At 37.2% G+C, this 57,428-nt stretch overlaps 2 protein-coding genes across 2 annotated transcripts; both read left to right on the plus strand.

Moving 5' to 3' along the window:
• Nucleotides 1-4,066: 4,066 nt before the first annotated feature.
• Nucleotides 4,067-20,584, plus strand: LOC150077865 (sialin-like). Its single transcript, XM_090384386.1, has 10 exons — nt 4,067-4,150; nt 12,321-12,523; nt 14,700-14,930; nt 15,042-15,225; nt 15,567-15,700; nt 16,505-16,654; nt 16,923-17,055; nt 17,231-17,386; nt 17,790-17,875; nt 20,405-20,584. Exons 1-10 carry the CDS (start codon nt 4,087-4,089, stop codon nt 20,582-20,584), a joined length of 1,521 nt encoding a protein of 506 aa, XP_090240512.1. The 5' UTR covers nt 4,067-4,086.
• A 1,079-nt stretch (nt 20,585-21,663) lies between these two features.
• LOC150077866 (sialin-like) lies at nt 21,664-48,238 on the plus strand. The gene is made up of 10 exons (XM_090384388.1): nt 21,664-21,778; nt 33,445-33,647; nt 33,897-34,127; nt 37,635-37,818; nt 42,529-42,662; nt 43,754-43,903; nt 46,666-46,798; nt 47,395-47,550; nt 47,707-47,792; nt 48,017-48,238. The coding sequence occupies exons 1-10, from the start codon at nt 21,664-21,666 to the stop codon at nt 48,236-48,238; spliced, it is 1,614 nt and encodes a 537-aa protein (XP_090240514.1).
• The last annotated feature ends 9,190 nt before the right edge of the window (nt 48,239-57,428 follow it).

Here is a 57,428-nt window from a genome sequence, read left to right on the forward strand (position 1 = left end):
CGTTGAGTCCGTGCCAGCAGATTGTTTTTAGGACTAAAGGGGAAGACCTATCTTTAGTACGTGGTGGTACTGAATAAAGTGGCCACTCAGTGCGCAGGGAAAACTGATTGACTAAGGGACTGAGTAAAATGAATGAGGAAGGTCTGTTCCCCCTAGTAGATGAGAACACAATCAGTGGGCACAGATATAAAAATTGAGAGAATAACAGAAGGTTAGATACATGAAGTTCATCCATGAAAAGAAGATTCTCAAACACTAGAACAGGTTATCTCCTTTAGGTTACTGAGAGAGGCTGTAAGTCTGATTTCAAAGAGGAGTTTTATGGTTACCACCTGCCTTGTGCGAATGGAGACAGCATGAATACTCTGTTTTACTTCATTATTATTATCTTTTTTCTTATCTTTATGAGTTTTTTTCCATCTCCTCGACGAGTACTGGTACCAGGTGCATGAGGTGATTGTTTCATTCAACAATTATTGTTACTACTCAAGGAATTCTCTGACTGTCCTACAGGTGTTCAAGATCGCTGCTTCTGGAGTTCCTTGTAGATGTTAATTATTATTATTATTTTGGCTGATGCAGAAAAAGTCCGCTTTCTTACATAATTTGGCCTTATTAATACTAATAAATTTCAATTTTTGTTCAACAAACCCTGATATGCAAAAGTCCATCACCCATCACCATCATTAGTTCCTTAAACGATTTTTAAAAGTAATTGTATCCCTTGGAAGAAGAAAACTTAACTAACTTCGGCCTTTCTAAACTCCAGTCATGGCTTATTCTTCGCTAAAGAGAACCTGCTGCTCTCTCTTCAACAAAACTTAGATTTCTAGGTAAAATCACATTTCTTTACAGGGAATAACCCTGTTTTGTCGCCTTTCTTCGCATAAGCATATCACAAATATTGCTTCCTCTGAATTGAAAAATGTAGGCAGTCCCCCTCTGTTCTCTGCGTAACCTTTCTTTCTAAACACGCTTACTGACTCTGTACAAATCTCAACTCCGCCATGCCATGCCATGGAACACTGTTTCCACATCTGGGGCTATAAATAATTAGTCTCTATGTATAGAAAAGAAATAATAATGTAATTGTAATATAATTTTATGGAGAATATCAATGTCAGAAATCTCATTAATTACTTGCCTAATTTTTTACTTCAGACTTTTATGTAACTCCTTAATGAGTATTTATAAAAGAAATGTGTAATTCTACAATCAGAGAATTTCATTTAATATAGGAATACATTTATAAATAAACCGTGATCACTACATTTCTAGACAGCGTGATATTTTGAAAAGTAGCGCATATGGTGGTAAGGGTTTCTGCCCCTGTCCTAGACGCTATTCAAAAGAAGAAATCAAGTTAATTAATGGTTCGTTGGTTGGGTGTTGTAAGGTTTTACGCGCATCGGCTACATGACGCCGTGTATATTATGTCTGTAAATTTTGTGTATTATGTGGTCGATTTGCTGTTTGCTGGAAGAAAAACCCGAGTTTCCGTGAGAAAAAACCATGCTACCCTTGCTTGAGAGCGGCTAATTCAGCCACGTTGTGAAAGGCCCATAAAAATTCCTAGCGTCACTGGGGGGATTCGAACTCAGGTCTTTGTTACCTGGTGTGGGAGGACGGTGATTATGCCAACTGTGTTTGCTCTAGGGCAAGTTAATGAATGGCCTTTCTCTAAAGAATTCTCTACACTCTCTGTCTGTTGCAGTCCTTTCCTATAGACATTTCCATGGGCACTGCTCTTCCGAAATGGCATATCTAATTCCACTGCTCTCTTCCAAACCGGTCCGAATACCTGCATCAGCTATCTAACATCTATTCACTGTTCACCTTCAAACTCACTGAAGTAAGTACCTCAACTCTTCTTCATTTGTCCCATCCACTTCTGCTCTTTGGTACAACCCTCCTTCGTATGTATTTCTTGAAAATTGCAATCTACAGAAATTCCATTTGAACATCAACACCACAGTTGCCAAAAAAAAAAAAAAAAAAACATATCTGAAAGGACTGTTCATTATTAAACTATGAACATTTGATTTATTAAACATAACTGAAAGAATTAATTTCCATTTCTCCCAATCAAGAAAATTATGAACTGTATGTCCCATTGATAAACCTAACTCGACGAATATACCACTATATTATGGTCCAGGTCATAAGCTTCAAACTGAGTTCCGTGAGATTTTTAACGCCAAAGAGAGAGAGAGGTGATTTTACAATCTTTTTTTTTTTTTTTAAGAAATGGGCCAAAAGAAGTCTGAAATTGAAAAAACTCTGGTATCCGATAAACATATAAAGATATGTTTATATGTTTATCGGATAGTCTATGTACAGAAATTGCCAATTCATGGACATCATATAAATCCATGAAAAAGAAGAGTAATATTTACCAAAGGATGATATTCACTTGCTCGCCTTCAAAGGAAATGGAAAACCAATTGATAATCAGTTCTTCTTGAGATAAATCAATAATATCTAAAAACTAATTCACAGTAAAAACATAGTGTAGAGATACATGTTATTTTTTAAGTGATAGCTTACATGTGATCCAGTACTTGCAAATGAAGCTCCTTTAGAGATTGTTCAATTGTAGTTCTATTTTTATATATTTATTTGTGCATAACTGAAAATTTCTTCCTTTACCATATTTCATTTACAACATCCAAATTACATACACAAATCGATTTTGTATTTTTCTAAAAAATGAAGTTCCTTAATATATCCCCGGGGGCTCACATCTGGTGAGTATGGGCTTGGCAAACCCAGGGTCCTGAGCTGGATATCATCATTCTTCTCTTTCTTGGTGATGCCTTCTCTCTCTCTCTCTCTCTCTCTCTCTCTCTCTCTCTCTCTCTCTCTCTCTCTCACACACACACACACGCACAGGGGTAACTCGAGGAATTTTTTTTTTTTTTTTTTTTTGGCTGGTGCAGCATAAGCCTCAGGCTTCCTTGTACCATATGGCTAATAATAATAATAATAATAATAATAATAATAATAATAATAATAAATAAGCTCGTATGAAAAAAAAAAAAGTTCACGTACTAGCAAAATGCTTATATTTTCACAAGCAGACGAAATTATTTGAGTCAAATTATAGTAAGCACATTTTATCCGTTAGAGGGAGTTTGAAGTCACTTTCATTTTTTGTGTCGCAGTTTACAACTTCAGAATTACGTACATAAATTGATTTTCGTATTTTTTTAATAATAAACGAAGTTTCCTTAATTTAAAATCGCATGAAAAGAAATAAAAAAATGAGTATCCTGTACAAGAAAAATTCTGTTTTACCAGCATGTGAAATTATTTTCCACAAACTACAATAATGACACTTTATCCGTTAGAGGGAGTTATAATTTGTACTTCAGTTTGTAATTTTCAATTTACGTACATAAATTGATTCTTATTTTGCTGAATACGAAATTTATTAATTTAAGATCATATGAAAAAAATAAGTAAATAAAAATAATAAATAATAATAAAAAAAACATACTCGGTACAAGTAAAATTCTTATTTCACAAGGCAGACGAAATTATTTTTGTCCAAATTATAAAAAACATACTTTATCCGTTAGAGGGAGATCGAAGTTGTAAAAGTTCTATTATTGTAGCTTACTGAAAATAAATACTCAAAATAGCATTTTAATTCCATAGGTGCAATGGCCAAAATAACACTTCGTCGATCGTTCAGCTATTCGAAATTAACACGTGATCACCTCATGCTACCTCTTTCGCTTAAATATTTTGTATTTCTGCGCTTTCAATTTTCAAAAATTGTAGACAATATGGTAGTACGTACTTGATTAATTCACAAAGGCTATATTAAAGTATAAACAAAGCTATTACAACCACATTTTGATTCGTTCTTTCTCCACTTAATTCCAGCTGAACTCGTGTTATCTTAGCCTTGTCATGGTGTGTTAAAGGAGGATTATTTTGCTCTAACAATAGCAAAACGCGAGTCTTCTTAAGCAACTATGATGACGTTTAATCGTGCGATCGTCGGGTTAGCCAGAGCGTTATAAGAGACTCAGAGGCGCCTTCGATTCCGGCCAAATCCATTCATAATTCACTTGCGAAATGGAAGCAAAAGAAGGACAAAGAGAGAAACCCCAAAGCCAAAGTGTCACATTCTCATTGTCAGGTAAGTCAGTGGTTATAGATCACATTTCGTAACTAGTTGCATATTTAAAACAATTATGTCAGTGTACTCCAAAACTCTGAAAAGTGTCGACTGTGGAATGTAATTTTTAGAATTCTAAGCCTATTTGTTTTAATTCCGAAGTTTTAATTATGAATATTAAAAATCTGTCATCACACGCACACAATGTCTTTTAAATTACATATCCCCCCCCTTCAATTCTGAGCGGCTTTGGAAGATAAATTTCTGAAATGGTTTACAAAGTTTTGTGCATACTTCTTTCATTATAAACGACATCGTTTTAGTTATATCTCTTATATGGTGAATACCTTCACAACGAGTTGCTATGATATTGCATTACTTCGAATAAGTAACACTTCACCAATGGAGAAAACTATTTTGTTACTTATTCTCAGCGGATATTACCGCCTAGACGGTAACAATAGTCTTCTTCATTGGTGAAGCGTTACTTATTCGAGGTAGTGCAATATCATGGCAACTCGTTGTGAAGGTATTCATAATATGAGATATAACTAAAACGATGCCGTTTTTAGCTATTTTAGAGGTTGCTGCGTACTAACAGGCTTGCACAAACTTGTACGAATCTCAAACAGGTGTTGAGCGATAATTGTAAGTAACCAAGTGGAATTTGGAGAAAAACTAAAAACGTTTTACAATGTTAAGCAAGCCTGTGAACTCTGTTAATTTAATTGAAATTTCTTATTTTATTACTTGCTATTAAGTAAACATTCGTTAGTATCTGTGCGCGTGCGCATGTACGTCTTATATATACATATATATATATATATATGTTTTTTTTTCTTTAAGTGAATTTCATTTGTAGACAGTAGGTAAGTACACTACCCTACTAAAAGTATTTGGACATCACCACGTTTGTGAAAACACAAGTTTTGATTTTCAGATTAATAAGGTTAACACGTTATTAATCTGAAATAAAATTAATCTTAAATAAATTTTCTGTTTATACTCCGGGACGACCACACGGTCAGAGGAGTTCACAAGGTAGAGATAATACAAGAAACAGCACCGTATTCAGTTATCCCGGGTTCAAGTCATGGACTTGAACCCGGGTCACTCAAGGCACGTGTACTTATGCATCCGCGCGCTTGATCACTCGGCTACGGCCTCAGAGATAGTGTCAGTCTGCCGTGGGAATATTTTTGTACAATTCCTTATGGCAGGCAGTAGGAATTTGTCTCCCCTTAACTGCAGTTGCTAGTTCAACTGTACAAGAGGGGAGTATTGGCTACATCCTGATCCGGAGTACCGGTTCAGACCAAAGATGTTTGAGGTCCTTACGCCGGGTCGACTAAGGCAGCGTTTCCCAAACTGGGGTCCACAGACCAGTTCCAGGGGATCCGCAAAACGGTGGTCGACTATATACAGGGTGTCTGAAAAATATTAGTACAAACGTTTAGTGGAGGTAGGTAACATCTAAAGGAATGTGAATCGCATAGGAACCCACAACCGGAAACGTCACCGTAAGTCGGTAGACGGCGCGGTAGTTGCCGCACCAAGACCATACATCGATATACGAACTGTGAGCTGGAAGACGTGCATCTAGTGTATGGATTAGCAGAGGGCAATGGATGAGCCGCTCAACGAATTTATGGAGAACGCTTCCCAGACAGACATGTACCGGACCACCGTTTGGTTTGTTTGCGCGTGTGCATCAAAATTTGTGCGATTATGGGTCATTTAGAGGTAACAGGAGTAGTGCGGGCAGACCATGTTCGACGCGAACTCCCGCCATGGAAAAAAGTGTGTTGAATGCCGTCCAGAATAATCCTACTACCAGCACACGTGCTGTTGCCTCTGCTTTAGGAGTGTCTCGTTGCAGTGCACAGCGTGTCTGGCACGACGATTCCTTACACCCCTTTTATTCTACAACGGGTTCGGTTACTGCTCCCCCAAGATCATCCTGAACGTGTGGCTTTTGCGCAGCGGTTTCTCCAAGAAAGTGTTCAAGACTTGAATTTTCCAGCCTATGTTTTGTTCACGGATGAGGCTTATTCAATCAGCACAATGCTCATGTGTGGGCTCACGACAACCCACATGATGTGCGCCCCCATGCGGCACAACATCGCATCGCAATAAATGTGTGGGCACGTATGGTCGGTGACTGCTTAGTCGGCCCATACCTGTTACCATCCCGCATGAGCTCCGCTAAATATCGGATCTTTCTTGAACAAGTTCTACCAGAGTTACTTGACGATGTTCCAGCAAATGTGAGACGCAACATTTGGTTTCAACATGACGGGGCGCCTGCCCATTATGGAAGGTGTGTTCGTGACCATTTGAACAGGCGTTTTGGGCGTCGATGGATTGGCCGTGGTGGACCCGTTGCCTGGCCCCCACGCTCACCTGATTTATCGAGCCTTGATTTCTTTCTGTGGGGTTCCCTCAAATCTATCTTGTATGAATCGCCTGTGGTGACGGAAATGGATCTCGTGGCGAGACTCGTCTGCGCTGCTGCTACTGTCAAAAAAAACTCCAGGTGTGTTAGACCGTGTCCGCCAATCCATGTGCTGTTTTTTTTTTGTTGTTTCGAATAGGGGAAACCCTGGAGCCCGCCAAAAAAAATAATAAAATACTTTGAATACTTGAAATACTTTGTTTGTTATTTGGTTTTTAGGCGCATTAGCAACTAAGGTCATATTGCTCCGGGAATATGCGGTGGTCATTCCCTGACCTTTCTGCATCCTCCGTATTTGGTGGTGACGGGCTCGAACTCCGGTCTAACCAAGAAGCATGTGCTACGCACTGCTGCTCCTCCCCACCCGGCTACGGAGGCGTCCCAATCCATGCTGCGTCGGTGTGACGCATGCATCGCGTCTCATGGTGGAACCTTCGAGCATCTGTTGTAACATCATGAAATGCATCCATGTCGTACTCCATTGTTAATATTATGTCAAATAAACGTTTGCCACTAATTACTGTCTTGTGTCATTTCTGCTTCTTGTACCTCTGCTACTACTTTCCCGTGACGTTTCTGGTTATGGGTTCCTATGCGATTCACATTCCTTTAGATGTTACCTACCTTCCCTAAACGTTTGTACCAATATTTGTGAGACACCCTGTATATAATATATGCACATGTTGTATATAGGCATCCGAAAACGTTTTTTTTTTATTTTTGTAAGGGTCCGTACATCTCAGTACGGACCCTTACACTCGAGACTAAAGGAATTGAAGGACATGGTTTTCCTACTACTAGTTGTACGTGTTTTGAGCATTATCGTGTTGGAGGATGGACAGGACCTGTTTAAAGAGACCTGCCAGGGTTTGGGCACGGAATTGCCCAAGATGTTTTGTGTAAGACTTGGCACTTATAGTTCGTGGTACTGTAACCAATGGTTCTATTCAAAACACGAGAAACATCCGCACCATGATCCTGCCGCCTTTGAATTTTACTTCGGGCACAATGCACTGCGAAGGTGACGTACTCCACTGTCTGATCTGGGGGCTCACATTGTTCTTCTTGTCATAGAATCTGTTCTACGGTTCAAGAAAGGTGGGCTAGGCACCCCTGGTGTCTAGCCCACCTTTCTTGAACACAAAAAAACACAATTCCAGTAATGCAGGGATCGGTGATTTCTATGTCAGCTTTTTTTTCCTAGCTGATCGTTTTCGCGCACACATGGGCTACTTCTGTTCGTATATATTTTCATTACATTGACTACGATTGACTTTTGTAGGGTTGAAACCTGTGACGTTGGCAAATTGCTGATATGGCATACGACGAACGATTAATCGTTTTCAAAATCGTGAGCCCCTGCTGCGGCTCATTCTGTTGTCTTTGCTATTGCTTGAGCAATTACAAATCTGTTCATGCTTTGTATTCATCTCGTTAACTACATTGGGATGGGGATTTCCAAATACTCTAGGTAGCAGAGGTGTATTGCTTAAAAAAATAGTACCAGAACACTCGTTCTCCAGAAGACTATATGATAACGCCACATCGACTGTACAGTACAGTACTGAATCAGACTTCAGACTCATGTGCCGACCGGGCTAGCCAGGTGGGTAAAGTGCCTGCCTGGCAACCCAAAAGTCGCGGGTTCGAATCCCGCCTCGGGCTTGGATCAAAGTACTGCAAAAAAAACCTTGGAAGGTGCATTATGGCCACAGAAGCCGATGCGCTAACAACTACCTACCATCAGACTCATGGTTCATAGAACAACCAGTTCTAGCGTTCAGCTCATGGCGAATCAAAATGCAGCGTTCGCACGCATCACAGTATATCCCATTCGTTGGATCTCTTTATCTACCACATTGTACTTTTGTAAGAAACGTTCAAGTTTCATTGCGAAATTTATATTTTTGTTTTTAAATAAATCTATTAATTTTAAAGGTTACTATTAATATATTTTTAGTAGCAATGGGTAAAATAGATATTTTCCCCTCCCCTTTGATTATGTTTCATAATATTAGGTGTATAAATTTAATGATTTTCTATTATGACATTTAGAAAAAAGTACCGGAAAGTCGTTTCGCTGGTTCCGGCCCGAATACACCACTATTTGGTAGGGCACTGTACATGAACAAACCTATGCAACCGACTGATTAAAGTTTGGAAAGGTAACTTTCATGATAATTTCTACATCACGGGTGCTAAAAGGTTAAGTATGAGAAATTTGAATACTAAAGGAATCCTTACTACAACTTTTTCGAAGTTTTCCAGGGTTGTGTACATTATCAAAACTTAAAAAAAAAAAAAAAAAGTTTAAACATCAATTATAGATTACCAACAAATTAAAAAGATACTGTACACCTAAGTCCCTCATGAGAGGTTACTGTTTAAGCTGGAACATGTTCGGATTACTGGAAAGATTCTAAGATGGATTGCTGAGTGGTTGCAGAATACATTTACCCACTTGTTTTAAAAACAAGGAAACAAAGGTATCTGGGAGTTACGTTATTACGGGCAAATATGAAGTTTTCTGAGCGGCTTAAACAGGTGGCCAGGAAAGCCCAATGATGTCCCATCAATGATTTATCAAACATTATCCTATAGAGATGGGGAGGTCATAATCCCACTGTATGAGGCAATTGTAAGGTCATATTTGAAATACTGTGTCCAAGTATGGAGACCTCATCTGAAAAAAAGACATTGCTTACCCCAGTGGGCTTGGAGGGTGGGCTAGGAGTGTGTTCAAGGGTGAACCTAAGGTGAATAAACAGATGATGATAATAATGATAATATAATAATAATAATAATAATAAGACTCTGAGAGGGATTAGTAAAATGAATGAAAGTGGAATTTTCAGTGTTTTAAAGAATTTCAGAACTAGGGGCCATAAATTCATATTATAGGGAAAGAGGTTAGACTAGATTGTAGGAAGTTTTCTTTCAGCCAACGAGTTGTTCATTGCTGGACACGTTGCCTTCGCAGTTAGGGAATTCAAGGTCAACTGGATAGTTATCTAGGTGAGGAGGGAAGCGCATGACTTGTATTGTATTTTCTTATCTTTTCTTTTTTTTGGCCAGAGCACCAAAAACCTGTGGCTTCCTTGCATATTATACGTAATACTGAAACAATTCTTTAATGTTTGTTTACCACATTGGCCTCAATGTTTGCATCTAGAAAGATAAATCACATCTCTATTCGAAAATTCTCAGCTAGGAATCGAGTTTGATATTAATTAGAATTTAATAAGTTAATTTTTAAATATAAAAGTTGTTCCGCAAATGACCATCTTTGTAAATTAGGACATAAGCACATTGATAACGTTTGAACTGTTAGTGCCATGGATAAGAGCTTCATATATGTTTGTAATACTTTAGGTATAAGTGATCAAATCCTTTTTATTCACCCCTTATTATTCCTTGCTTCTTTTGACAGAAAGATTGTAATATAAATGAGTTCTAAAATCATGTCATCTAGAAGGGAATTTATCGATTAAATAACTAATGAGGTTCCAGGCCAACGAACGTTGACCTGAAACTTTATTTTTGACCTATATAACCAAACTCCACAATATTCTGCGATCTATTTGGATCACAAATATCACAGGGACGGTACACTCGCACCTCCAATCCAAATCTACAATGAAAATATTATCTATAAAGAACTTTTACAAAAGTAATGCATTTTAGATTCAGAACACTTACATGCATTTGTCGTGAAAGTACAACTTGGAGTACTTTTACTCTTCTTACAACAGCTGTCTGTTATTGAAACGAACGCAGACAAAATGACAAGGTTACGCAGTCTCGTCTAGGTTAAAGCACACCTGTGGGTTATTTTGGTAGCTCATGCAATTCCTTCGCCCACTTTCGTAACAGTGGTAAACAGCATTTGTTTTGTGTTCGTCTTTAAAGTTTTTGTTTAATGCGAAGGTGAACCTTAATGAGTTCACGAATTAACGCATGTGTAAATATGTCTTGGTTTTTTCTTTCATTACGTTCTGCTAACAGAATTCGCTGGACTATGAAAGGTATGTTGGTCTAAGTATGCACAATTACTATGAATTCCCTTTCTTTCACCTTTTTTTTCTTTAAGATTTTTACTTAAAGAATCGACACTCAAAAACTTATTTTAAACATTCTTTTTATCCTATTGACTTATACTGTACAGGATAATTTGTTATGCATGTCTGATATGGGCTCTGTGATATTGCACCAGTCTCATTACTTGTCATTCGTTTCGAGAGGCCTGGGAGCCATGCTCTTTATTTTAAGTGCAACTCAGGGGCAACTCGTGGTGACTTGCTTCACAATGTGAGAATTTTTTTAGGCAAGTACGCAGATGAGGTTCTTGTCAAGGCATGTAAAAGAATAAGTTCTGTTGTTGTTGTTGGATTTTTTCGGTGCAATGGCTACTTAGGCCATATTGCACCTAATAAGTTCCGAAACGCCATTTATAATTTCCTCACTAGACTAATATCTGTAGAAAATGCTAGGAACTTAACATCTACATGATAAGGAGGAGAGAGCGAGTCTGTAAGTGAGGAATTTACTTCATTGTTCTCTTTTGGATGTAGTTTGTGATGATTAGGCCTTGTCAGAGTGTAATGTGGTGTACTGTCACTAGCAAAACTGTGGCTAGTATTTTTGAGACAGTGAAAGACAGTTATTAATATACAAGCAGGAAAAAAAAGGTTGTTGTTGTTATTGTAGGGTTTTAGGCGCATCAGCAACTTGTGCCATATGTCTGTAAATGGCATGCATTCTGTGGTCGGTTTTCTTAATGAAAAACCTGAGTTTGCGGGAATAACCATGCTACCCTCGACTGAGACTGACTAACTGGGCCACTTTGAAAATGACTCAAAAATTCCTCGCGTTTTTCATGGGATTCGAACTCAGGTCTTTCTCACTCGGTGTGGGGAAGGACAGCGATTATACAAACTGTGTTATCCATGAGGGAAAAAAAAAGGGATAAGTGAAAGAACAGAATCTTGAGCTAGACCAGCATTATGATATGGTAGAGGAAAAACAATTTGCCGTCACGCTATGAGCAGTCAGAAAGACAGCTGACTAATTTCAAAAATCGGAACGCAGGAAATAAGTTGAACTCTTTTTTAGAAGGCCTTTATGAAAAACACGACTGAAAGCCTTAGAAATATCGATCGCAACTGCTTGAGTCTATCCCAGCGTTTTCATAGCATTTTCCAAAGATGATTTGCAGAAGCCATCATATCACCAGTGGATCGATAGTGAATCCATATTGGCAATCATTAATAAGATTGAATGGTTCAAGTTTGTATAGAAGATGGCTGTTAATGGATTTTTCCATTGCTTTGGAAAGGATAAGAATGATAATCTAAAGGCTGAAACAGGAATTAATCCGGAGCATTAAGTGTTAGGAACAAGTGGAGAAACTCTGTCAGGATCTAAAGACTTGCTGGTGTCGATATTATTGATGATTCTTCTATCGAACCAGATTTTATCAGCCCTAATCAAGTATTTAACATAATAGTTAAGGATCGTTATTGATTTTCTAAAATAATCTTTTAAGTAAAACGTTTTAGGAAATATCCACTTCAGTTTGTGGAGACCATTGCCAACCATTGCTGAGATCATTTAACTATTATACAAAATTATACAACGTTTGTAGGGAAACAATGTTTGCACCATTGTATATTTTATACTCTTATGTAAATCATATTGTTTCCTAGTTGCATAAAAATCAGTTTACTTGTTTTTCAGAATGCTTCCCAGCAAGATACATCTTAACATTTTTCACCTTCTGGGGTCTGGGTCTTATGTTTGCTCATCGAGTTTGTTTCAACTTTGCTCTCGTTGCAATGGTAAATAGTTCTTCCACTAGTGAAACAGGAAGTGGTCGAAATCACACCGGAGAATGCCCAAAAGAATATCCAGGAGCAAATGCGACATCCACTTATGAAGGGGTAAGTAACAGAATGGTCTATTTTGTGTCAAACATTTCTAATAGAGTGCAGTTTCAATGAAATGTAGCTGAAAATTCTAAATCATTTGAAATGCCATATACCTTGAAGGCTGTGGTAACTATATCGGTATAAATCCACCCACATGTACTGCCTGGTAACTTTATAAAGTCACATGGTGTTCATGTATGTAAGAAAGCTCTACAAAGCAGCGTGTCTCGGCTACTGCCCGATCAGTTCATTGGAACAGAAAATAAAACGAAATCTATTGGACTTTCAAAGAAGTATGATCGTTGGTGCGCGTTCAGCAGTTACTACAGCTCAGAGGATGGTTTTTATGATTCCAACGGTGGTTTGTAACACCCAGATCGAACAGAAATTAAAAACGTGGCTTGCAGAATACTGTCTGCTTAGACTTCTCAGTAAAACAATTCAAAGTATCTATACAGACTTCAACTTAGAACCTCAGATTATCTCATCCAGGAAAAGCAGACTGACTGTGCTAGCTAAGATAATGAATAAACGAACAGATGCACAATAGTGACTACCATATCTAAACTAGAAAGGAAATCCATAGGACATAAGAAAAAAAGCCACGTAAAACATACATCTTAAATTCCTCCAAATGATTGATCGAATGTTCCCAGTATCAATTATAAAAATAGCAAACAAACAACCTAGACGTCTGCTGTAAGAAGTAGGCGAAAACAGGAAATTCTAAGCGATGTCTGCAAACTCCAATCCGATAGGCGTTTGACAAGCAAGGAAACAAGACCTGGAAAAGATAAAACCCGGAAATAGAGTCATAGTGGTAGAGAGAGCCAAAACGGAGGATGAAAAAATGTCTATTTTATTAATTTGTACATACAGAGTTCAAAATGATATCCATTCTTATGCATCGTATACAGATTTTTCGAAAAACGTCAATGTATTTTGAATAAAATACACGGTAATGATATTGCATTTTTTATTATTACAGTTGGGTGAACAACTGGTTGGAAACAACTCGAGTTCAAACCTATCAGTGATACGTTGAATTCTTATAGGCTTCTTTTACCCTCTCTTGAGGGACTTTTCGTCCAAAAAACCGACCGAAGTATATACACAGACTTAATATACTGACGCCTCAGCGCCTTCTAATTGCAGTGGGTCACGCAAAACGATCTCAGTTTTTATGGTAAGAGATGTGGATCTTTTAAGGAACAAGAAAGATGCGAATTACATATCATTGAAAATATGTTCTAAGTATCAAAAATTAAGACGAAAGATGAACATGAAGGCTGGTTTCTTGCGCTCTCACTTTTTGCCCCCAGATTATCTTGGTTCCATCGGCATCAGGAAAGATGGAACATCAACATGATGACGGATTTCTGCTGGTCTTTGAAAAGGGATCGCATCTGGCGTAATTTAATAGAATTTATTCTAAATTGTTATTTGGATAAATAAAATTTAGATAATAGGGAAACGCGTTTTTCTTTTCGCAGTTTACAGAGAATCTTTACTTCATGATGAGTCTCAAGATTCTTGGAGGTTTTTAATGCGAAATTTTTGACAGGATCGTTGAGAGAATCCTTGAAGAGATTAACCGTTAATTGTAATTATCTTTGGAAATATGGGGCTACTTATAGAAGCATTTCTTCTGTTTAATGGAATCCGGACTTTTATTCATATATGCAAAGAAGAAAGAAATCGTGGCTGAAAATTACCAGTTTGTGACTCATTAAAAACTGCTGCAAGATATAGAAAGACGAATATTGATTAGAATGACGCCAGCCTTCTTTTTTTTCAAAAAAGAACCTTGTTTTTCTTTCTTTTTCTTTTTACCTACGTTAATATCAGAAAGCTGAACTTTCGAAAACACATGATTCACTTTGTTTTGTACCAATGACTTTTTAGAAATGGAGGAGGAAGTGAAGGATTTAAGCATAGGTGGATTCTTGGAGATAACTCAGATAACTAACTATATACGATATATTGCAAATAACATGCTTTTTAAATATATATATATATATAAAAACTTATTGCTTTTTACATTTTTTTGTTTATAAAAATTCATATTTCATTTATTAAGTACAAATACCGAAAGGATTTTAAAAAAGGATGCATCGCTTCAAGTTTTGGTGCCCATCTCCCTAATCTGTATATTCATTTTTCTTTTCTTTTTTTACCTCTGCTACAGGGTAGCTATAACTGGAGTCCTTCCATGCAAGGAATAATGCTGGGATCATACTTCTATGGGTACGTGATCGCATTAATATCTGGTGGAAATCTGAGTGATTTCACCGGACCAAAATGGCTGTTTGGAGGTGCTATGTTCATTTCTACCATGCTTACCATGTTTACTCCCACCATTGTAAGCATCCATGTCATCGCTGTGGTCATTACCAGACTATTACTTGGTCTGTCCCACGTAAGTTGCCAAAGATACATTTTACTATTTAGCAATTCTCGCGTTTAAGTCAAATTTCGAAACGAAATGGCAACAATTTCTGACCCTGTATCCACTAAAATATTTTTATAGGGCGTAATCTTCCCGGCAGTTTATACGCTTTTTTCAAGCTGGGCCCCTATTGAGGAACGAAGTACACTGCTGTCGATTTGTACCATCGGAACCCATTTTGGTAATGTGTTAGCTATGCCTCTTACTGGTTACTTGTGTGCTTACGGGTTTGCAGGTGGATGGCCATCAGCATTTTACGTATTAGGTAAGTACTCACTCGCTCTCTAACTATTTTTAAATTGCATTTTCGTAGTGAGTAATAGTTAAACAAATACCATTATTATTTATATTCAACGTAATGGTTAACAGCAATCGAACTGAGCTACATTTTAATAGGCTTAAATATTTCAAAACAAGTGGCGTGGGATGGAACTGATTACATTTTTATAAAAAACTATCGAATTTTTGTTAAATCTGTTTTAATATATTTAATGTCTGTCGTTTTTTTACACTAAATAGAAGTGACGCTGGCAAAAATGAATTATGATGTGTATAAAATTAGTTTCCAGAAAGAAAAGTGAAATGTCTTCTTTTCCTGCCTTTTAGGATCCGTTGGTTTTGTTTGGTTCATTTTCTGGTCATTCTTAGTATACAACTCGCCTTCTCAACATCCCAGAATATCCGCTGCCGAATTCAATTATATTCAAAAGAACTTGCCCAACAAGTCGAAGGATGAAAAGGTAATTGAAATCCTTCAGCTAGCAAAGATTGTTTTTTAAATAAGCCGATTAGCTTAAAATTTATTAAATGATTATTATTTTTTGCCTACTTCTTTACTGAATGAACCAGGAATGCTCCATCACATTCTCCTGTGGCTTAAGGAAAACTTGGATTTTGCTCCAGTAGAAATCCAAGTTGCGTGCCATTACTGGTTGTCTGGTACCATTGCTGCGGTGCAGCCCTAAATACAAAATAGCCTAGCAGCTTACGCATTGCATTACATCGCTCCATTACAACGTTACACCATGCATAACTCTTTACAAGCACACATTAAAAATCCTCAATGTGGTCTACTTCACGCCTTATGACTGCTTCCCAGCATTCAGGTAATTTTTCAATGCCGTTTTAACCGTTCCCTGAAGTATCTCATGTATTGGGTCACTGCTGCACTCAATGCTTCTAAAGACAGACCTGTGGAGATCTGCCTTTGGACAAAGATCTGTTGAATAGATCGTAATTGCAAGGACATATCAGGACTATATGGAGGTACCTCATGGTGCTCGTACTCTATCACAACGCAAGTCCTCATGGAGTACAAGCACATTTTATGCTGTCTATATAGACAACATATCTTCCGATGTGAGGAATACGTGCGCAGTGTGTGCTACTTTTGGAATATTCCTCTTAAAATCACTTCAGATTTATAAGCATAAAAATAATGAAGACACTCGTGGTTAATAAAAAAATAATAAAGATCTCATTGGATGCTGTTAAATATATAATATTCTCTTATCTTTATCTTAATGTTTTAATTTAATTTTCAGACTCATCCAACACCTTGGGTTAAAGTGTTCACCTCTGTTCCCTTCTGGGCATTGTCCATAGCTAGTTTTACCGGAAATTGGAGCTTTATTTGTTTACAAACAAAATTGCCCGCCTATCTGGAAGATGTCCTTCATTTTCCCATGCAACAGGTAAGAAATGTGTGGATATATGAGTGGTATGAGTTTTTTAAAGAATTATTAATAACGGATATCATTAAATTTTTAGGTAGAGTTCAGAAAAAAATGGAGAGGGTAAAAAATAATTAACCCTTTTGTTTACGTTTGAATTAATGGAGTTAATTGAATCTCATACCTCAAAGATCATGAGATTTGAATTTTTACTGATCCGAAAAATTAAATGTGTGTTTTATCATATAATAATGGCATAAAATTCACTTTTAAATCTCTTTATTTGCAGAATGGACTCTTCAACGCTCTTCCGTCTATTGCTTTGTGTGTGTCCATCGTTTTTTCTGGTTACTTATCGGACCACATGATCAATCGAAAACGCTTGACTCCTACAACGATCCACAAAGTATTTGAAACAATAGGTGAGTCTGACATAACATTTGATTGCGAAGATATTTTGTTTTGATGATTTAAATTTGAACAAAACTTGGAATCTGGAAACTTTGGCTTAATATGTTTTTTAAAAAAAGAACTCCACATTTTTGTATCCATAGTTTTGTTACGATGGTCTTAATCACATGATTCATTTCCTTTTAGCTTTGCTTGGACCTGCCACGTGTATGGCTATTGTACCAGAGGTCGGTTGTAACGGGATATTGGTGGTCGTTTTACTTACTTTGTCCATGGCTTTGTATGGTTTCTATGGAGGAGGAGAAGTGTCCGTTACAGTGGATATGGCACCCGATTTTGCAGGTACGATCAACCTAATACTAAATATAAGATCACAGAACGAAGGGGTATCAACTTATAACGATATACAGGTGATTGGTCAAATAAAAATTTTAAGCCAAGAATTGTTATTGAATTGGAGGGCACTATCAGGAAAGTGATTGGCTGTGTTTCATCCAGTGGAAAATGTAGTTACATTTTCCACTGGATGACGTTTTACATTTAAACAACTGTAAAATAGAAAACTTTTTCGAGAGTAATAGCATTTGCGCATGGTCTTTACTGCTTTTGTGAGTACATGCACCAGAGTTGGATGAAAAGTCGAGAATAAAAGAAACAGATACGAAAATTTTCATCTGTAAGGAATTAAATTCTTCACTTTTTTTATGAAATTAAAAGTACAGACTAAATTAAATTTTCTTTTCAGGAAAAATCTTTGGAGTGTCCAATGCCTTTGCTAGTATTCCCGGATTCATATCTCCTTATGTGGCAGGTGTATTCTTAGAATCTCAGGTAGGTCTAAAGTTCCTCATCTCTTCTCTAAGTGTATATACAAAAGTTGGTTCTTACAGAGAAAAATATGTTATTTATTAATTTAGTAAGTATTCCTGCCTAGTAAAACGATTGCATAATACAATTTGGAAGTAAGATTGCACCATTCACTTATGGAGGCTATTTATAGCAGCCATCACAATGTTCAGTATCAGCAAAGCTTCAAAGATCGCTTCAGTACGTTGATAAAAACGTGAAGATGACTGGAACTGACACTCGCAGAAAGGCTGGTATAGTTGCTTTATCAAATGAACATCCAGGTACAACATAAACAACTAGTAAAATTAGATTGTAGACGGATAAGACACTACACATGTTAACATTACGTTTATGTAAATTATTGTAACGTTCTTGGGCACCCTTTATCCGATCCTGTTTCCAATATTTGAAGTCTTCTCGAAGGATTTTCCTGTGGTTCCCATTACAGACACCTCGCTTTATATGTGCTTTTTACCTATCTGGTATCCTAAATATGAACATTATTGAATTTTCAGAAGCACCTAATAAAATGTAATTTTTTTTATAAAAGCGAAATCAATAAAAAAATTCTTACTCATTGATTATTCATTCGATGATCTGCCATCATTTTGGATCATATCCTCTCGATGGGCTCAACCTCTCGTCTGTTTTTGAAAATCGTATGAGGTGATCAAAAAAAACTTACAGAAAATGGCAACGTTCTTTTGCACTATCCAATATCACTTTAAATTTTTCTTCCACACAACTCTGCTTTCATCCCTCTCAGTGTACCCTGATAATATTTCGCCATCTTACCCTTCATTGCTTGCGCAGGGTAAAGATGTCACTTCAGAACTATAAAATTATTTAGCACGCTCCACGTTGAAGTGAGGGCAATGTAAGTACAATAAAGTTGTTTTAAAATTTAGAAGTCTATATTTGGCGGTTGTAATCGATTTAGGGCGTGTGGGAAAGTTTTCCGGGTCATAAGATTATCTGTTGTAGTTGGCCAACGAGATTAGTATGTGATTATCGGCATGGAAAAACTTCTCAGCTCAGATTTCTTTACATAAAGCAGAGATGACCCATATAGTTTAGATTCTCGTGTTTGTAAACAACATTGATACAGCTTTCATCCACTTGTATTTGAATTTATTATGCATATATGCTAACACACTTAAAATGATATTTTCAAGTAACCAAATTGCTGACCACGTAGCAAAAATGAAATTTTCAGATATATGCTGACCTTCAACGTGTATTGGAAACCTTACTCCTGGGAAGAAATGGTTAATTGCAGAGCTGATATGAGAGCGATATCACAGTAGCAGTTAAAACTCGGTTATGTAAAAGACACGCGCAGTGTGTCTTTTACATAACCGAGTGATAGGCAAATAGGTGGAATGAAGATATTCCTAGATCCCTTCACAAGAAATGTGACAGTAGAGTACCACATACCAGGCATTTCCATTCGCCAGATAGATTTGGACACGCAAAATCAACTGGTGCATATACCCACCTGTTAATTCATCCCTCACTTTTATTCAGCAGAAAGGTCCAGAATCATTTAATGTAAATGGTACATTTTTTAAATGCACCATTTATGAAATAAAAAGATGCATGCAAATAAAAAAATTTACTCGCAGTCGTATATAACCCCAGGAGCAGTCCTGAATAGTGTAAGGATATGAGCCAGGTTTAAGTAGTTTTAATTTGATCCTCCCGGTTATTCTTGGTGAAACTATGAATGTACTGTCTCATATGACATGCCTCGCGGATAGCGTAATGGTTATATAACCTTACTCGACGCACCGGTTAGAAAAACCTCGAATTCGAATCCCATCAATGACGCAAAGGATTTGTGTACGATTTTTTCGGTGTGGCCATATTAGTCGGTCTCAGGCAAAGGTTGCGTAATTTTACTTCTAAAAAATTGAATTTTTGTTTAGCAAACTGACCCAATTACAGAAACTATATTGATGTCTCACATTGCTTTCACAATTAGCATGAACAGATAAATAAACATGCAATATGCAAACTTAAGTTGTTACATGGTATGTTCCCAAGTTCTGTGGTATCATAAATATTGTACGTTTTCCTGAGACTTCTTAGTCGATCAAATGAAAAACAATTGATCTTTCAGAAAGATGACATCAAGACTTTTTATGGGCCTTTTTCACAACGTGGCTGAGTTAGTCTGTCTCAGACGACAGTAGCGTGGTTTTTTCTCCCTGAAACTCTGGTTTTTTCGTCCAGAAAACCGAAAATCGACCACAGAACACATGCAATTTACAGAAAGTATATAAGAGCAATATGGCCTTAGTAATTGATGCTCCTAAAACCAGACTACAACAAAGACAACAGTGAGTGTACTACTGATAAAGGTTCAAATTTGTATTTTCTTGCTGATATTAGTTCGTACCGTGAGAAATTTTTGTTCTCTTTCAAATTAGAGTAGTTTAGAAATGAATGACGTAATGATAAATTGTATCTAATTTGCTATTCTGATCTTTCTTTGTTTTTCTTTAACAGCATAGTAGTCTTCGGCAGTGGAGTTACGTTTTCTACACATCTGTTGGGGTGTACGTTTTTGGTGCTGTCGTGTTCCTCTGTTTCGGCTCTGCAGAACCTCAACCATGGGCTGTGGTAGAAGATAGTAGTTGGACAACATCCGATGAACCAAAGAACTCTTCAGAAAAGATTTATCCGTAGTTGAAATTTAGGTTGCAAGATGGACTTTCTGTTATCGCTGTACAAAATAATTGTACGCCATTGCAATCTTCTGTTTGCAGCTGCAATCATTCTAAGAATGATTTTAATCATTAAACTGTTTCATCAGTGAATCTGATTGTATACCGTGTTACAGACATTCCAGCGAGGAAGGAATTCAGTGATAGTCTGATATTTATGGTGCCAACCAACTAAATCACTTCTTTTAGTGTTAATGCCGAAATGAGATGCTAACTGCTAAGCAGGATTGCTTGATGCCAAAGAAGTAATGATTGGATAACTAACTTTTTACGTAGATAAACTATTTCCTAGTCATGTGGAAATGGTACGCGCACGGAAAGGTCCTTAAATACTTCTAAATTCAATATCATATATCAATATTCATTGCAAAATTAGGAAGCAATTTTATTTACTATATGGCATCACCATACTAGTGCGACCATCTTGTGTTAATCCTTCGAAGTTCATAGTTTTAAGTGCAGAATGGAAGGGTTATTTATTTTCACTTCCTTATTAAGTTAACCTTCAGTTGACCTGTTTTATAAACTTTAGGCATTTTTGATTTTGTATATATTAGATATTTTAACAAAGTTTTTTTTTTCTTTTAAATTTATGTAAATAAACCTGTTGTATTGATTTGTAAAGGTTGTCTCTTTTAATGAGAGAGAGATAGAACTTATTGTAGAATGCGTTGAAGTTTACACTCTTACATTCGACCTTTAGAATGTTTTATGCAACTGTATGCAGAATAAGAAGTTCTTCAATGACACCAATGTTTTGCTTCTGTGTTATTTGCACAAGTCTAGATATTTATTACTGAATGACTCCTTGGCTTTTCAAAAATAGCATCAGTAGTGGCAAATGATGGAAGAAAGCAAGACACCTACCGAATGTCCAAAGTGAGTTTGGAACCATTCAAAAGAACCCCGTGCCAGCAAGTCGGCAACAGCGGTTGCACGCACACATCCCCTTTCACCCAGGAGACAGGACAGCAGAAGATGAAGAAAATAGTATAAAGGAGGGGGGGGGGAGTGTAGTATGACAAAGAATACTGCTCGACCATGTCATTCTCCAGTACCTCCCAAAGTAGTCCACAAAGAGAAAAGGTCTTCAGTCAAACAGCAGCAATAAAGTCATCCAAAAACAAGATCAGCAAGGCAGGAACAAGCTCTAGATGTAAGTCTGTCAATCTGGAGTGGTATCAGAAGTCACTGGTTGATGACGGTACCACTGTGCAAAGGAAGGACTTGGTTGCGGATAAAAGAGGAGCCAGAAAAATGCAACATCTATTAAAACCTTCTTCGCGTGTTTCCCTCCAATAGTTTGTCTAGTTCTTCTTTGAATTTATTTAAACTGTCAACTTCCACAACAACAGATAGAAGTTTGTTTCAGCAATCCACCACCCGCTGGCTAAAGGCAAACTTCCGCACTCTATTCTGCACCCTTACTTCCTCAATTTTTTATTTTTTTTATTTGTGCAGTTCATGTGTGTGGACATGCTGTGTCTTACGTAGGGTGGCCCCTAAACGTTAACTTAGGGGCCGCCGTGATATACTGTAATGATGCAATCTCTGTAAAATGCCAGAAATTAGTCTGTTGTGTTGTTTCTGGCCACTTAGTTACTGGGAAGCAGAGATCAAGAAAGGCTGCTTCCCAGATCCTGTCCACGCCACGATGAGGCGGGCCACAACTATTCGCGTACTCTCCTACCAAAAATATAAGACCAAAGTGGTCCTATGAGTGCCCACGCCAGAAGCACGAGCAATACTATCCCAAAGGGCTGGAAAAATAAAATAAAAATGAGAAAAATAAACTTGAAAGATTTTTTAAAAATTATTAGAAGCTTAAAATAAAAGTAATAAAATAATTATAAAAGTAAAAGTGAAATAATAATGAGAAATCAAAATAGGAACCTATTTTGATTTCTCATTTGATCCTCTCCCACAAGGTCAATAAACATCTACCATCTTGCCCTGGTTCTTTCTGGAAGATCTGTTTTCACAGCATAAAGAATTTCAGTTGATATTTCAGACAAATCTGAAATAAGGCTGAAAATTGAAATATTTTAATTATATTTGTATGCATAAGAATCAGAAATAGATGCGCATGCGCTGTTTGAAATTTCACGAGGCCTTTTAAATTGTAAAATATAAGAAACTAAGAGACTGTTTCTATTTCATTTATAATATTTTTTTTTATAAATTTTTAACAAAAGTAATATATTTCTTTGAAAATGAAAGGTGTTAAACGCACTGCGTTATTTAAAAATATTAAAATTTTAAAACATTAAAATTTTTTTAAAGTTAAGTTCTAACTTTAAAATGTTAGAAAAAAATTAAAAAGTTAGTATTGCAATCCATTAAAAAAAGATGAAATATTAGCATCGTTCAAGAAGTCAAAAAATACCAAAACGTTTTCCAAAAATTAAAAAAAAAAAGGCACCTGTCAGGTGCTCCGCCATCGTTTTTGCTACAAATGGGAATTTCAGACTGCCGGAATAATTGGTAATAATTCAATAACTTAATGCAAAAATTTTATACTTTCATTATCTCACTAATAAAGAATGCCTAGCGAGATTGCTAGTAAAAGCAAAATCAAAGAACTGGACTTATTCTTTTGCACTTCGATTATTTTAATACAACAGGCCTCCATTGGATTACTTGGATTTTGCGACAGGAAATATATGGGCCCTGCGTTAGAAAAACATATGGAGTCCACAAAGAATCCATGTTAAAATGACTTAAATTGACTCATCTAGTGAGTATGGGCTTGGCACACCCAGGATCCTGAGCTGGATATCATCATTCTTCTTCTTGGTGATTCCCTTTTACTTCTTACCTTGCTCTCTCTCTCAGAGTAACTCAGAAATTTTTTTTTTTTGGCTGGTGCAGCATAAGCCTTAAGCTTCCTTGCACCATATGGCCAATAATGATAATGAAATGTTGTTCTCTCCCTTGGGAGAATTATGTTTGCTTATCCTTCTGGGTCCTCGTGGGTAGCACAGTTGGTGTAAGTCTTTTCACTCAAGTCTTTTCCACCCTACACCGGGTGGAAAAGACTAATTCGAATCCCGCTAATGACACCAGGATTTTTTATGGGCCTTTTTCGCAACGTAGCTGAGTTAATCAGCCACAGGAGAGGATATCATGTTTTTTTCTCCCGATAACTCGCGTTTTTCGTCAAGCAAACAGCAAAGCGACCACAGAACACTCAAAAGCAAAATACAACATTCTTCCACTACCCAAGGTGAAATCTGGTCCAGGGCTTCTCAATTAAGCTACGCTGCCATCGTGCCTGAGGTTGATTCCTGTTGCTGCTCGAGATTGAGGATACTTCCATCGAGAACGGAGGACGCCTTTATTTGCAATTTCAACTGTAGGCAGAGTTAGTTGGAGGTTCAAGTTAATAGTTTGCGCAAGTGATTTCACCTGCTGTCACTTGGAGGTTTCAGTTAATCGTTTCTTTCCTTATGAAGGAAAAATTTCTAGCATCACCCCAGGGGCTCACATCTGATGAGTATGGGCTTGGCACACCAGGGTCCTCAGCTGGATATCATCATTCTTCTCTTTCTTAGTGATTCCCTTCTACTTCCGACTCTCGTTCTCTCTTTCTCTCAGGGTGGTTCAGAAATTTTTTTTTGGCTGGTGCAGAATAAGCCTCAGGCTTCCTTGCACCATGCGGCTAATAATAATACGAAATAATAAGAAATATTTCTAGACTTGTGAAGGTTTACGAAAGTGGAACCTCCTTAAAATATGCAAAGAATGGAACGAATTTTCTCCACAACCATGAAATGTTTAGTAGTTTTAAAATTCAGTTTATGTGCAGGATATGGAATTTTGAAAAGTTAGAGATAGTATTGCAGTTTATCAGTTAATTTGCATAAAAAGGTTAGTGTTCTTAAAGATGATGAAAATTTAATAGAATGTAAATTTATTTCTTTACGTTTTATAAAATGGTTTCAAATTTCTCGTACACCTTTTTTTTTCTTCAAAGACCTAAACAACCAATTTTATGCTATACACTGCAGCCTTAAACAAGAATTAATAGGGGTCACGAAGCAAAAGCTACTATGCCTCTTAACTTGTGTTTAACCCGTCATCTCGACTCCCAACATGAGGAATTTTTATGGGGGCTTTTTCATGGCCGAGTTAGTCTGTGTCAAGCGGTTTTTTCTCCCGGAAACTCGGGTTTTTCGTCCAGCAAACAGAAAATCGACCGCAGAACAGATGCAATTTACAGACAGCATATATGGAGCAATATGGCCTTAGTTGCTGATGCTCCTAAAACCCTACTACAACAACAACAACCAGTCATCCTTTATGCATAGGTCATCTGATCATCTGCACCTCTTACATACCAGAAGCGTGTTTATGCGTTGCACTACTGGACGAGAAGTTTGAATCGGAATTTGAGCAATCCAGCGATATCGAAATCAGTCCTCTATGCGACACTTGCCATTTCACCATGGAAATGCATTGTAGTCTCCAGGAACATAAACGTATTGCAACAATTAATTTCCCAATAGATAGATGCAGTTGAAGTTCACAATATTGTCTTATAATAATACATCGAGAGAGAGAAATCGGTTCAGAAGCAGACTTAAGCAGACCTTCCATTAATCATTTCCAGCGACCCTGCCATTTATAACTTAAGAGGTTGTTAGATCGAATAAACTTTCTCTCAGTGTTACCAGATTATCTAAATATTGGACCGTCAATATTTGAAGAGGCATTTGTCTAGCAACCTATATATGCCTTGATGATATATTATTTTGGACATTTTTGTTATTGTGTAAATGATATATTGCTTAACTCAAAGATTGTTAGAGAATTAACACCTTCTGGCAGCATTAGCTGCGGCAAGTGATGCAAGAAAGCAAGCTTATAGAGCATCAGCCAAAAAAAGCACCACACCTTCCATTTCACCTATTCATTCCCTACAATACTTTACACATGTGTATCTAGTTGTTTCTTGAATTTATTTAAACTATCCAACTTCCACAACGACAGATGGAAGTTTGTTTCAACAATTAACCACCCGTTGGCTAAAGACAAAGTTTCGCACATCTATTCTGCAACCATCTTTCCTCAATTTGAATTTGTGCCCCCTCGTGTGTGTATGTGGTCTGAGTAAGACGAAGAATCGGATCAGCTTTGAGCTGGCTTGATCCATTCAAAGCTTTAAACACCTAAATCAGGTCACCGCGCAGCCTAGTATCCAGACGCTGCAAATTGCAAAATTGAAGCCTCTCTTGGCTTCAGTTCTGCAAATTGCAGGCCTTTGTTTTGCTCACCAATTTCGTTGCCCTTCTCTGTGCTAGTTCCAGCAGCTCTACATTCTTTCTTAAATGAGGCCTCCACACCTGTATGCAGTATTCAATATGTGGCCTGACCATTGCCTTATACAAGGGGATAACCACCTCCTTATCACTACTAGAAAAAATTCCTGTATATCATTGCCAAAACCCCAGGAGCTGTCCTGGCAGCCTATCCGAATTGCTCAGAGTACTTCATATCTGACTGCACAATTATCCTAGGTCTTTTCCACTTCCCTGAGTGCGGTACTACACAGCTGGTACGTTACTTTGTATTTATCAATGTTAAACTTCAATTTCCATTTCTCAGCCCATCTTCCCTAACTTTTCTAGAGCCTGTTGGAGTTACTTACTGTCATTAACCACCCTGCTAACCTTTATATCATCTGCAAACTTGGACATTAGCCTGCTAAGCCTTCGTCAATATCATCAATAAATATAGAAAGCAACAATGGGCCCAACACCGAACCCTGGGGGACTCCATTAATAACATTAGCCCATGAAGAGCAATGTCCATTGATTACCACTCTTTGGTAATCAAATTGCTGTCCTGGGATGAAAATCCTGTACTAAACTGATAAACATATAATTTCATCAAAAAAGAAACTCATTTAAAAAAAAATTAAAACTGACAACTCTTAATGCTGCTAATATTTCTTTTTAATTATAGTGCCCAACAGCACAACAAAAATCAAACATGTTTTTAAACGTTCCTAACATCATTCCATCACATTTTTTTAGAAGATTCAGCTATCACTCTCTCATCTTTCTGACACAAAACACCACCGCCAAGAATCTTCATTACAATAACACACGAATAAACAACATTCTCAATCTTTTCACCATTGACTCTTCGTGAGAACACGATAACAGGAGGTTCGGCTCCTGCAAATACTAGTGCAAGGGGCACATGACATCACAATTACTTCTCTCTAAAAGTCTTTCTTTTAAAACCGGGCCGTTACAATAGAAGAAATAAGAGAGAGAGAGAGATTTTATCTGCACCAATGCGAATCTAAAAATGTCTTTGAAATGTAGCCAAAGTCCCAGAAAGAAATATTTTACAAGACAAACATCTAAAAAGATTTCCCCATCAAGTTTCAACAGTGGTGTTGTTCGAAAATAATGCAATGTAAGTTCAATTGCTTAAATGAAATTTTTCTATTTATTCGCGCATTCATTTTTTTTCCTTAATTTTTTTTTTAATCCGAGTGCTTTTTAAAAATAAAACTTAGAAAAAAAAGGACAATACTATAAAACAACTTTGTTTGAACTGAAAATCCATCAGAAATTGAATCAGAAAATCCATCTTCTGAAAGGTGTTTAATTAAACTTAAGTATAAAAAAATAATAAAGGTAACGTTTCAGGTATCTTACCAATACCCATCATCAGACCGTGCTGTTGGGGGAACAAACATCACGGTTCTCCCAACAGCACAGTCTGATGACGGGTATCGTTAAGATGCCTGAAACGTTACCTTTAGTAGTTTAGGCGAATAGTTTAATAAACTATATTATTAATTTCACGTGGTATAAGAGTGATGTTAGATTTAATAATAATCTTAATGGAAAACAACCACGTGACGTATATTTTCTTCTTACATATTTATTTAAACTTATTGTAAAATTCTATCTTAACTTTGGAACACCACAATATTAAATTATTTTGGCAAAAAGCTTTTCTAAATTTGTGATCACACCCTATTTAAAAGTCGTCTGGTTTTCTCTGCACGTGCTCCTTTTAACTTGACGTCACCGCGCACTAATTGCACAGGTATATCCGTATAATAAATTGTGCTAAAAGTTAACATCCTAAGTCATGTATCGCGTTAATCACAAGGCCCTTTAGCTACTTTTAACAACGTTGGCTTTGTCCCATTATCGTTGTGACAGAGATATACAGATCCAGAGTGAAAGAAGGTGTTAGCTTAAAGCTATTTATAGCGTGCTACGACAGTTTAAAAAGCTACTGGTGTTAGCAGCCATGACATCAGTCAAGAACCTTGAATCTCTTTTTACCTACAATCAAGATAACGATAGGACATTGCCAGAAAGAGAATTAAACGAGGGAAGATGGAGGATTTAAGGAGACTATTTTTATCTCCTGCTTATCACTCGAACAAAGGGCACTTATAGGAATAATCCGGAAGATTTTAAAATGGTATTTATATTGAGTTGATTGGTTGACATTACATTTTGTTGGTACGTATCTGGTGTAAAGTAATGGAGTTTCCATAATTGATCTGTCTGTCCCACAGTAACCATCTAAATCCCACAGAACACCTTTGAGACAAACTGGATTCTCAGATCAGGACGAAGCCAGTATGGATCACTTTTAAAGAAGAGCTGAAAATTGCGATTAGCTACTATCATGAACTGGTTGAAAATGTTCCACAAAGGACAAATATTCTTCACATATTTGTCCCCGATTTATATATGTATATAATAAAATTCCATCTTTCAAATATTTCATATTGAAAAGATGGTGAAATATAGAAAATAAATTGTGTAGTCATTTAATGTGGTATTAATCACACTGTTCACTCAAAACATGACTAACCCCTTGTTTTAGCAATTGGTTTCCATCGTGGTACACGAAATACTTGACCGAAATGGGCAAGAGATGTAACGGACTTTGAAAAAGGGTTGATTGTTGGTACCGTTTGAAGGTGGCAGTATTACATGTGTTATTGTAACTCAGTTACGTGAAAAAGGCCCATAAAAATTCCTCTCGCCATCGACGAGATTCGAACTCAGGTCTTTTCCGTTGGTAGGACGGCAATCCTACCAACTGTGCTACCCAAGAGGGCTTAAGTTTGGTGTGTCAAAGCCAAAGAAACTAAGGCTATGAGACACCAGAATATTGTATCTGTAATGCGTATATTTTTCGATCAGTTTGCTAGGCGAAAAGTCTAAATCTCCACTGAGACTCAACCACGTTACGAAAAGAGCCGATAAAAATTAATCATATCATTGACGAGAATCGAACTCAATCCTTTTCCATCTTCTGCAGAAGAACAGTGATTATAATCACTAAGTTACCTGTGAGGGCGCAAGATTGTGTAATGCCAGTGATAAATAGTGTCATAGTATTGACGTAATCTCATTATTTTTAAGGAAATGACTTTCAGCAAGATGATGCTTAAGATGAGGGAATAGATGGAAATTCGAATGTGCTAAGTCGAGTCTATATGGAGGAGAAGGATTTAAAGTGTTCCGCCCAGTGCTCCAACTCATCAACAGCCAATTTCAGTGTGTGTGGGTCATGCATTATCGAGAAAGATAATAGCTAACAGTGCCTAACTTTACAGATATTTCAATGGCTGTAAAATTAGACACTATATTGGCATTGGGGGCCAGTCAGGCCAGTGTTCATCTTGCAAGTTGTTTTTTTCACTTGTTATTAAACAAAAAGCGGACTACACTGAGTGGACAGAAATCATGGGACACCTACCTAGTAACGGGTAGGCCCACCTTTCGCCCGCATAAGGGCAGTCACACGGCGAGGCATTGAGTTCACTAGGTCACGAAAGCGTTCCGTAGATATATCCATCCATGCTTACTGCACCACTGTCCATAATTCAGTCGCATTCCTGGTTGGAGGATCCAAAACTCGAACGGACCTTTCCACAGCATTCCAAAGATGCTACTCAGGATTCATGTCCTCCGGTGAACGGGAAAGCCATTTCATGGTGGTAAAATCTGCAGAATGCTCTTCGAACCATGTTTTTTTTTTTTAAATATTTTTTTTTTTTTTTCTGTTTATACTCTGGCACGACAACCAAGTCAGTAGAGTTTTTACAATAAATCGTCAATACAAATATTTATCGTATTTAGTAGTCAAGGGCTTGAACCCCGGTACCCTCAAGGAACACGTTCTATGCACTCTCGCTCCTGACCACTGGGCTACGTCAGGCCTTCTAGTGACCACGGCTCTGTGGGGAGGCTCATTGTCCTGCTGAAAGAGTCCATTATCCTGTGGGTGCACGATGACCATGGAGGGATGCAAATGGTCTGCAACGATGCATAGGTAAGCTGGACCGTTCAGAGATGCGTCTACACGTACCAGAGGTCCCAACTTGTGCCAGTTGAACATGCCCCAGACTATTACCGACGTGCACCTGCCTGAACAGCTCCTTGTTGACATGACGGATGCAAAGCTTCGTGCGGTTTCCGCCAGACACGCACCCTCCAGTCCGCTCGAAATAACTGGAAACGGGATTCATTGGACTAGAAGACCCGTCCTAATCATTCAAGGTCCAGTGCTGATGTTCTTTCGTTGAGGCGTACAGTCCTGTGTCGTGGTGTTAGCAATGAGACTGTGGTGGGCAGGTGGCGCCCATAACCTATTGCGGCTAAAGATCGCTTGGTCTTGGTGGTGACGTTTCTAGCACCTCCTCATTGAAGTCGGCGGTGATTTGTGCCACTGTCGCTCTCCAGTTGGCTGAAGCAATGCGAGACAGCCGTCGATGGCCACATTTATCCACCATCTTTCTCCGCTCACACCGCTGTCCACAATGAGATGTTATTCCGGAAATGGCGTATTCCCGATACACTCTTAATACTGTCGAACGGGATAGTGCAATTTCTGTGCCACCTCCGCGATAGAGTGAGCCATGCGTCGGGCACTCACAATCATCCCTCTTTCAAAGTCCGTTGACTCACGACGTTTATCCATATTGACATCGAATTACCGTCTACGTGAATGCAGTATATCTGCCAAGCGGTGGGTTCGTCCACTAGCGAGAGGGGTGACAGTGTCGCGTTGCCCAGGAACCAGGTATCCCACGAATTCTGTCCTTTTAGCGTATATCACAATAAAAATGTTTAAAATACGCACTGCCTTCCAAAATATTAGGAAAGATCGGAAAGTAAGATCCCAATGTTAAGTAATTTATAATTGATAGTTACTAATAAATTAATGGGACATTGTATTTCAAATATTTTAAAGTCGTAAAGCCTATATAATAGTGGGGGGGGGGGTTAGTGTTTTTGTAGTATAAGCAACTCAGGCTGTACTGCTTCGTGTATACTGTCTATAAATTGCGTCTGCCCTGCCCTTATGGTCGATTTTCTGTTTGCTGGACGAATAACTCGAGTTTCCGGGAGAAAAAACCCTGCTACCCTCGCCTGAGACCAACTAACTCAGTGACATTGTGAAAATGTTCTACCTACGAGGGCAGCTTGCAAAAGGAAGGTACATCTTGAAATCTTCTAAAACACATGCAAGACAGATAGTCGTAATCTTTTGTAAAATGATAGTTTCTCTTTGTCCTCTGTCACGGATTTACAACGCCTGCTGTGATTTATGACAGACAGTTTTGTGGCGAGTGAAAACACTGAATGCAATTACATCGGATTAAAGTTTATCTCTGTTACTCTCAGAAACGGATTCAATGTCAACGCATTTTAGATTTTAAAACCAAAGACGTTTGTAGAAAAGTGGTTGAGAGACTGAATTCATATTGTAGGAGAAAAATGGAAACCACAGAAGATAGGAAAAGTAAAAAGGCCGATGTTCCATCCTTACACACCAACACCAGAAAAATGGGTGAGTCCAGTTTTGAAAGTTTTAACATTTATCTCTTAGAAAAGAAGACTCCAAAATGTTTTTTAGCGAACTTTCAGAAAGGAGAATGGTTATGATCTTGATAGCTGCGCACACTAGCTTTCATTTATCAGAATGAGTTCTTTCCAAAATTGGCAATGTCCATATTAAAATCTTCAGGTACATTATGATGCAAAACATTTGACATTGCTGTGTTTGTTTAATTAATAATTAAAAGCGTAAAACTGCATAGGAAAGTTTGCATTTTTTTGTGAATCTACACTGGTTTGCCAAAAGTTAAGAACAATCGAGTTTGCGCAATCACCTTGTTGTTGTTGTGTTTGTAGTAGGCTTTTAGGAGCATAGGCAACTAAGGCCACATTGCTCCGTGTCCATTATCTGTAAATTTCGTGCATTGTGAGGTCGATTTTCTTGATGAAAAATGCGAGTTTCCTGGTAAAAAAACCATCCTACCATCGCCTGAGACCGGCTAACTCAGCCACGATCAAACTATAAATGAGAACACACTGCGCATGTGCACTTCATTTCGATATGCACATATGGGGGGGGGATAGAGTGGTCTGATCATGCGCCCATTTAGATTGTAATCAACTTGCACTCGTGGGTACCACAGTTGGTATAATCACCCTCCTCTCCACACGAGATGAAAAAGACCTGAGTTCGAATGCTGTCAATAACGCGAGGAATTTTTATGGTTCTTTTTCAGAACGTGGTCGAGTTAGTCGACTGAGGGTAGAGTAACATGGTTTTTTCTCCAGGAAACTTGGGCTTTTCGTCCAACAAACAACAAATCGACCACAAAACACAAGCAATTTACAGACATACGGCTCAATATGGCCAAAGTTGCTGATGCACCTATAATCCTCACAACCATAAATAATTAGCTCAGTAATGTCTTTAAGGAAGTGGAGGCCAGAAGTTTATTAAACTCCAACGGGAAGCTAAATGATTTTGTAATAACTGAAGATAAAGTGGAAGAGAAATTGTTAAAGTTAAACATAAGAAAGGCACCTGGGGGTGGATGGGATCTATCCAGTTATATTAAAGGAGGCGGCAAAGAAACTAAGCAAACCCTTAGCCATAATTATGAGAGTATCCTTGGGCTCAGGGGAGGTCTCCACAGACTGGAGATGTGCGAACGCATCCCAAATTCACAAAGGGGAATTAAAGGGTAACACGAGTAATTATAGACCTGTTAGTTTTACTTCTGTTCCAGAGAAAATGATGTAGTCACTGGTTAAAGAAGTAATGCAGGATCATCTAGACAAGGCTGCAATTATTCTTCAGACACAGCATGGGTTTGTTAAGGGGAAGTCTTGTCTGACCAATTTTGAAATCCATATACTTGGATTTCAGGAAAGGTTTTCATATTGTTGCACATAAAAGCGTGCTGTACAAATTGTTGTACAGTCTCTCCAAGGCCGAATTGATTGACAAGACTCTCATCACATCGTGTCTGGGCAGAATGGCAGCCACGTATTTAACTCTAACTCGCGATTTTTGTTCAACATTGCTCTGTACTTTAGTCTGCAGTTAACAATATAACCTATGGTATCCTTGAAAGATGACATCTGCTCTACAACATCATCAACTTTGCTCCTGGCAGACATACCATGGTCCTATTCCATCTAGCGGGTCGTTATCCTATAGGCAAAAAGGACATCTGCCTGGGGTCCCGATCAGAAGGGAGTTATTAGTTTTTTCTTTAGATGGGGCTCCCAAATTCCATTTTGCCTTGGGCCCCACGATGGTATATTGCGCCACGAATGCTATCTATCCCTTTTTGCTCAATATATTTCCCGTTTCCCTGACAATAGAGTCACCGACAAGACATATCCTTATAAAAACTTTGAGCAATTAAAATTCCCGTTTTGATTCTTGAATCAAGTAGTCACTTTATTAGACTTTGTATAATTTCTCTAAAATATTATGTATATATGAACTTCTTCTTTGCAGGCAACTGTTTCCCTGCGAGGTATATTCTCACTGGCCTCGCCTTTTGGGGAATGGGTTTGGTGTTTGCCCATCGAGCAGTTCTACACGTCACCATCGTTGTAATGGTAAATCGTAGCCATTTTTCAGAAACACAGCATAATTACACGAATGGAGATGAGTGTCCCGATTATAGAGAAAGTGAAAACAGTTCCTTCAAAAATGAGGTAAATATCCAACTCAATAAATCTCTTTCTCTCTTTCAAATTGGTTTCTAGGTTATTTCAGTAAAAGCTCTGGTACTGTGAGACTTCAAATCAGAATACATTCAAATGTAAAATCTAAAATTTCAAAAAATGATTTAGCACGTTTACTTTTCCACGCTTTATTTAGAAAATTCAATAAATAAATAAAATAAAATTGCTTACAAACACCATACGCTGAATAAATAGTAAAATGAAATTTCTGTATTTCAGGGCTTGTATGATTGGAGTCCATCAACTCAAGGCTTAATTCTAGGAGCTTATTTTTACGGCTATATCTTAACCATGCTCCTTGCAGGAATAATTGTTAATCTGATCGGGACTAAGTGGATTTTAGGAGGAGGAATATTTCTTTCTTCTGTCATCATCGTCCTTATTCCAACTCTAGCAGATTATGGAGTGGTAGTGATGATTATAACTCGATCAGTTCTCGGAATGGTTCAGGTAGGATTGCCCTCTTTTATTCAATCCAGGTAGTAAACCATTTATTTTGGAATGGAAATACATTATGTCATAGATTCAATTAGAGGTCTGCTGTACTGTGTGACTGTGGATTGCCCTCACAGGCCGGTAGCATAGTGGATATAATCACCCTCCTCTCCACACGGACTGGAAAAGGCCCTTTCGGGTCCGGTTCGTGACGGTTTGGGTCCCGGCAATCACGACTTGTGGTCTTTTTTCCTTTTCCAACGTTGCTGAGTTAGTTGTCTCAGGCGAGGGTTGCATGGTTTTCAACCGGAAGCTCTGTTTTCTCGTCCAGCAAAACGGCAAATCGACCACACCATTTGCAGACATATATACTCGTACTTCGTTGTCCGAGTATATCATTTCACCCCATAGCCTTTGTCACTTTGGCAATTCACACACACTCGAGTTCGAATGACGTGAAGAATTTTTATGGGTATTTTTCATAATGTGGCTGAGTTAGTCAGTCTCAGGCGAGGCTAGCGTGTACTTTTCTCCGAAAAATTGTGTTTTTAGTCTGGCAAACAGCAAATCGACCACAAAACACACTCGCAACTAGTAGACATATTGAACATACCGCGCAATATGGCCTAAGTTACTGGTAAGTTGGTTGTTGTAAGGTTTTAGGCGTATCAGCAACTTAGACCATGTTGCGCCATAAATAAGTGACTTGGCGGATTGTAACTGCAGTCGTTTTTGCGCCATTAAATAAAAAAAAAAACAAAACCCCAACCAAGTCATATATAATATATCTGTAAATTGCGCGTGTGGTCGATTTGCTGTTTGCTGAATGAAAAAACCAATTTTTTGGGAGAAAAAACATGCTACACTCGCTTGAGACCGACTAACACAGAGACGTTGTCAAAAGACCCATAAAATTCCACACGCAATTGACGCGATTTGAACTCTGATCTTTTTACCCAGCGTGGGGAGGATGAGGTTTCTACCAACTCTGTACTACCTATGAGGGCGCCTAAGTTGCCAATGTGCCTAAAACCCTACAACAAAAACATTAACAACTAGCTACTGTCCATAATCGAATGAATCGGTTATGCCCATCACTAATCACAGCATCAGAGATGATAGGTATTTGGACCTAACTTGTCACATAATATCTTCTGCTGAATTGTATGGCTGCAAGAGAGAAAATCAAATGCAAGATGCGTCAGATTTGTGCCCCTCTCACTTCATCACAGAAAAGTTTATTTCAACTGATGTCGTCAACATGTCAACTGGACTGAAAAGGAATGGCCTAATGAGCTGAATTTCAGTTCTCCGGTGAGTCATGATTCAACTCATTTGGTCTTATGAAACCTATACAAAAAGAGCCAGTGCTTTAATGAGATCTTTTTGATAGTTTATTTGATGGAGCCTAACTTATTAATATAGAGAATTATCCAGAATCATTCTCTGGATGGATCCCGAAGATTTAGACACCATCGCTGGCAGTTTGATTCTGAACCCTATCTCCTTGATCCACAGACATTAAACGTGAAAGGCGTCAGTATATTGTGTCTGTAAATTGCCTGTATTCTGTGGTCGATTTTCCTGTTTGCTGGACAAAAAATCTGAGTTTTCGAGAGAAAAGGTATGCAACCCTCTCCTGAGATCGATTAACTCAACCACGTTGTGAAAAAAGCCAAAAAATTCCTCAAAGTTCTTTACCAGATTTAGACCCAGGAATTTTTCACCCGGTGAGAGTTGGACGGTGATTTTATTCACTGTGTGATTCGTGAATATGAACACCGTTGAGGAATTTTGATGGGATTCATGTTGTAATCCCATAAAAATTCGTGAATATGAACACCGTTGAGGAATTTTGATGGGATTCATGTTTTAATCCCATAAAAATTTCTCTCGTCATTGATGGGATTCGAGCACTGGCATTTTTTATCCGGTAGGAAAAGGATGATGATAATATCCATGTGCAACCCGCGAGAGCTCCTCGGTTGGTAACAATTATCTTAAATCATCTGAATTATTAACGATTATCTTAATCAAACTACCCACTTTCACCTGACCAGATGGAAGATCGTTCCAATAATCAACGATATTTTGACTGAAAGCAAATTTCCGCATAACTATCCTGCAACCATCCTTCCTTAACTTGTGTCCCCTTGATTAGTATTATTATTGGCAAATGATGCAAGAAAGCAAGCGTCTTTGAAGGTGAAGGTAGATGAAAAATATTTATTTAGTTTGCCAGCAACCGATAGTTATGCTATGCATATCTAGTGGACCAATGTGATTTTTTTCTTTTCCTTCTAGTGTTAACATCTACTTTTCTTTCCATTCTTAGCCCAAAACCTCTCATAATTTGCCTTAGCTCGACTAATTCCCCTTAGCGGTTAGATTGCACAGCAATTTGTGTCGACTGTGTGTTTCCATATCCTCTGATAATTTATACTTATCCCATTCATTTTTCGTCTCTGCCACTAGTCTCATCAAAATTCATCTGACATCCATTTATGTCAAAACTTTGAACAATATTTCTTAGTTGGTATAAAAAACTAAGCGCTTCTATGATTACTTCTCTCAATGTTTCCCAATTATAATTTGTAGTTGGCAACATCATCAGTAGGTTCCACTGAATAGAGTTTAATAACTGTCCGAGACCATTGTAATAACCTTTTCGAAAGCAAAATCCCTTTTCTTTACTTTTGACAGTAGTCAAATCTTTAAACAGATCCCACATCAGTACTGTGATTATTGTGTATCGATATATGATTTACTTAAAGATGTTATTCTTCAGAAAATGAATATCAATAAAGGTTTAGAAGGTAATAGATCTCTTTCTTCGGTTATTATTTGCATAGATTTGAAGAAAATCTGTGTGGAAGGAACGTTTCTTGTTGTAACAGAGAGGTGTAAATATTTTTTTATGAATCTCCAGTTTTATTCATTTACAATTTATCTATTTTTTTCGAGAGAATGTTTTACTTTTTTTTATTTTTTCGCTAAACTGAACTAGCCAGACTTTTCACTATTCTTCGAATTTCAAATTAGCTTAACTATTATTTCAATTACTAAAATTTCTTGATGACTAATCATTCGATTATGCACATCATTCCGATCTTCAGTCAATTTTGTACACCTCTTTGGGATACTTCCCTTAAAACTGCCTCCACAATTGGGACATTACATTTTGGTGAGCATTCAAGACCTTTATCAGTCAGAGTGGATACTAACCTACACCTCTTTTTCCAGAATTTGTATATTTTTTAAACTTAAATTTTCTTAAGAGTTATTTCCTCTAAAAGTCTAACCATGGCCTCATCTGTCAAGGAACTCCTAAAGAACCAAATTCAAATATTAAACTTTTACTGCCACAAAAAAGGCTGTACTTAAGTACGTAATGTCAAATGTACTCATCATAAGATGCACTTGGAGACCAGTTAGTCTCCTGCCAGTAACTGAATTACTTCAATTAATTGAATAATTAAAAACAATTTTCATGAAATTTTTTAAATCGAAATTATTTTTCAGGGCATGATTTATCCTGCAGTGTATACGCTGTTTTCTCGGTGGTCGCCTCTCCAAGAACGCAGTACCTTAATTTCAATCTGTGTATTCGGCAGCCATTTTGGAAGTGTATTTTTTATGCCTCTGATTGGTTATCTTTGTGAGTCGGGATTTGCTGGTGGATGGCCATCGGCATTTTATGTTTTGGGTAAGTGATTATTATTTTTATAAAAGACTTTTTCCTCCTTTATGGGATTATTATTATTATTATTATTATATTTGTAAAATAATAAGAGAAGTTTACCTCAATATAATACGCAGAACACTTCCTTATGATACTCTCCAACAAATAAAACGAAAAAATCTTTCATTAGAATAAAAAATAATTAAAAATCAATCTTTCAATTAAATTAATTGAAAGAAATTTAACGAAAAAATTACAAAACGATTTTCCTTCCAGAAGCTGACAACACTTTTCGACCATATGTCGTGATCACAGGAACGAAAATTACTGAATAGTGGTGAGCATGAAACTTAAATAGGTATTATTTGTCTTCGCGCATGCGCGTAAAAGCCCACGAGTCGGAGATTAGAAATGGCCGGCGAACATTAACAGAATTCTCACGTAATTTAATTTCCACAATTTATGCAATTAATAGTCTGGTATAACTACGTTGGACACTAAATAAAGTATGTTTTTCGTTAACGGCATGAAAGGCTAATTCTGACGCTGCTGAACGAGAAGCACGAACTGGGGCTGCATGTTGATTTACACAAAAATTCAGAGGAAACCGCGTAGAACCTTGGTACGATGAGTTGCAATCCCCGCAAGAAATGTTGTATACCAGGTCATTTATTTGTGTTGCGAACGAGGAAAGGTCTGAGCGATTTTTCAGTATAGTCTGTAGTTTCCGTATTGGTCTGGCTACAATTTTAAATTCGGTATCTTTAAAGAATCTGTTAAGCTGCTTGTGCCACTGTTCAACATATGGGACAGAAATAAAGTATTTTTTAATATTACGATTGTTGGTTGATGTAGTACTTTTTATCCTATACCTAGCTTGTACAATAATTCGGTTTATTGTAGCAAGGGGATAACCCCTGTTTAAGAATCTTCTGGTTAATACGTATTTGTATTTCTGAGCCCAAAGCAGATTCCGTCGTTGAATATTTATAGGCATTTGGACATTGATCGAAGATCTCATGTAGGAGAACGGATGATAGCTGTTATAATGCAGAAGCATACCGGTGTTTGTAGGTTTTCTATAGATGCTAAATTGGATTTTATTCGAGTCCCGAGTAAGCGTGAAATTTAGAAAATCTAATGACTTTGTATCCGTATCCTCCCTTTCCAATGTAAATTTGAGTCTATAGTAAATATTATTAAGCGAATGTAAAATGTCTTGGATAGTACTACTACTGTCAGTAATAACTAGAACATCGTTTAAATACCTCCCATAGTATATGATACTGGGTAGAAAAGGCATCAAATGTATACGCTCAATTGTTGAGAGATAGATCTCCGATATTAAGCCACTCAAGCTCAATCCCATCGGCAAACCAACCAAAGTTTTGGACATCGACCAACAATCGTAATATTAAAAAATACTTTATTTCTGTCCCATATGTTGAACAGTAGCACAAACAGCTTAACAGATTCTTTAAAGATACCGAATTTAAAATGTGGCCAGGCCAATACAGAAACTACACACTATACTGAAAAAACGCTCAGTCCTTTCCTCGTTCGCAACACAAATAAATGACCTGGTATACAACATTTCTTGAGGGCATTGCAACTCGTCATACCAAGGTTCTACGCGGTTTCCTCCGAATTTTTGTGTAAATCAATAAGCGGCCTCGGTTCGTGCTTCTCGTTCAGCAGCGTTAGAATTAGCCTTTCATGACGTTAACGAAAAATATAATTTTTTTATTTAACTAGGCCAAAATTAGTGTCCAACATAATTATACCAGACTATTAATTGCAGAAACTGTTGAAATTAAATTACAGGCATACCTCGGTTAACGTTACCTCTGATAACGAAGCTTCGATATAACGAAGTCGGCAATTTCAAGCCCCATTTAACATAAAAAAAAAATATTCCAGTTTAATCACCTGAAATCTAAACAAACTGAAGAAATTACGGAAACCTTTGGGGCTTCTCGTGGTTGCTTCGAGAAATTTAAAAAAAGGGGCAGGATTCATAGTGTAAAATTAACAGGAGAAGCTGCAAATAAGTTTCCAGAAAAACTAAAGGAAATAATTGAACGTGAAAATTTTCCAAATTTGATGTTCAATGTTGACGAAAGCGGTTTGTTCTGGAAACGGCTACCAACAAAAAGCTTCATTTCTATTGAAGAAAAATCAGCTGCTGGGTTCAAAGCAGCCAAAGACCGTTTAACGTTACTCTTTGGATCAAATGCCTCTGGCGATTATAAATTAAAATTGTTATTAGTTTACCATTCAGAAAATCCGAGGGCGTTAAAAGGTAACATAAAAATGAATTTACCTGTAATATGGAAAGCAAATAGAAAAGTGTGGGTTACCAAGGAGTTATTTACTGATTGGTTTGTTAACCACTTTTGTCCTGAAGTAAAACGGTATTGTCAAAAAAACAACTTTGAAGAAAAAGCTCTTTTGTTGTTAGACAGTGCTCCGGGACATCCTACTGATCTTAACACGTTGGACACATGCATTCCTGTCAAAGTTGTGTTTCTTCCAGCAAACACAACTTCCCTGATTCAACCATTGGATCAGGGAGTAAATAGCATCATTTAAAGCTTATTATCTGCGTCGAACATTAAGTAGTTTAACTGAACTAGAGGATAAAGAGGAAATGACAGTTAAAACTTTTTGGAAAAACTACACCATTAAAAAGGCAATTGAAAACATTGATAGTTCTTGGAAAGAAGTCGCTAAGAAATGCTTAAATGGAGTTTGGCGCAAAATATGGCCAGAAGTTGTACTAGAAGAAGAAAATAACATCCAAGAAATTAGAAATGAAGTTATCCAGATGGCTCAATCAATAGGTTTCGAAAATGTCGATGAAGAGGATGTTAGAAATTTATTGAATGCAGAAGATGATGGTTTTTCAGTCGAAGATTTAGAAAACCTTGTTAGCAATGAAGACGAAGTTAAAGAAGTTCCAGCCGAAAAAGTGTTAAAAAACCAAAGATTTAAAAAGGTGCTTAAATGACATTGAAAACGTTTTAAATTTTTTTAGTGAAAATGATCCTGATTTAGGAAGAAGTATTATTGTTAAGCGATCAGTGTTAAATGCAATAACTCCGCATAGGCAATTGTTAAATGAAAGAGAAAAAGAGCATAAACAATCAACTTTAGACTCGTATTTTAAAATGTGATTTCACTTTTTATGTAAGTTGACTGTTTATTTAATAAAACTTTTCTTTGTCCGAAAAAAAAGCTTTTCATTTTCTTTACGTAGGAACGTATCCCTATTCTGGCCATAGTATTTTTACCTCTGAAAACGAAGTTTCGCTTAACGAAGTAATTTCGTGGAACGCATCCTATTCGTTATTCGAGGTATGCCTGTACATGATAATTCTGTTAATGTTCGCCGGCCATTTCTAATCTCCGATTCGTGGGCTTTTACCCTCATGTGTGAAGACAAATAATACCTATTTAAGTTTCATGCTCACCCCTATTCGGTAATTTTCGATCCTATGATGACGACTTAGGGTAGAAAAGCGTTGACAGCTTCAGGAAGGAAAATCGTTTTGCAATTTTTTTTTTGCTAAATTTGTTTTAATTAATTTAATTTTTAATTGCGTTAGATTGAATTTTCATTGTGTTCATTTGATTCTTAATTGTGTTCAATCGATTTTTAATTATTTTTTACTATATATTAAAATAGTTGATTAACTTCACTAACCCATTTAAATGAATATTGGCTGTTTTGATAATCACGATAACATTGCGCTGTCAACCCAAAAAAAACCTGTCATGATTACTATTTACGTTTGCCCTCTCCCCATCTTTCTATCAGAAGTTAAGAATGAACTAGATCTGCATTCGTGCTGTATATTGTATGACGTATCCATATCATTAACTTTCTTGAGTATAAATATTTGAACTTATGTTTTGAATCAGCTATTTGCTTACCATATAACTGGCGCCATCTGTCAATAAAAATATTCATTATTTATTAATAAACTTCAATTTGATTTGTTATTTGATCGCTTTTGCTATAGATGATTTTTATTTAAATTACCATAAAAGCGGTTAAAATGAAGTTGCAAAACATTTCCGTTGTCAGTGAACTTTAAAAGTTAAAAAGAAACCACAGATAAAACTGAAAATAAAAAAATCAACTAAAAAAGAACCAAAATAAAAATTTCAATTTAGAATTTCACTTTTAAGTTTGCAGGGAAAGAAAAATCCATTTCGCGCACTGAAATGAAAAAAAAAAATTAAATAAAAGTATAGTCTGTTTTATGCCTGATTTACTAGTAATTAAAAGTTACCTAAAATTTTTTATGATATTCTTGATAAGTGTAAAAAGTTTACTTTAATTTTTGATCATTATTCAGCTATGAATAATCTCAAGTCAGTGAAATACTTTTTTTTTTTTTCCATTTAAATTTTTCTCATATTGCGTCAGTATAAAAGTTGTGTAAGTTTTAAAAAATTATTACATTTACTTTTGACTGATATTAATAACTATAAACAATTCCAGTTTTTTTTTACCTTCTACAAAATTATTTATTTGACTCACAAATTTAATAAATACTAGATGAATATTTTCCGAGACAGGTGGCGCTGGTTGCACTGCAAACAAAATGCGTAGGAATCAAAATATTCATATACATATATCTAAATACAAATTCGTATATATTAAGTGTATTTAATAAACGTTTGTGTAGAAGTTGCTCAAAGTAATCAATGTATGATCATTTTCAGGTGCTGTAGGAGTTGTTTGGGTTATTCTCTGGATACTTTTGGCCTTCAGTACTCCTGCAGAACACCCCAGGATTTCCGAAAAAGAATTTAACTATATTATGACTAATTTAACAAACGTTTCTTCTAATAAACAGGTAAAAACATATTTATTGTAATGTCCCCAGTGACTTTTCATTCTTACTTAATTAATTTTAATGTCTCTTTTGTGTTTTTCTATCAATATCTTGGCTAATTAATTAATTTGATAGCGTTTAAACACAAAGTGTAGTGGTGAACTGAGTAGAAGGAAAATCCCCTGAATCCGGTTTTCAAAGTCAAGTGATATTTGCAGTATTCTTGAAAAACAACCAGAATACGGCAAGGTACTCAAAGTAATTGAGGGTATTTCGAGGGAGGCTGATAGTTTTAAGACGTTCTTGGTATATATCAAGAACGTCTTCGTTAAAACGCATTTTATATCTTTGAGAATAAGCCCTTGTGGCTTGCACAGTTAATAAGATTGCCTTCTTCCCCACACCGGGTAGAGGAGCCCTGAGTTTGAGTACTGTCAGTGAAGGGAGGAATTTTCATGGGCATTTTTCATAACGTGGCTGAGTTGGTCGGTAGTTGAGGGTAGCATTGTTTTTTTCATTGGGGTTTTACTTCCAGAAAAACAGAAACAGCAATAACTTTGAGATTAAATGTATTGTTGTTGTTGTAGTAAGGTTTTAGAATCATCAGTGACTAAGGCCATATTGCTTCCCGTAAATCGCGTGTGTTCTGAGGTCGATTTTCTGTTTTCTGGACGAAAAAACTCGAATTTCTGGGAGAAAAACAATGCTACCATCGCCTGAGACCAGCTAACTCAGCCACATTGTGAAAAATACCACGGAGTGAAAAAAGCCCACTAAAGTTCCTCGCGTCATCGGCGGGATTCGAACCCGGGCCTTTTCCACCCGGTGTGGGGAGGACGGTGACGATACCACTGTGCTACCCACGCAGACTTTTCTCCTGGAAACTAGGGTTTTTTCCAGCAAACAAAAAATGGACCTCAGAACACAGTTTACAGGCAATATACACTGAATGACATGTCCTTAGTCGCCGATGCTCCTAAAACCCAACAACAACAAAGTATCATTCAAGATATTCACATTAAAGTTTGTGAACCTTTAATTTCGAAATTAGTATATGAATAACAAGTAAAACTGCGTATTAAAATATTTTATTATGTATCTTATTCTTCCAGAAGCGTCCAGTACCATGGAAAGCAATCCTTACTTCAGTTCCGGTGTGGTCATTGACCATAGCAAAATTCACGGGTGCTTGGAGCTATATTATATTACAGACTAAATTACCGGCCTATCTTGAAGACGTACTTCACTTTTCTATGCAGCAGGTAAATTTGTTTATTTATCTATTTATGTGAACCATGCATAATAGGGACTGAAATATCTTAATTGCCAACCGTGTAATAATAAAAAATACAATTTGAGTATTATATTAAGAAACATAACGTTTTGGAAAAAAAACATCTGTATACAATAGAGAAAAGGTCCAATGGCAGGGCAAGGATATATCTGCCAGGAACAGAAAGAGCTTGATGAACTTTCTTCATTATTTATAAAATGCACTAAATATGGCAAATAGTATAGAAAAGTTGAGAGATTTGTCAGATATTTAATTTAGAAATTAAATTTGGTAGCAACTGCTACCGAATTTAATATTTCTTTACATCTTTTATAAATAAAGTAGTTCTCCTCTGCCGCGAGACTTTTTTGTCAACAGAAACATCATTGTTCAAAGTTATCCTACAGGCCTTTCCCTGAGACAATCCTCAGCGACTTCGTCTTAGCATGTTTCATTTCCTATTCAGACCTAAACCTGTGTTCCACCAAGAGCTGTTATCTGGAGAAGAGGACGTAATGCACTAGATGGCCACTTTAGAGATACACCTACCAAGTAGCTAGAACTTGCCCCTTAAGTCCTCAGAACAGCCTTTATTTATCATAGCATGGATTAAACGAGGTATTAAAAGCAAGCATGCGACCCGATCCATGTTGACTCGATTGCTTCCACACTTGCTGCCAATTAGATGTTTACGGATCTCACACAAAAGAACTGGTTCCATTTCGTCCCACAGGCGCTTAATTGGAATGAGTTCTGGTAATTCGGGGGACCAGCGCAGAAAGCGGTAAATTCACTCTCATGTTCCTCGAATAAGTTCTGTACAATTCTGGCTTGTGACATGACACATTATCCAGGAGGAACCCATTCACAGGAAAACTGCAGCTACAAAAGAATGTACAGTGTATGTATTACGCACCAAAGCAACTAAGGCTATGAAATACTGAATTGTATGCATTCGGTGGTCGACTTACCTTAGGACGGAAAATCCTAGTTTCCGAGGGAAAAAAAAGTGAAATATGCTCATAATCGAATTCAGACCTTTTATCAGTATCCGTGACAAGCACCCGGTATCTGTGACAAGGTACCAGGATGTACACACTGTACTACTCATGAGGGCCATGGAGAAAGATAACCAAAATATTGATCTACTGGCATCAAGATGCACCACGAAAATTCTCCCCACGCCATCATATCGCCATTACCACCACCATCAGTCTGCATTTGACACCTGACACGATGGGTCCATTGACTCGTGCTGTTTTCTTCATATTCTGGTCTTTCCATCAGCTTGAAACAGCAAGAACCGGGATTTGTCACACCAGACAACATTTCCAATCCTCACTGTCAAGAGTTGGCGTTCCTGAGTCCACTATAACCGTATCTTCTGTTTTGCTGACAGGAGTAAAACCTGATTCGCTCGTCGGCTGCAGTAATCCCATTCGTGACAAGGTACATGAGCTGTGTGTTCTGAAATGTCTCTTTGGTTACTGCTGTTGTATTGGGTTGTTATTTGACTGACTGACTAGCCATTCTATTACCTTGCACAAGTGATATCAGTCTCCGTTGACCTCTCGCATTAATGGGCTGTTTCTAACTGCAGGATAGCCGTTGGCTAGATAGTATTTCGTTATTGGACCAATTTCGATACATCAGAGACAGTCGTATGTAAAATCCACAGCAAGGTTGCAGTTTCCGAGATACTCATATGGTCGCATCTCTGGTGCCGACTAACCTACAGCTTTCAAAATCACTTAACTCTTTTGTCCTGTCCATTGTTGAACTTTGCAGCATCCCTACTTATCTGTCCACCCGCTTTATATCTTGTGGTACAAACACACGATTTTGTTACTGGGAGCTTTCCATTTCTTTGAAAATAGTGGGATGCCTAATAAAGCGTCCATTTAGTGTATATTGATTGAATACTGTAAATGATTGTTTGTGCATAGTGATATGGTATGGATCTGGTTTTCCACAGTCACAATCATTCCATTAGAAATTAGAAATCATTCCATTCCATTCCATCAGATCCGTTTTTGCAATGTGGTATTATGAAACGTGCATACAAATTCCATAAGAATTTCTTGTTGTTCTATGGTACTTAAAAATATATGGTGTTACGGTTATAGTTTGTCACTTGTCTCGAAGTGGAAGATTTATTCATTAAATACAAAATTAATAAAAGTAAATAAATTTCATTATAAATAAAATTAAATTACAAATATAGTATCAAAACATCACAACATAAAATAGCTACCAATCGATACGTAGAGAGTTTCAAAAGATAAGTAAAGAAAACAGATAAAGTGGCAAAAAGAAGAATGGAAAGGTCGGTCCACATTTTCCCAATACGTATTTATTTTTAATCTAGCTCTCAATGGATGCTACTTGCTTATGGATCAGTGTCCTCTTTTTGGAGTGAAGTAAATAGTGCACTTTCCACCAAATTTAACTTCCCTGTCATCCTTTCCAACTCCCAGTCATTAACCTAGAAAGCATGCAACACTTCTGGAAGTTAGCCAACAAAGAAGAATGACATCCGCAGGACACCACAACCGGATTATAGATTTTAAAAACAAGTGGTTCTTTACCTGACTCCTCTTCAAAGGGGGCAAGTACTCAAGAAGTCTGTGAGCACTTTATGACAGAATAAAAGTAAGTTTAACTTGCTGATTGTAGTATTAGCTCCTAGGATATAACTTAAACTACTTTAGCATTCATCTTATTTCTTCCTGACGAATGTTTTTATTTTAGAATGGCTTCATCAATGCCTTGCCATCAGCAGCGCTTGGCTGCACCGTAGTTACATCTGGGTACCTCTCCGACTACTTGAGAAACCATCAATGTATGAAGACAAGTAACATACGTAAACTATTTGAGTTTATTGGTAAGTCTCTGAAGTTCTGAAAAATATATATACTTTTTTTATATTTTCATCTTAAAGTCTCTACAGTTCTCAATTATATGTCTGTTGTTGATGTTTTGTTTTTGAGCCAGAGAACTTAGACCATGGACACATTAATGTCTTACCTTAGTGGTTTCTAGTAGTTCACTCTTCTGTATTCGAGGGTTGCGTTAGTATTGCACTATGGCGATCAGCTTCCAAATTACACATTTCCCAATATGATATGTGTCAATAGCACACCTGATATTTGCAAGAGGGTATAAAGAACTAATTACATATTTAATTTTAATAATTTACGATTATTAATAATTAAATTATGATTAAATATTAATTATTGATAAATGAAATGAAAGTATAATAAAAATTCAATAAATTGTTAATTGAATATTATTATTTATTTATTAATATAACATAGTAATTATTAAATTTACGTATAAAATATTCCATAGTAATTAAATTGCATATTGAATGATTACATATTAAATGGAGATTAATATGTAATTATATACGTACCATATTTTGCTAGATTGGATTCGATCTTCTTTGAGCATTTATTGGTCATTCTTTTTATTGTACAGCTCTTGTAGGACCTGCTGTTTGTGTTGGCCTTGTTCCCCATGTAGGTTGTGACAGTACAGCAGCTGTTCTTCTATTAACCATGGCCATGGGCATTTATGGTATATGCGGTGGTGGAGAGGTCGCAGTTTTTATGGATATTGCTCCAGATTTTGCAGGTAGGTGGATTTGTGAAGTTAAACTAGTTACAATACTAAAGCCTTCTTTTTCCATTGTTTCTACAGTGCAAATATCTTATATTATTCTTAACTGATTTTTCTTTCTTGCATAAATTGATTTAACACTGATTTTTATTCTTCTCCTCCTCCTCCTAGGATCCATATTCGGCGTATCGAACGCCTTCGCTTGTTTGGCTGGCGTCCTCTCGCCCTATATTGCTGGAATATTCTTGGATGGAAATGTAAGCTCAAAGTTGCTTAACAATCACTTCTTACTCTCAAACTCTGGTTGGTAAACTTAGAGACTTCTTTAAAAATAAATAAATAAATAAAAATAAAGAGAATTTACATATGTTAAAGTTCAAAATCATGTAAATGAAACTAATGAGGTGGACCTCATTGTGACATACTCAAATAATGCTTATCTAGAACCTGAGCACTAATAATCCTTTCTCTTTCTCTACAGAATGGCAGTATCTTACAGTGGAGTTACATTTTCTACACCTCCGCTGGCCTTTACATTTTTGGTGCAATAGTGTTCTCTCTGTTCGGATCCTCTGACCTTCAACCTTGGGCCGTTACTTCTGCTGATGAACCAGTGTCTTGCGAGGATCGAAAGAAATCCTGTGAGACAACAGTGGCTGTGATTGCAACAGAGAAATTTGATATGCGGTCGGCCACCTCTTAGGATTTCCGAACGCCATTTTCCAGTATTTATATTGAAAAATGACAGTTGTCGACAAGGAATGGAGATGGCACCATTGTTTAGTGTATATTTATATAACATTTCGAATGAAAAACACGTAGATCTTACCCAAAGACAGTGTTCAGACAGCGATATGACTGAAATCCAATGACCTGATTCTGTGAGAATATCGAGATTCATTCTTTTGTGAAGAAACATTGTTGTATTCTGTACCAGAACAATTTCGATACTGTACAGGGATTTCCATTTGCCACGATGCTGTGGAAGTTAGGTTAATTAATTATAACAAATAAAAGCTTTTTTATATATCGAACACTATCGAACAAATTCGGTATTTAGAAATACAGTGATCCGATTTGGAGGAAAGCATTCACTTTCACTGAATTGGGTCACTGGATTACTTCAATCATGTATTTCATCGAATTATCAGTCAAATCATCAGGCTCACGGAATCAAATAAGTTAATTATGTTTAAATTCCATCATAATAAGCTGTTTGCTATTTTCTTTGTCAAATAAATAAAATCTTAATAGAAGATTATTTTCAAACAGGTAAATTTGCTAAAAAAAAAAGTAAATGAAAAAGAAAACCCTCATCTGTGAATATAGCGACAGATTATCCATTATAAGATAATTGAGATGGCATTATAAATTTCGTGTCAAAATATGTTGACGATATTAAGTTTGGTACATTTGTTAACAACAAGAAGCAGGCTATATTGGTACACCAAGACTTAAGAAAGTTATAAAACTGGTCTAGAAAATGGCAATTATAAATATAAAGATATATTTAAAGAACGCATATCTCTTCCTATATGAATACAAAGTTGGGGTACATGCAGTGGTGGGATTAAAATAATTTAACAACCGGTTCGCTGCCCTAATGACAGTTCTAAGTATTAAAAAACTATATAACGAAAGGTAGTTTATTATTTCATGCAGTTAATACTTAAATAAGAACAATAAAAGAGGTCTACAAAACTAGATTATGTTATAAGAAAGAGTTTTAAAATATTAATGAAAAATATTAAATAATACCTGACAAAAAACAATAAAACTGTTATTTCCATATTGCGTCTTAATTGGCGTCCTCACTTGCAATTTTCTTCGCTTTTATCCGAGCATCATTGGCTGAGTGATTTATTCTTAACCATCTTTTCACTTTAGGAGTAGGATCCCATTCCTTTAGAGGTAGGCCGATTAGACTAATAGTCATTGTGTTTGATATATTAGAAACTGTTAGGCGACTTCTCTTCTCTGAACATATTATGTTCATCTTTGAAAAACCCCTTTCCGCTTCTGCTGAACTTACAGCAATTGTTCTGACAATATTTTTAGCTCTTTGAACACTTTCAGGAATTGCATAATTCTGGAAATTTTTTAAAACGTTTTCCACGAAATCTCGATAATCATTAATATCAATTTGGTAATTAAAAATGTCATTAAATACGAGCAATTGTTCTTCAGCTGCTTTCCATGGATCTAGTACTTCTTCAATATTCCAGTAATCTGGCTACAAAAAATTGAGAAATTGTAATTTATTCCTATCTTGAAATTGGCTACAACTTGCTTTTAAATGTTCACAATCCATTAGTCTTTTTTTCAAATTCGTTACGATGTTTTCTAAAAGTCTTCCCCGAGGAAACTCGACAAATCGATGATTTTCTACAGATTTTATATTTTTGAAGGTTTCTGAAGTAATTAATTCATCAACTTTTTTTTCATATGGACCCTTTTCCTTTCCAAGCATTTGAAATGCTTTAATAGATCTTATCACGAGTTTTTCAGCCTTTATTATGTCTATATTTCTTGCTTGCAGTGCATTTGAAAGAAGAGAAATTCCGTTTAAAATATCAATCATCAATGCCAAATCAGTTATAAATTATATATTTTCAAGACGGGCAGCCATACCTAAATACTTTTTATTTTAATAAAAATAGTGATGTAGCGCTGGATAAGCGCGCCACACAGCTAGGGTTGACCTTAAACTACAAGCAGCCCATCTTGGTCCCAAAACTCTACCAATCTTTATAATTTCAATTCCAAGTTGTTCGGATATTTTGGAAAGTTCAATTTGGTTCTTATTGGATTGATGAAAAATAGTATATATCTTATCAATAAATATTTTAAAATGATTTACTTGCTTTATTTCCTTTATCGAATTATCTAAAACAAGATGGAGGCCATGATTTAAACAGTGCCATATTATTATGTTTGGAAACTCTTTTGCAATCCTAGTGCTCACTCCAGATTTTCTCCAAAGCATAACGCTGGCACCATCGGAGCAAAATCCTATTAAATTTTTTTCTAGGTAGTTTTTAGTATGCCCAACATTATTTAAACTTTCCATAACTGAAGAACATATTGTCTCTGCATCTTGTTTTTTCAATTCAACTAGTTCAACGAAAATTGTTGGTCATGTAACTGAATCCAAGGCCAATTGTAATACAACAAATTCTGATTTTTGTTTCTTATTCAAAAAATCTTTCAAACTCTGTTGCCTTTCCATCCTTTTAAGGGCTACTGCAAAAAATTTAAAAAATGTTTTATTTGCCTATATATTTGAATATTTTTACTGGTTCTGTCCACGTGTGGTCATATCATAAACTTTTATAAACCAAGCACTATGCTTATACCATTGATAAACATCAGTCAGAACACACATTTTCCTCATTTTATCGATACTAAACGAAAATTTCTTGCTGAATTAATAAATGGCATAGAATACCAGGCGCCCACCTTAGAGAGAACCCTGATCACAAGTGCCATTTTAACAACCGGTTCGCCAAACTCAACAAAAAATTAGGTATCGGTTCTGACGAACCGGTGCGAACGGGTTGAATCCCACCACTGGATATAGATATTTATATCAATATATCCCTTCGCCAAATATCGATATCTGGCGAACAAATATAGATATCGATCTTCATTGCTATGCGAAGAAACACTTGAATATGTTACTGTTTCTGTCGATAAACCACTGAGAAGACTTGCATCGCAAACAAGTTTGTCTAATTCAAGTACACAGAGTACTATTGGAGAGAAAGAACAATATATGGAGTACTGAAAGTAATGACGTTTCCTCTATATCCTCGAAAAATTGGGATGTGATGTATGAAGTATGTTGAGAGTCTAACGGCTCCTGGGATTTCTTCCATCTCTGCGAATGTTCTATGTATCGGTGACAGTACCCTGTCAAAGCCAGAGATTTAGAAGTGTGTGGGTCATTCTTTTCTTTATTAACAAAAAACAACACTGTCATAAGTGTAATGAACCTGTACGGGTTTACAATGCAAATCACATCAGTATAAATTGTGGCACAGGAACCACAAGACAACAGTCTTTTTCTGTCATAGGAAGAACGAAAACTGCACCCTCTGATGGTAGTGCTAAAGCAGTGGGTGCTAGCTAATCATATACCCACAGCTGCCCAAACTGGGGTATCAGCTAAAAAAAAAAAGGAGACGCCAGGTGATATCAGTTTTAAGAGATATCGATAGACATTGCAGGTGTTGGGTTGATTCCTTGTTGTTGATATGTTGACAGACTTGAGAAGAGTTGCTTTCTTTTGGTAAAAACAGCAGAGCAGAATTGTTTTAGAGCTGAGAACGATTGAGAATTTCCAGTCAGTGCCACTTCATTTCCTTCAGAGAAATTGCTGACAGCAGCTTGTAGCGTAGATCTGTTGTCGTGGTACAGGCTGCAGCGATGCAGAATATGCGTCCAGATTTCCTCAGCACCACACAAGCAGAGATTTGTGTCAGACAAGCCAAATTGAAATAGTTTGGAGTTCATGGAGCCATGCCCAGTAAGTATATACGAGGTTGTTAAGCTGGGAGAAAATCATCGGACGTTCTTGTTGAGAGTGAAGGTAACTGCAGGAACAAAAGAGCAGGTGACTTGACCAGTAGTACCGGAATCCCATCGTGATTGCCACACACATAAGTTCATTCCAGATTCTCCGTTTCTCGTCTTTGATATCAGCAGTTAAGTTGCACAAGATGCCGAGAATCTCGCCAGGAATTCTGTGCTTTAGACGATAGCATAGTCCTTTGAAGGTATGCAGGTCTAGTGGTAAGACTCCAGCAAGGACCTGCAGAGCAGCAGATGACACTGTCCTGCAGCCCCGGAGCATGGCAAGCAGCATAATCCGTTGAATGGAGATGAGCTTGGAACGGAGTTTGACATTAGCGGCACTATGAAACCAGACTCCCGAAGCATATGTAGATATTGGTACGAATACTGCTGTATAATATAGTAAGAGAGTCTTCTTATTTAGTCCCCAGTCCGATTTGGAAATGCGGATAATTGTGTGGGTCATGTGTAGTGTTATATGTTGTTCCCATTGTTTATCCGTCTTATTGGCCGCCAGGCCCCTAATGGGACCCGACGTTGCTTACACCTCCCCACGTGGAGGCTATCCAGGTGTTACCATTGTACTCTGCCAGGTCCTGCCACTTACTTTCCTGGGATTTTAGTGGCAAGGACCTAAAATAAAATTGAAACGAGCGCGGTTGATTTTAGTTCAGTTACATTAAAGCGTTATATGGGGTTTGACGCTGAAGGCCTGTTTCTGAAATGCCTAAAAGGTCGGGCGAAATTTTTTTTGGTGTATTTTAAATTTGGACGTGTAGGGCTATGCGCTATGCAAGAGAAAGTGTTGGGAGGGGAGAGCGAAGGCTGGGGGGTCAAATAGGAAGATGAAGGTCGATAGGGTAGGTGACCAGTGAGACATGCCGATGCCCCACCAGAGGGAAGGAATGGTGTGGCAGGGAAGAGAGGAGACAGCAAGCCGTCACCCCCCTGCTGGGTGTGGAAGAAAAAGGGTTGCACCGCATAAAAGAGTGCAGGGCCTTGAGCCAATATGGCTCCGTCAAGGCGGAAACTTGGAGTGTCTATGCAGTATGAGATCTTCGTCGGTTTTCTCTGTCATAAGTAGTCTTTATTATCCAAGTTTGTCCTCCTCAGCTATGAACACTGGTCAGGTCCGTTGTCAGTCCGTTATCAATAGCTGTGGTTCTCTTCATCATAGGAAGATCCACATCTGTCTTCATTGGGTTATTCTTGCGTTCGGTAGGCATTAGATATTATTAGTAGTGAGCAGGTTCCTGAGGGAGGTTCTCCCTTAGTCCTCCCCACGCGTGTTCTGTGTCTCTTTTTTTTTTTTTTTTTTTTTTTTATGAGCACGGTACTGCTTCGGTTGGAGGTTGAGAGACGAGAAAAGATATTTGTTGACACTGGACTTAACCTTCTGTAGACTGTAATTTTCAGGAAAGACATATAAAGGAAGGTTGTTCCAGAAAACGGCAGTTGAATGAATAAACGAGGAAGATGAAAAGTTGGTTCTGTGAGTTTTAAGTTGGATAGTAAATGGATGTTGGCTGGTGGCGGCACGTGTTCGGACTGTTTTGAAAGAGAGAGCAGGAATTATAGAAGCCAATTCATAAGAACAGTGCTCATGGAAGTATCTGTAGAAAAGGCATGCAGCAGAAACAGTACGTCTATGAGACAGCGAGTGGAGAGACTCTGTTAGAGAGGAGTCATTAATTAACTTAACTGCCCTATTCTGAATGGAATCTAGAAGCCTGGGAGAGGTTTGGGGGCACCGCCCCAGATGTGGAAACAATATTCCATGGTAGGGCGGATTTGCAATTTATACTGGGTGAGCAGCTGTTTGGAAGAAAAGTAACGCCGAGAGCGAAAGAGAAAACCAAGTTTTTTAGATGCAGAGGAAGCAATGTTTGTAATGTGCTTGTGCCAAGAGAGATTAGAAGTCAGGGTAATCCCCAAAAGAGATATATCAACTTGCCTAGAAATCGGAGTGTCACCAAAGATAAACATAGGAACAGAAGAATCGTTTTTGCGAGATATAAAACAAGACTGAGTTTTAGAAGGTTTGAAATCAACTAAGTTGTCTTTGTCCCACTGGAGATCGGCATTTAAGGAATTGGTAGCGGATATTCGAGAAGTTGAGAAGTTTTATCTGTTTCTTCTGTTGATGGCTATCAGTGTTTTACGCCTAGCAAATAGTTTTTGTGCATATTCCTTTAGCGCCCTATATTCCTCTAGTGAGTCCAGTAGATGTGATTCCAGGTTTTTGGGGAGGTAGTGTATCGCGGTGATCAGTCTGCACCTGAGGTCCTCATAATGTGGGCAATCGTACATAATGTGCTTCCAGCACTCAAGCATCCCACAGGCGCAGCTCGGACCCTCCTCAATTCCCAGCGCTGTCAGGTTGGCTTTAAAGGCCCCATGTCCAGTCTACATCAGGGATGTGATGTGCCGTTTCACGTCACCAAGTGATTGGACCTCTCTTCTTCGATAACATAGAAAGGTATACTGGGATTTAACACACTAGATTATTGCGCTGTTCAACAATGGCAAACTTTACTGTTGCCCTCAGCAAGGCTGGGAGACTTGTCATACACTCAACGAATATAGTGGCAATTCTGAGAGACTCTGTCAGTAATCATCTTGTTTCTTAAAATTTATAGCCCCCAAGATCCCCCGATTTATTATCGCCGGATTATTATTGGTGGAGCTAGTTGAAAAGCAAAATGTTTAAAAATAATCCTCACGTACAGCGGAGGAATTGAAAGTTAATATGCAGAATGAAATTGAGAACACAAATTACAAAAGATTAATATACAGAATGAATTGAGAACAAACATTACAAAAGGGATCAATAGCATTAGCATTAGTAAAGGCACATGATGCAAGAAAGTCAGCTTATATAGCATCAGCCAAAAAAAAAAAAAAAAAAAGCCTTCTTATTTCGCCCATCCACTCACTGCAAATGTTTGTCTAGTTCTGCCTTGAATCTATTTAAGCTATCAACTTCTACAAAGACAGATGGAAGTTTGTTCCTGCAATCAACCACCCGCTGGCTAAAGGCAAACTTCCGCACATCTATCCTAAAACCGCCTTTCTTGAATTTCAATTTATGCCCTCACAGGCTATTAATCTGGGCAAGAGGAAGAATCCCATCAGCATTGAGCAAGCTCAAACCATTCAAGGCTTTAAACACCTCAATCAGATCACCTCGCAGGTGCCTAGTGTCTGGAGGAGACTAGGCACCTGTGAGGTGATCTGATTGAGGCGTATATTTTTACAACCTTAATGAAACGAAATAAAATAAAAGAAAATATGGAAGACAAAACAAAGCAACACCAGTGTCGAATAGTGAAGATGCACAACTCCCTCCTAAGCCAAAGGAGACGCACGCCCACATCCATCAAAGAACGAGCAGCACTTTTTGTAAATGAATAATAAATAGAAAGACCTGGAAACTCACAAGGGTCGTATTTCAGTCAATGGCTGCTACTAAAGGTGAGTACAGTAGACTCTCGATTTTACGGGATAGATGGTAAAAAAAAAATCCCGGATAATCGATTTCCCGGTTTATCCAAAAAATATAATAAATCCCCGACATACGTAAAAGATACGTTCCAGGAATTCTTACGTAGTCGAGTTTTACGTAACTCGGGAATGACAAATAAAATATTACTACTATATCCCTGATATGGCAAAATTTTAAAAACCACATAATATCCTCAGAAGAAAAATAGTTATATATTTTTAATTAGTTCAATTAAAAACTTTATCTGGGGACAGTGGTGAAGTAGCCAGAGTGGCCTTGGTTATTATAGTTGACTTCTTTGGTTCCGATCTCTTCTCCACTTCTTCTGTTTTTCTCCTTTATTGTGTTCACCGTTGCCATTGACAAATATGAATTCCGTGCGATACTTGTTAATGTTTGACCATTTTCATACATCCTTATTATGGAGAAAAACTCAGCAATGCTGATATGATTCCCAGTAAACTGAAACGGCATTTCTCAACAAAACATTCTTCTCTGGCGTGCAAAGATATCAATTATTTTCGACGGTTGCTGCAACAAAACAAAAAAACAGACAACGTTTATGACTTCGTCAGTACATGTTTCGGAAAAAGTACAAGCAGATAACTATAAAGTAGCCGAACTTATCGTAAAGGCCAAACAGCCACACACAATAGCCGAAGTTTTGTTAATGCCAGCTTGTAAAGAGATGGTGAAAATAGTCCTAGGCCTAGAAGCTGCTAATGAAATTTTAAAAATTCCACTTTCGGTTGACACAATCAGTCGCTGAGTCAGTGATATGTCCAGGGACATTGAACACATTATGAAGGAGAAAATCGACAGCAGTCAGAAGTTCTCACTCCAGGTCGACGATTCCACAGATGTTAGCGGTCACCCTCGACTTCTTGCCAACATTCGGTTCATCGATGGAGATGTAATTTCAACAAATTTCATTTTTTGCAAAGTACTGTACTACCCGAGCGAACCACAGGTGAAGAAATATTTCGTGCTACTAATGAATATATGCTCCAAAATTAATTAAATTGGAAGGACTGTGTTTTTGTGTACAATCTGTACTAGCTACAAACGTAAAGACGAGAGCGGATTTAATATTGGATAATCTGGTGTTTTTGGAATTTTATTTATTTACATAAACAGAATCTAATCCTTGACTTTTCAATTAAATTAAATTGAAAGAGTTCCTTTAGCCTGCCCTTAGCTACCTAATATAAAACAGATAATATCAAACTTTGGAGCAGAAAAAAACCAAGAAGTCAGAAACTGTTATCAGATTTGAAGACATTAAAATGTGCCAGACAATAACACTTATTTTTTGCAGAAAAAAAGGTGCGAGAACATCTATAAACGTTGCATTGCATAGAAAAGAATTACTCATAATCGTTTCAAAGTTTGATATAAATCGTTTTAGATTTAAAAAGTTTGATAAGAGACATCCCCTTCTCAAGGCATAAAACTGTTTCAAAATTTAGATGCAAAATCCCTGACTGATGTTAACAAAGATTAGCAATACTGAAAACTACTGGTAGTTGACATTCAATGTGATAATGTGCTGCCATCTACTGTTAACTTAAATAATCAAAATTCATACGAAATCCATGATCTCAATGTATCCGTTACTTCTTAATTTATTCCTTATAACGAAATATGCCTTAAAATATCCTTCATTCGCTTCTTTTTTTTGTTTTAGTAATGTTTCTAATAATAACAGTAGTAGCACAAGATTTATTTTCAAACCTTTTATTTACTATACGATGCAGTACATGAAATCAGCGCCATCTTTTGGTTGTGAAATAACGTGCTAATGGTGGGTCTA

The sequence above is a fragment of the Mastigoproctus giganteus genome, chromosome 11, assembly GCF_048544385.1.
Source record: "Mastigoproctus giganteus isolate SK-2022 chromosome 11, ASM4854438v1, whole genome shotgun sequence".
Lineage (NCBI taxonomy): Eukaryota > Metazoa > Arthropoda > Arachnida > Uropygi > Thelyphonidae > Mastigoproctus > Mastigoproctus giganteus.

Bases quoted from the DNA above. Each gene is read 5' to 3' on its own strand.
- LOC150077865 (XM_090384386.1), top strand. From the start codon at position 4,087: ATGGAAGCAAAAGAAGGACAAAGAGAGAAACCCCAAAGCCAAAGTGTC. The intron at 4,151-12,320 runs GTAAGTCAGTGG...CTTGTTTTTCAG, and splicing joins TGTCACATTCTCATTGTCAG to AATGCTTCCCAGCAAGATAC. The intron at 14,931-15,041 runs GTAAGTTGCCAA...ATATTTTTATAG, and splicing joins TATTACTTGGTCTGTCCCAC to GGCGTAATCTTCCCGGCAGT.
- LOC150077866 (XM_090384388.1), top strand. From the start codon at position 21,664: ATGTCATTCTCCAGTACCTCCCAAAGTAGTCCACAAAGAGAAAAGGTC. The intron at 21,779-33,444 runs GTAAGTCTGTCA...TCTTCTTTGCAG, and splicing joins GGCAGGAACAAGCTCTAGAT to GCAACTGTTTCCCTGCGAGG. The intron at 37,819-42,528 runs GTAAGTGATTAT...GATCATTTTCAG, and splicing joins ATCGGCATTTTATGTTTTGG to GTGCTGTAGGAGTTGTTTGG.